This window comes from Salvia splendens, chromosome 9, assembly GCF_004379255.2.
Source record: "Salvia splendens isolate huo1 chromosome 9, SspV2, whole genome shotgun sequence".
Taxonomy (NCBI): domain Eukaryota; kingdom Viridiplantae; phylum Streptophyta; class Magnoliopsida; order Lamiales; family Lamiaceae; genus Salvia; species Salvia splendens.
Genome location: NC_056040.1, coordinates 12,185,588 through 12,257,676, shown reverse-complemented (window position 1 = coordinate 12,257,676; position 72,089 = coordinate 12,185,588). Strand labels below are relative to the sequence as shown.

Here is a 72,089-nt window from a genome sequence, read left to right as displayed (position 1 = left end):
TTCTGAATTTATTAGTTGTTTATTTGTATCCTTTTTCTTTTTTCTAACAATTACTGTAATTGACAATTTATAGGCAATTTTAGGAAGCAAATCAAATAAAAACCACAATAAAAGTAAAAGAAAATAGAATCAGTTGGATTATATAAAGTGCTTCTGTAATATTGTTTAAATTATTTTTTATGGAAATAAAACATTCCATAAAAAATTCTTTTGTTAAGGGAAGATCAAACATTTTTATTTTCAAATTTGAAATGTAGAAGTACCATAACCCTTCCTTAATCACCGTTAAGGTAACATGGGGTAACTATGTAAAATACAAAAAGAAATGTACTAGTATTAATTAAATTCCGATTTTAAGAATGCGAGTCTCCTCTATATTGTTCTCTCACTTACTTTATTTTCCCACCACTTTAATTATTTATTATTTTTCTCTCTTCATTATTCTTTCTTTTACCTTATTTTCTCTACACTTTAACTGTTTATTATCATTTTACAAAACACGTGCTGAAAACAACTCAATCACATGAGCTGGGACGAAAAGAGTATTATAATAAAATGTGAGTAAAATTAGTTATGGAATGTGAGATCAATCACTACCAAAAGTAGTAAAAATGAAATAAAACAATTAATAAAATACAGACCAAAATGGAAACCGTGAACACGAATGGAGAATAGAGGAAATAGTCTTGTTTTATTGTTTTGATTTGTGGTCATATTATAATTTTTTATATATTTTTTCCGATACATAAAAAGGTTCCAACCATCTCGATGAGCCACAGTCAAAAGCACACCAAACTCCAAGTTCAAACAAGGTAAAACAGATAGTAGAACCAAAGCAACTATGCAAAATCAGACAAAAACAAAAACTAAACAGCACAACAAGCACTACAAGGCTAATAGAGCAAGACCTCCAACAACACACGACCTCCAAGAATATGATGTGGTAGCAAGAAATAGAGACAAATCATTAGCAAAAAACCTCATCAATAGTCTTCGGCTCTAGGCTATGTTTTGCAACTCCATGTCGACCATCTTCTCACTTCAGCTAAATTCTCGCTCATTTGTCTTGGTAAATAAGGAAAATTTTGGGACCAACCTTAATCCATGACCCCAATTTCCATAGAATTAGCTCATTTTTTACATTCCATCCAAGTTTCATCTTTTTGAAAATGACTTTGTTTCTGAGGCACCAGATACACCACCATATCACATAGAAGAGAAAACTCTGTATATTCTTGTCAAACTATTGAAAAAGTGTGCCCATCCACAGTAATCAACAAGAGAACAAATCCCTGGTCATGCAGTAGGCGAGACTCCAACTGTTGCATGGTAGAACTGGAAAACTTGCATCCAAACATGCTGTGATGGACTGTCTCTGGCTTCAATTCTTGCACAAGGCACACATATTATCTTCCAAACTCGGGAATCCTAAGCTGAGGAGTTGCTCATTAGAGCATTGGCAGCGGTACTCGCTGGGACGGACGGCGTCCGTGCCGCTGGCGCGACACCGCTGTCGCCGCTGCTGCACTCCCGCCGCTGGCACGGCGCTGCTCGATGCATCGAGCACGTCCGTGCCGCTGAGCAGACTACGTGGCGCGTTTGTATTGGCCAACGGATTATCCGTTGGAAATTCATTTTTAAAAAAAATCGAAAATAATACCCCAAAAAAAAAATTATTTTCAGATTCCCAAAAATATGGCCGTTTTATTACCGTTATTCTGATTTTTTTATAATTTTTTTATTCCCAAAATCATCTATAAATACACACATTCATCATTCATTTTTCACATCAAATCATCTCCCATTCATCTCTCATTCATATTTTTTCATACAACCCATCTACATCTTCCTCTCCCACTCAAACCCTCTAAAATGGATTTCACAGATATCATGGCGGAAACGGAGCGCGAAGAACAAGAATACTATGAACAATATCGTGCCGCCTATGAAGCCTACGTCGCCGCCACTACCCCCGCCCCTCCTCCTCGACCAACTAGATCAATTCGCCATTACATCCCTCGTGGCCGAGAGGGAGCCAACGAAAGGCTCGTTGCCGACTATTTTTTCGACCAGCCGCGGTTACCAGAAGATTACTTTCGGCGCCGTTTTTGCATGTCAAAACGGTTGTTTATGCATATTGTCAACACATTGTCCACCCATGTTGAATACTTTCAATCAAGTAGAGACGCAACCGGTCGGCAAAGTCTCTCGGCATTGCAGAAGTGTACTTGTGCCATCCGACAACTTTCTACTGGGCAAACAACTGACCTCTTCGACGAGTATTTGCATGTCGGTGAGTCAACTGGAATCCCATGCCTTAAAATTTTTGCGACGACGTTCGTTCTGCTTTCGGTGAGGAATTCCTTCAGGCACCCACCACCGATGATTGTCAACGGTTGCTTCGTCTTCACGAAACAGTCCACGGTTTTCCCGGTATGCTTGGCAGCATTGACTGCATGCATTGGAAGAGGAAGAATTACCCGACTGCTTAGATGGGGCAACACTTAAGCGGCCACAAAGGCGGCGGCCTAACACTTATCCTTGAAGCGGTCGCCGACTACCGCCTATGGATTTGACATGCATATTACGGTATTGCCGGATCCAACAACGACTTGAACGTGCTCTATTCTTCACCACTCTTCAATGATGTTTTGAATGGTGTAGCACCGGCGATCGACTTCACCGTCAACGGAAATGCATACCACATAGGTTACTATCTCGCCGATGGTATCTACCCAAGGTGGTCGACTTTCGTGAAGACGTTCAACAATCCGCAAGACCCGAGATGGGTTCTTTTTGCGCAGCGTCAAGAGTCTGCTCGGAAAGATGTCGAAAGAGCTTTTGGGGTCCTTCAAGGTCGATTCAACATTGCGAAGGCCCTGTCTCGGCTGTAGTACGTTAAGAATATCGCTGACATCATGTACACGTGTATTATGTTGCACAGCATGATTATATCTGACGAAGGACCGAGAGCGGCTAACTTTTACGACGAGGATGAAGCCGGAAGCTCAACCGCGAGGTCTCCCCTACGCTGAGGTGTGCATACGACGGTAGGCGAGAGGATCGAAACAAGAAACACAATGCGTGATACCCGAACCCACACTGAGCTACAAGAAGACCTAATCAAACACATTTGGGCAAAATTCGGCCACGGGTAGTGGGTTTTTTAATTTTATGAATTTAATTATATAATTTTTAATTTTTAGGATTTTAATTATGTAATTTTTAATTTTTTTTATAATTTGTAATAGTATTCCGGGTATTTTTAATGCATTTTAATATTGTGGAAATGTTTTTATTTAAATTGAATAATAGAATGGTGGGACCCTTGAGCATGTCTTTGCGGAAGAGCATGGATGTAAGTGTTGTGCTCTTGGAAAAGAGCAGAGAGTAAAAAAGTAATAACAGTGGATTCGGACCAACATTCGTGCTCTTTGGCAAGAGCACAGATGGGAATGCTCTTAGTATTTAACATGCCCTACAAGATAAACCAAATAAGGTGTTGTGCACTTGGTGGGGCCACTTTTGTCTATGCCATCTTCCCGTGGATGAAGTGGTTGTTATATCATTCAAGCTGCGAGTCACCTGCAAATAAAAAAGTTTGTTATATAACATGAATTGTCAATTTAATTATCTATAAAAAGTTTTATATTTTGTATTTTGAAATGAAATTGACTAGTATTTTAATAAACTTCTCATTTTATCATTTTTGTTTGTCCACTAGTAAATTTTATATTTTTTTACTACTTTTGTTAATGGATCACACGTTCCATTAACTTTATTTCTCACATATTTTATTTTATTATAAAACTAATACTATATAAAAATAGAACTCATCTTTTACAACTTTTTTAATTAACTTTTTAGTATGTTTCTTAAAATCTATGGCGAATCAAAACTCCCCGTTGAATTAGTGGACGGAGGGAATAGTAGGACTCCCTACTATTTGTTGTACAACTCTGCCAAGTGACCCTAAGTTTTGGGAACGAAAGTCACAACTACTGCATTATTACATTTTATCTAATCATGTCTCGCGAGAAAATTCTCACATCGGAGTATCTACAAATCATATCTCATGAGAAAATGAAACTAAAGTGGAACATGTTGGGACTTGGGTCACTTCAGAAGTTGAATGACACATGTTTGATCAACGTCGTTTCCTTCTTGTATCTTCCTCTCACTCTTTTTTTTATTCTTTTTTAAATGCGAAAAAAGGAGACATGTACGTGACGTCGTTGCCTATTAAATTTTGAACACCACCAGCAAATATATTAATAGATGAGCCGCAGCGACGATCGTCAATTATAATAGTATACGTACTAATTAAGTTAGACTATACCAATTTAATACTTAGGCATTTTAATTTTATTTTATTTAAATTGAATAAATACAAATAATGCGGTAGAAGCATTTGATTACAAGAAGATGACATTTGACATCAAATCCACTAGAAAAATGACATTTAATGGGATAAGTTTCAAAAGAAAAAGAAATAAATTTTTGCGTGTCAATGGAGGTAGGGTACATGGAACACAATCCTACTTACACATTGGTTACATTAGGAGCATAGCAAAGAATTTAGAAATTGACTGACAAATTATATTTTGTATTAAAAAAACGAGTTGCAGTTTTTTGGTTAGCATTGTGATTTATGACTTTATGAGTATGAACGACCAAAAGTTTTATGGGTTGCTTACAAAAACAAAATTAAATGATCTAATCAATCATGACTTTAAATAATTTTTTTAATTCTATTCTAAATTTGAAAAAATTTCAATTTAGTTTCAATCTTTTCGTAATTGTATCAATTCTATCTCAATATTTTAAGCAACGAAATTTTACACCAATGATTGAGTTGTGACATCATGTGCGAGATGATAATAAAATACCTTGCACGATAGAATTGATATATATATATATATATATATATATATATATATATATATATATATATATATATATATATATATATATAAGTACTAGGATAAAATTGATCAACTACTGCAGATTATGGTAGAACTGATAAATTTTAAAGATTGTAATAGAAATGATAATATTGCTAAAGTCGAGATAGATTATGTCCTTAATCCGTTATCAAATCATAGACTAAGTATATATGTTGGTCTTGCTGCGTGTAAATTCAGATTTAGCTAGCAATAGGAATCCACTTGGAGAAATTTTTAAATATCTACATTGTCCAATCTTCTTGAGCTAATATGAACCCTAGCTTACAAATAATAGTCATATCGAAATTTATGAAGTGGAAAAAGAGTACAAATTCTTATTCGTGATTTAAAATGATTTGGTGTCATTTTCCAAACTCCCACACCATGGGTTTCCTTATTCCAATTATGTGGGTTCTAAGCATCTCTAACTCGATTGGAACAACATTGCACTTCTTTAGTGGCCTAGAATATTTTTTAGAAATTTTTGCTAAAAGCGTCTATCACTTGATACAAACCAATAACCTTTTCCCATGTGAATTATTGGAAAACGTCCGTTCTAGTCCATGATGCACCACAATGCATATGCCAAAGTTTGTACACATATTTACTAAGAAAAAATTAATCATTCATGGTTCGATTTTTGCACCAGAATATAAAAGTTGTATGGCTTTAATGATAGAAATTCATAGGTTTTATCTTAAAACCAATTAGTGATATATAGGAGTAGTAATTTTTTTCATTAATTTGCCAACAGTTTGTTTACACAAAAAATATCTAGCATTCGAAAAAGAATTACAGATATATACTCCTATGACACAAGGCAATGGTTGTGGTACACGAAACTTTCTATTACAACAGAAAATATACACTCCTATATAGAAGGGGAGACTGAAATTGAATAAAACAAAACAATTTCGTCAAAATAAATTAAATGCAACAAAACAATTTAAAGAAACTGGTGAAATATAGTTGACAATTGAGTCGAGGACCAATGCCAATATCGACCAAGGCCTACGAGTTAATTAGGACCAGTGCCAACGAGCCTAAGGGCACGTGATCGATCGAGGCACAAAAGGTGAGGGCTTATCACTTATGCATATAGTTAATTAACATCTAACTTTAATTGCAGCAATTTATATACAAGCATATAATTAATGTTCATAAATCAACATTGGATACTTTATAAGTATAACTCATTTAATTAATTATCTCTCACTCGTCAAAACTCGATTTTAAATAAATACGAATGTGAAGTGTTGCCTCTACTCAAATTGTGAAAAACAAAGGATCTTGTCATGATGTGCATTCTAGATTAGAGTGAGTGGGTGAATAAGGGTGGCAAAATGGATATCAATTACTATTAGATAAGTTGCTTTAGTATACCTGATTTACTATTTAGAGTGTTTTTATTTAGATTTAAGATTGTTGGGTTTGGGTAATTTAAAAATTTTGTATGTCTAGAGTTTTTTCTTTTACTAAATCCTTATCTAATTTTTAAATTTTATTTTAAACTAAATAGTAAACCCACACCCCCATATTATATGCTTTTAATGTTATACTTAATTTTATTTCATAATTAGCATTGTCTCTGCTCAAGGATGACACACATAAATTGAGAAATGATCCAAATTTTTTACGTGTGAGTTGACCAAGCGGTAGAGAAGTTAATGCCTGAGGCCAAAGGTTTCAGATATGAGTCTTCCGTGGCGCGCACGGCATTTAAATTTAAATTCATTTACCCAATCAAAAGGAAAATTATCCTTTTTTTCCATTTCACTTTATTATCACTCTAAAGTATAACCTTTCGCGTGAAAAATTTATAGTTTGACATCTCAAAAAAAAAACTAACAGGAATGGAAGTTTACACCTTATGACATTATCATTTTCCATCCCGGTCTGGTTAATTATTATGCTCTAATTGTAGTTCCTGGATTATCAAAATATTTTCAGAGAAATAAATCATTAATGTCTAACCCCACAAGTCCAACTATTTGTATTGATATTTATATTGGCTCATTTTGGACCTGATTAGTCGGATTCGAATCTTGCTTTTGGAGGCGAACTAATAAGAAGCTATTATGTGCTTAAGCTCTTTTAATTAAGTATTATTTTTACCTTTTTGTCTATTTTAAAATTTACATAAATTGTTAGAAAATTTTATTAGCTCATATACTATTGAAGTCTAGAAAATTTTGAAAAATAGTTGAGTCCCTAGTAATTACTAGTAGTAGTACTATTTTTCCTCCATCCGTAAAAAAAATTGGATTGAGTATCGAAGGTGTCTGCTATTTACGGGTTGGTTACCCGATTCACGACCTCCATGGGAATATGATAGTATTGCATATGTCTATTGTTATAGGAAATTGTAACATCAAATTATCAATCATAAATGTAATAATGGAGTGCTCATTTCAGTTGGAAGAAGCTCGGCTAGAAAGGAGTTCGGTAAGCTCGGCTTACCGAGCTGGAACTAGCCTGGAACTAGCCGAGAAGAAGAAGGCAGAAGTCGGTAAGCTCAGCGGTAAGGAAGCTCGGTAAGGAAGCTCGGTAAGGAAGCTCGGCGTTGAGCTGGAATGAGCCGAGAAGGAAGAGTTCGGTTGTAAGCCGAGAAGGAGTTCGATTGTAAGCCGAGGAAGGAGTTCGGTCTTGAACCGAGGAAGGAGTTCGGTCTTGAACCGAGAAGGTAGAAGCAACCTAGCCGAACTAGCCGTTGGAGCAGCAGTTAGTTAGCTGAGATGTAGCGGTTATTCTTCTTGCTTTCTTGATTCTTCTTGTAGTTAGTTAGTAGCAGTTGCTACTTGATTATAGAGCTTTAAATAGCTCACCGTGTATGTAGTTTAGAGAAGAGTTTAATCAATAAAGAGTTTTCCAGTTTTCTCTCCAAGTTTATCATCTTCAATACTCAAAGTGTGAGTGTATGTGTTTTCTGCATTGTGTGATCTCATACAACAGTGAGTGTGTGTGTGATCTTATTGAGTGTGTGAAAGCCTTGTGTGTGCGAATCCTAACAAGTGGCGCCGTCTGTGGGAAAGGGATATTGAAGCTGATTTGCAGAGGATCAAACGGTTTCAGAGATGGCAGCAAGGCTTGATGCAGAAAAGTTCACAGGCAAGCATGATTATGGCCTGTGGAAGATGAAGATGAAGGCGGTTTTAATTCAACAAGGCTTGGCGGCAGTTCTTGCAAAACCAGAGGAGAAAGGAAAGGCTCCAGTGCTTGATGAAAAAGCTCAGGCAAAGATGGAGGAAATGCAGCTCAAGGCACATTCTGCAGTGATTCTGTGCCTTGGAGATAAGGTCTTGAGGGAAGTTCAAGAAGCCAAGACTGCGGTGGAGATCTTGGACAAGTTAGATGAAGTTTACTTGGCCAAATCCTTGGCTAACCGGCTGTATCTCAAGAAGAGGCTGTATGCCTATAGTTTTTCTGGAGATAGGTCCATCATTGAGCAGCTAGAGGAGTTCAACAAGATCATTGATGACCTGGGATCTGTTGATGTCAAGATCTCAGATGAGGATAAGGCCATTCTCACATTGAATGCCTTGCCTAGCTCGTATGACCAGCTAAGTGATGCAATTATCTATGGAAGAGATAAACCTATCACCTATGCAGAAGTCTATTCAGCCTTGATGGCCAAAGAACTCCAGAAGACAGCCAACAGAGGCTCTGCAAGCTCCAATGTTCAAGCTGCAGAGGCCTTGAATGTGAAGAAGTTCAAGAAGCAGAACTTCAAGAAGAAGTTTGAGGGCCCTAAACCCTCAAGTTCTGATGCTCAGAAGGAAACCAGAGCTTGCTATTGGTGCAAGAAACCTGGACATTTGAAGAAAGATTGTCATGCATGGAAGAGAAAGATGGCCTCTGAGGGACACAATCAATCTGATTGTGTGGAGAGTGCTGATCCCCCGGCTCAACTCATGAATATCAGTGATAGTGGGGTCAGTCATAGGTGGATAATGGACTCGGGGTGCAGCTTCCATATGTGCCCAAATAGAAGCTGGTTTCATGATCTTCAAGAAGCATCGGGTACGGTTGCTCTTGGTAATAATCACATTTGTCAGATCAAAGGAATAGGGAAGGTAAAGCTAAGCCTACAAGATGGCTCTATAAAGATCCTAACTGGGGTGAGGTATATTCCAGAAGTAAAGAGGAACCTCATCTCATTGGGAATGCTGGAACAGAAAGGGTTCACCATATTGATGAGTCAAGGAAAATTGTTTGTGAAATCTGGAGATGCAGTGATGATGGAGGCTGACAGAGAGCATATTCTCTATTATCTGAAGGCTAAGGCTGTTGATGGAGAAAGCAATGCAGTGTCAGATGATTCCATAATGCTATGGCACAAGAGATTGGGCCACCCAGCCGAAGGAAGCTTGAAAGAACTCATCAAGAAGGGTCTGATCTCTGGAGATTTCAACAAGATGGACCCCTGTGAGCAATGTATACTTGGAAAGGCTAAGAAGGCACCCTATCCTACAGGTATTCACTCTTCTACAGCCCCTTTAGACTACATACATAGTGATCTTTGGGGGCCTTCACCGGTGTGTTCAATTGGTGGAGGAAAGTATTATCTAGCTATCATTGATGACTATACAAGAAAGTTGTGGGTATATATTCTTAAAGAAAAATCTGAAACACTCACAAAGTTCAAGATATGGTGTAAGGAGGTTGAGCTAGAGAAGGGTAGAAGTGTTAAATGCTTAAGGACAGACAATGGCCTAGAGTTCTTGTCTGCTGAGTTTGATCTGTTTTGTAAAGAGAAGGGTATGAAGAGGCACCGGACTGTTCCTGGTAATCCTCAGCAAAATGGTGTTGTGGAAAGGATGAATAGGACAATCCTAGAGAGGGTGAGGTGCCTACTTCTTGGGTCTGGTTTGAGCAGCAGATTCTGGGGTGAGGCTGTGTATACAGCAGCCTATCTCATCAATAAATGCCCATCTACTGCCCTGAAATCTGAAACTCCTGATTACATGTGGTATGGAGCTCATAGTGACTACTCAAAATACAAGGTGTTTGGGTGTGTGGCCTATGCTCATGCTAGGCAAAGTAAGCTTGAAGCTAGGGCTCTGAAATGTATCTTGCTGGGGTATCAGAGGGGTGTTAAGGGGTATAGGCTCTGGTGTATTGAGCCCGGTAAGCAGAAGGTCTTGGTGAGTAGGGATGTGGTGTTCTTGGAAGATCAGATGCCATACCTGAAAGATAAGCTGGACTCCAGTGAAGATGAGGGTGATTTCTTCAAGGTGGAGCCTGTGGGGGTTGGCCTAGGAGCAGGTGGAGTTATTGACTCAGGGAGTGAGTCTGATTCAGATAAAGAAGAGGCTCCAACTCAGGGCAACCAGGTTGGTGAGTCTATATCAGACTCTATCAGAGACTATCAGCTTGCAAGGGACAGAGTTAGAAGAGAAACAAGGCCACCAACAAAGTTCTCTGATGTTGTGTATTATGCTCTGTGTGCAGCTGAAGGTATTGATGGTGCAGATCCACTCACATATAAAGAAGCTATGCAGAGTAAAGATAGAGAAAGATGGATTGAAGCCATGAATGAGGAAATATAGTCTTTACTCAAGAACAAAACATGGATTTTGGTGGACAAATCCAAGCTGAATACAGATGGAAAGGAGAGGAAGCTGATCAGTTGCAAGTGGTTGTTTAAAAAGAAGGTAGAAACCACTGATAAAGACAGAATCAGGTTCAAGGCAAGGCTGGTGGCTAGAGGCTTTACACAGCAGGAGGGAATCGATTTCAATGAAGTGTTTGCACCTGTTGTGAAGCACACTTCGATTAGGATTCTATTGGCTGTGATGAATCAGCTTGACTGGGAGCTACAACAGCTTGATGTGAAGACAGCCTTCCTCAATGGAGATCTAGAGGAAACTATCTTCATGGAACAGCCAGAGGGCTATGTGAAGATTGGAGAAGAAGGCAAGGTGTGCCTGTTACAGAAAAGTCTTTATGGACTTAAGCAAAGTCCTAGACAGTGGAATAAGAAGTTTGATGCACAGATGAAGAAGATTGGCTTCTCCAAGTCAGAATATGATGATTGCATCTACATCAAGAAGGCAGGCAGGACTCCCGTTGCCTACCTATTACTCTATGTGGATGATATGCTACTTGCAGGGCCTTCTATGACAGAAATTCAGAAAGTTAAACAAGATCTGAAGTCAAGCTTTGAAATGAAGGATCTAGGAGAGTCAAGGAAGATCCTAGGCATACATATTCAGAGAGATAGAGGCTGCAAGAAGTTGTGGATGCTGCAAACTGACTATATTGAGAAAGTTTTGCAGAGATTCAAAATGGAAAATGCAAAAGCTGCATCAACTCCTCTGTCCCAGAGCTTTAAGCTATCAAAGGAACAAGCCCCTAAAACTAAGCAAGAGGCTGATGAGATGGAGGCTATCCCTTATGCTAGTGTGATTGGAAGTGTTATGTACACTATGATTTGTACAAAACCAGATTTGGCTCATGCTATCTCAGTGACTAGCAGATACATGGCAGACCCGGGGAAGGAGCATTGGAATGCTCTTAAGTGGATATTGAGGTACATGAAGTCAACTAAGGACTGGGGGATTGTGTTCAATGGCTGGGAAGGTGAATCTGAGGAGGTTGTGCAGGGCTATTGTGATGCAGACTATGCTGCAAACCTGGACAACAGAAAGTCCCAAACAGGTTATCTTTTCACCATGTTTGGAACTGTAATCAGCTGGAAGTCAGGGTTGCAAAGTGTTGTTGCTCTCTCAACAACAGAATCAGAGTATATAGCTCTCACTGCAGCTGTACAGGAGAGTTTTTGGATTCAGGGAGTGATTTCTGATTTTGGTTTTGACCAAAAGACAATGGTGATTCATTGTGACAGCAGCTCAGCTATGTGCTTGGCTAAACATCCGGGTTTTCATGAAAGGAGCAAGCACATAGACATAAAGTTGCATTTCATTAGAGATGAGATTGAAAAGGGGAGAGTGAAGGTGATTAAGATTAACACCTTGCACAATCCGGCTGACATGCTAACAAAGTCTCTAGGTAGAGACAAGTTTGATCATTGCAAGAAATTGATCAATGTTTGTGCAAGAACTGAGATGAGCCCTCAGGTGGAGAATTGTAATAATGGAGTGCTCATTTCAGTTGGAAGAAGCTCGGCTAGAAAGGAGTTCGGTAAGCTCGGCTTACCGAGCTGGAACTAGCCTGGAACTAGCCGAGAAGAAGAAGGCAGAAGTCGGTAAGCTCAGCGGTAAGGAAGCTCGGTAAGGAAGCTCGGCGTTGAGCTGGAATGAGCCGAGAAGGAAGAGTTCGGTTGTAAGCCGAGAAGGAGTTCGGTTGTAAGCCGAGGAAGGAGTTCGGTCTTGAACCGAGGAAGGAGTTCGGTCTTGAACCGAGAAGGTAGAAGCAACCTAGCCGAACTAGCCGTTGGAGCAGCAGTTAGTTAGCTGAGATGTAGCGGTTATTCTTCTTGCTTTCTTGATTCTTCTTGTAGTTAGTTAGTAGCAGTTGCTACTTGATTATAGAGCTTTAAATAGCTCACCGTGTATGTAGTTTAGAGAAGAGTTTAATCAATAAAGAGTTTTCCAGTTTTCTCTCCAAGTTTATCATCTTCAATACTCAAAGTGTGAGTGTGTGTGTTTTCTGCATTGTGTGATCTCATACAACAGTGAGTGTGTGTGTGATCTTATTGAGTGTGTGAAAGCCTTGTGTGTGCGAATCCTAACAATAAATAAATAAAAAAATTGAAGTATATGTATACACCAAAAATGCCCAATATTTATCAAATCAAGAATTACATAAATTAAGTTTGGAAATGTAGCAAGTAGGAAAAATCGAGTCAATTGAGGCAACCAATTAACATTTCTGGTAGTATGTGATTGGAGTTACAAAATTTGGGTCACCTCCTAAAAGGCCACGTCCGCGTGGCGCAATCTGTCTCGCCGTTAGCCTCCACGTGCCCCTTTCTGGAACTTCCATCAACGTGGAACCCTAGGTGCCCTCTTTTGGCGCCCCCTAATTGCCACAACCCCGCTTCCCATTGGCTGCCTCACCGGGCCCCACACCACTCTCCTCCTATTGGCTACTCTCACGTGGGTCCGTCGCGCCACGTATCTCCCTCCGCCAATCCCCTCCCTCGCACGTACCACTCCCCCTATAAATCCCTCTCCTCGCCCAGCCACCTTTCTTCGTAACTAAAGCCGTTCTCGAAACCAAAAAAAATCAATATTTTATAAAAGAAAAAAAAATGGATCGAACTGGAGGGTGCTGTATAGCGCGGTACGCCGGGGGTGCATACGATATCTCTAAGGTGGATACGATAATGCGGAGGTTTCGTCCAATCGCTCCGAAACCGGCTTCCACCAACGGATCTGTTTCCGGCGGCGGAAGCTCCAGCTCTGCCTCTCCGGAGAGCAGCGGAGCGGCTTCTGTGAAGACCGGACGCCGCAAGAGGAGGCATGCCGCTGTGAGCTGTGGTCGGAAGAAGAGGAGGTGTTCGCCTGAGAAGAAGGAGATCAAGACGCTGCCGCTGCTGCCGGAGGCGCCGGTGGTGAGAGAGTCGGCGGCGGTGGTATCGAAGCCGAAGTATCCTCAGTGGCTGAGCTTCGAGAACGGGGGGCGGGAGGTGGAGCGGAGGGTGGTGGCAGCGTCGTGGGTGAAGGTCGAATGCGTGACGGACACGTGGATGGCGGATTTGTATCCGTACGGGGATGGGGAGAGGGTGAGGAGGCTGGAGGGTGACGCGTGTCCGGGTTTCGTGACGGACGGGTTGAGGAGGGTGAGGTGGACGAACCCGGCGTACAGGCGGATGGCGGCGGGGGAGGAGGAGGGGGAGGTGGCGGCGTGGGTGGTGGTGGAGGAGGGGGTGGCGCTGCCGGCGCTGTGCGCGGGGTTCACGTGCAAGGTGAGGGTGGTCACGTGCGGGAACGAGAAGGCGTCCAAAACGGTGCCGTGCGACGTGTGGAGAATGGAGTGTGGAGGGTTTGCATGGAGGCTCGATACCGCGGCGGCGCTCTCGCTATGGATCGGTAATTAGGTTGATTAACCCGGATTAGCATCTTCTTAATCTCTAAGAGTTGTCTTCTTTCTCATAACCATCGCTTCTTGTAAATTGTAAATTGTAAATAGTTCTTTTCTTTTGGTTCTTTTTTTTGTTTCAGTACCCCTTTCTTTGTCTCCGGATCAATTATATGACATGAAATCGTGCTTTTTATTATACTGTATGTCCTAATGTCGAACTACCAGATTAGTGTCTTCCATTATTTTTATTCAACACAAGATCATCAGCTTTATTGTCGTCTATGATTCTTGTTAAAAAATAAAACAATGATCCAGTTCTATAATGAAAAAACACATTAAGTTTCGTACTGGAACAACTAGCTAGAGCCATAATACCCAAGGTTCATGTTTATTACATATGTATATATATATACATACGAATTGTTTGTAAATTGTAATATGACTACTGTCCGCTTAATTATATGCTTCTGTATTTGTATTTGTGTTTATTTTTGTCTGTGTAACCGAGTATTGGGAAGATATTTAGCATGTCTGTCGGTGGACGTTTAAGAATGATTATAAACAAAAGTATATATGGTCATATGGATGTATTTTGTGTTAATAGTATATAGATGTAAAAACAAATTTGTACTCTCTTTGTTTTATTATAATTAAGTTATTTTTTAATTGTAAAATATCTCATTATTTGAGTTATTTTCATATATATATAATAGTACTCATCCCATTTTATAAAAATAAAGACTTTTTTTCATTTTGGTCACCTCACAAAAATAGTTTTATTCTATTTTTTAGTAATTTTTTCTAATTAGGTGGGTTTTATTTTCTATTAATAATAACTCTAATTTTTTTTCTTTTCATTTTTATCTTATTTTACTAATTATGCATTAAAATTTATGTCATCTCAAAAACTTTATTTTTATGAGACGGATGGAGTATTCCCTTTGTCCTATTGGTGTCATATTCCTATCTGGGCCTACTTATTATGATGTAGTAATTTTTTAAAACAAAATCAAACATATTTAATCTCTTTTATTTTATTCCCTTTCATTTATTTATTTTTCTCATTATTTACCTACTTTGTTATTATCCCACTTAATTCATTAAATATTTATTTCTTAATCTTTATAATTGAAAGAAATGCTTCAATACTAATAGGACAGAGTAATAATTAATACGGTATATATTTTCTTTTTTACACTCCACTACTTTAGTTTGTAATATTTTATTTTTTTCTTTTGTTTTATAATTTCTTCATTTATCATAATAATATCTTTTATTAATCTATATGCTGAAATTTTTTGTAATTATAATGGAATAGAAGAAGTAGTATTTAACACAAATAGAGAAAATCTAGAGATAATATTTATTTAATGGAGAATAGAAGGTACATGTATCAGGGACAGGTGGCTTATCTTTGATAACATGCATGGTTCCTTTTTTTTATTTTATTGTCTCACACCCCACACTCCCTAATTTTCTCTATCTTTTATTTAATTTATTTTGTTTTTTTTGGGAGTCTCCTATCATGTGAGAAAGAAAAAACTTTGAAGTATGATCCTGTTTTTTATGTGATGCTTCAGTATCCAATTGGTTGCTTCCACAACCACTTTTTATCACCAATATACTTTCCAACGGTAGGGTATTTACAACTTTCGGTTTCTGAATATATCTGCGAATTTTTTTTGTTCATCTACATGATTTTCTCTTTATTCATTTCAATTGGTGTACGATTAATATTAAATACGGTGCACTTTTGAAATGGTATTGTTTAGCACCAAATAAATAAATTGGCAAAAGGAGTAAACTTGTGATTAAATTTCCTGGGGTATTTTGGATTACTTAGCAAAGTTTGAATTTTAATATGGGGTTATCAACTAATTTAAATAAGTTATTTAAAGTAAGTTGGAGTTATTTGGAAGTGAATGCAGCAGAAGGGTGACTACCAGCAATGTTAGACGCACTGTTGATGGTGAAATACTGTTGTTTCTTTGAATTCATCAATCGCAATGTAAAGATTCACTGTCTATTACATGTGTTTCATTTGAAAAAGGACTATATTTCTTAATTGAGTTTCACTTTCTCTAAGAAAAGGAAATCTATGAACGAGTTGATTTATAGCTTTGTCGTGATAACACGACACCACTACAGTCTGTCAGTATTTGATGATTTTATCTCAAACAATACAGCTTGCTAATTATAGTACTTCATATAGCAAATCTTGTGCAAACAACTCAACCTAGCATAAGGATTTAAACTATGCGGAATTTGAATTAGTACATGGACTACGTCACCAAAAAAATCAGGTAGTACTTACTAGTACTCCCTCCGTCCCGCACTACCCGCACCTTTCCTTTTGGGCATGGAGATTAAGGAATGAGTGATAGACAAAGTCAACAATTACGACTGTAGGTATAAATTGTTACTAAAAATGGAAAGAGTGCAAATAACTTGGGACGCCCAGAAAAGAAATAAGTGCAAGTAGTGCGGGACGGAGGGAGTATAATTCTGTCAAGCCTAGCGAAATAACTGCAGTAAAATGCACTAATAAAAATGTAGTAATCTGTATTACACAGTATCCAATTTGTTGGGATGCATCGCAATCTGCATTATAGCAAAATGCCTTCTCAGCTGACCCATTTTGTATCTAGTTTAGGACACCACATGTGAAGAAAGTAAAAGCTGCATTAGTTACATACAAGTGTTGGAAGGAGAAATATCATTATCCTTATCCATGCTTTCTTGTGCTTCCGCAGCTGTCTATTTACTTCGATCACCTTGAGTTTCACAAGGAATTTCCTCTAGGACCCAGAAACACTTGATGGAAAAAATCAAGTACAACCAGAAGAATATTATATGCAGAAAGGAACACCTGACCCTATCGTTTCAAGAATGTATCAGGGAATGGTTGGAAGGAACTATAAGGAGCTTAACAACCAATATAAGTCCCTCCAACTGCAAGGGAGTTGATAAAAGAGCGGAAACAAATGGCTTGCACTGCAGCGCTGCAAAAAAAGGCCATTAAAAGTTACCACAACCTGAAGTAGACTGATAAATGGGAATAGAGATCCATAAAAACCGAAAGATAAGGTCTGGCTGCCTTGTTACAGCAAGGAAAGAAGGAACTTCTTAATTGTAGAGTCAAATTAGGAAACTGCTCACTATATACTACTTAATACTCCCTGCATCTCAACTTAATTGTCACTCTTAGAGTGGACATGGATATTAGGAAATGTAAAGAAAAGTTGGTTGGAAAAGTTAGTGGAATATGACACCCATTTTTTTATATTATTTTTATAATAAAATGTGAGTAGAGTGAGTCAAATTAGGAAAGTGCTCACTATATACTAGTTAATAGTAGTTGTTTTCTTATGATATCCCTTTTCAATGATGACCACTAATTTTGCCTATATAATTGGAACAGGAGTAAATAGAAAAAACAATTCCCTGTGTAATGTGCAGCTGAACTTGCTTCGAAAGGAAGGTTCAACTGTTTTACATAAAGGGCAGCTGAACTCTCTTTATAAGGGAAGTTCAACTATTTTGCAAATTACTATACAATTTTTCTTTTGGTTATGCTGTATTGTAAAGCAATATGGTATTGTATTATGTTATGTCACTTATCCTATCTATGATCCAAATGTCTGTGCTGCAATGAGTCAAAGCTGAGACTCTACCATAATAGACCAAAGAGTTATGTGGTATGCTAAAGAGGTGAATCGAAGTACATAGACTAAGTTGGTCTTCTGAAACTAGATGTCATATCTCATTAATATACTAAAGAACCAACCAGACTTTTAAGTAACGGTGCCAACATTCAACTTCACTAAATGAAACAGAATAACAGGAAATTCATGAAATCGTATTGTTTTTCATGCCAACAAGACATGATATGTTTATGAATAACTAATAGGTTACTATCATACCTCTTCATCTTTTTCTTATTTAACTGATTAAAACAACTTTAAAATAAGACAAGAAATGAATTTTTTCGTGTTGACACAAACACAATAAGCCTAAAAAAAATCTTTATTTTCATGTCAGGTCAACAACCACCAGCTGTCCTTGTTGCCCGTGTTAAAACAAGCAAGTCATAATCAACTGCCAATTTGATCTTTTGTATCTATAAACGGAAAAGTATATTACTAATGCACAAGTCAACGCACTAGACTAAAATTGATGGTAACCAGAGACAGCTTATGCCTTAGCCCTAAGTTTGTGAGGAAGCAATAGAAACCAGTTATCTAACAAAAAACAACTAGAGCAGAAGAGAACCTGCTCCAATTGTTGAACATATTTCTCTCTGATTCTGAAGGAATCATGAGGAGTCTTAGCATTTTCTGATAGCGAGCAGTCATTACTGGCCAAAGCTATCTGATTTTTTCCCATTGCCTGCGCAGAGAACAAATAGTTCAATTAATAAAACAACACTAAGCCTTAATACTAGAAATAATAAAGTTTGAGCAAACTAATTTCTATCAATCAACCTGGTTTAGTTCAGTTCGTATTTCTTCAACAGCGTGTCTTAGTTCTTTCCTCATTGCTGCATATAATCCACCATTTACAACTTCCTCAGATGGATGGCCAGCCTTTGCACAGAAGAATGAATACACAGATAAGGAATTTCTACAGACTACTTTCTCAGTAATACATAAGATATTACACAAGAGCTGAGATTATAGAGAGGCAAAGACAGTGAAAGAACAAAAAGCAAAAGTGAAGTGCAAATTAACCTTCTTCTGAGCATGAACTGCTCGGATTATCTTCTCAGATCCATTTCTCCCAAAACGAGTATCCTTTGATTCATCATCAGTTAAGGCAGAAGACTGGCTCTGAGAAGTCCATATGTACACGTGACAAGTCATCACAGAGTATTGTTATATCAAAGCCAAATACTTTTTCATATTACGTATATAGAAAAAAAAAATTGAAAATTTCAAGAATATAGCCTAATTAATAAACACACTCACAAGGAGGCTTAACGTTCCCCACAAATATGTATTCTGGTGAACATTAAGGTTTGAAATTTGCAAAAAACATGCAAACTGCCATTAAAATAATTACTATATGAAGAACAGCATCGAGCATGCTATATTTCTATGGGAAAGATACACAGATCTTACAGAGTAATCATCGTGTATCATGGAGAGGTCTATCTGGCTTCTAGCTCTTCCTGGCAGGCAGTAGCTTGAAGCTGCAGTTTTTGATGCCAGGGGTAAATGCGTATTCCCACTAGTAGGAGCTATCGTAGTAGCATGATTGCTTGTATTCCGAGAACAATCTATGTCACTCTGTAAATCAAATGTATGCAGCAGTTAGCTTGGCCTTTGGATACAAAAAATCGCACATGCCGCCCCTACTCCATGAGTACTAGTACAATTATTTTCTACATTATTAGGTGCATCAACCTAGTACAAGCCCTCACATCCAAACTATCAATCACTTTTTGGCTTGTAAATAAAAGATGAACACATACACAAGCAGGGCAACTGAGAAGTCAACTTGGCCTTAGATGCTTTTGGCCTGAACCAGCTATGTAGAATCATAAGGAACACATAAACAGTAAGAAATGAACATAGACACTGATACAACAGATAGTTCAACATCAGTGTTAATGAACTCATTACAGAGTCATGATCATAAGGTTTGCACTATTGAGCTGAACATCATGAACTGTTTATCTCATTGAAGGAGTATATAGCACTCAAATACTTATATAATAACTTTGCTCAGTATGGCAATTCAAACAATTTTATGAAACCATGATATAAATGGAAATGCAGGATTCATGTTTCTTTATTGTCAGGTAGCATAAAATCTAGATTTTTTAGGAATGTATGAATTTCTTGACCCAAAGTTAGTGTGCAACCAAATAAGAAAGAACAAGCGAAGCAGTGCCTTGAAAAACTCAACTTGCTTCAAGAAAAACTCAAACTTGCTTCAATGCTAACGAATATGCAGATATTGGATTCAGCTCAAACTGGGCTTTGGTAATCATACTTATACTACGAACAATGCTGGACAGGACAACCCTTGGATAGCTCAGAACACAAACTAGACATGTTAGTTCGACAAATGAAAATTTATATCCATGTCCACATAGTACTATCCTCCAATACAAAGCGCTAGGTGTGCAAGATGCATAAACATCTTGAAACTTTTTGCCACTACATGCCTAAAATCTCAAATGAACTAGATACTACTCCATCTAACAAACCGTTAGATAAATTAATAGCTCTACATGTAAATAATCCTATTCGCCTTTCCCTCTTGTCATATTAATCATTTAAGGTTCAAATATGACACGACCAGAAACATGAATATAAAAACGTATATTATTAAAGAAGAAATCAGTCACACCTCAGAGTCGCTAATCTGATACCTCGCCACTGACATCGACCTCCGCCGCTGCGTCCCCGCTTCAGCCGCGACGGCATCCTTGTCCCGAATTGGAACAGCATTCGCACTACTCCTCGCCACCGATAACGACCTCCGCCGTCGCATCCCCAAATCAGCAGCGACAGCGTCCTTATCCGTAGTCGGAGTAGCATTCCTCGCCACAGATACAGACCTCCGCCGCCGCGAGACAGCATTTTTAGGCCCCGAGGCGGCGGAACTAATAGAAGCAGCGTCACCTCGGCCCCTCGACACAGACCGCCCTATTAGAGTTAGTTAGTTAGTTAGTAAGCCTATATAAGGCATAGAGCTTGAAAACAACTTTCACAATGTAGTCCATTAATGAAAAATACTCTCCTTTGTTCTCTTTCTTCTTCGTCACTTTTCCTCTGCATTTTTCCTTCATTCTCCATCAATGGAGATTTATCATTTCTTCATCCATCTCTTCACATTTCACCATGATCGATTTGATAAAACTTAACACGCCCCCTTCTCCTGGACGACGCCGTATCACTCGCCCACCGCCCAAATGAGGCGTAGAAATATTTTCATACAATGAGGAAATATTTGAAATTGAATAGTACCTAGAAAATATTTTCATACAACTTCGAGTCTTCGACTGCGATTTAATCATTTAAATTTGATTTTCGAATAACGGATTGGACCAGCTAGACATCATTAAACAACTGGATTATGAGATTTGTGACTGTTGAAACGAGTCCAAGGGTATTTTAGATTTTTTAATCAAATACTACTAAGATAGTAAATTATTGTTTTCTCAAGAAAGACAACATGAAGAAGACTACATAATTTCGATGTTTCCTCTCAACGTCAATAGAAATGTATTTAAATGTTTCACATTGGGCCAAAGAGCCCACTATATTAAGCGCTTAATTTGAAGCCCAAGCATATAAAAATATGATAGGATAAATAGTCATATGTCGATGCGTGATAACATCAAGGCTCAAGCCATTATATTTTGATAAAGATAAATAATTCATCCAACAATGAAATAATGTCCTATTTTATTATTTTGCAATGTCGGTGAATTAAAGTGTCATTTGTTTGTTTTTTTTTATTTTAGGTAAGCAGACCAATTATTCACGTAACTTATTACACTCACCTTCTATTATAAAAAAATTAATATATATCAACTTTCCATCTAAGAATACGTTTATATTCCCTTCATCCCTACTAAGTTGAGTCTCTTCCTTTGGATATAAAGATTAAGAAATTATGTTGAATAAGTTAAATAATACTAGTACTAGTAATAAATAAAGACTAAAGTTCAATTTTGGTACCTTACATTTGCCCTAAAATTCTTTTTGGTCTCATACATTAAGTTTGTAACCTTTTGGTCTCTAACATATTATGTTGGTATCTTTTGATCCCAAACATATTGTTTTGGCCCAAAATAACCATTTTCTTTTAAAATTAACAGTCAGAATGTATGATCAATTATTAAGTTTGTGACCTTGTTTGCGACCAAAATGTACCAAAATAATATGTTAGAGACCAAAAGGTCACAAACTTAATGTATAGGACCAAAGAGAATTTTAGGGCAAATGTAAGGGACCAAAATTGGACTTTAGTCATAAATAAAATAGGAGAGAGGAAAAAGTAGGAGATATTAGAGAGAGTCAAATAGGTGATTGAGTAAAGTAAGAGTGATTAGATGTTTTATATTTTGTCAAAAAAGGAAATGACTCAATTTTGTTGGGACGTCCCAAATAGGAATATGACTCACTTAGTTGGGACGGAGGGAGTATAATAAGTTAATCACAAATATAAAAATATAATACTAGCCTTTTTTATTGTAAATTTATCGTTAGGTTGCTATAATTTCTTATCATATGATTATGGATTATCCAAATAAGAATAAGTTGTGAGATTATTTTAGTTGGAGGGGATGACTATTACTCATTATCATATGATTATCCATCCAGAATTAAATTGTAAGATTCAATCTTATAAACCAGGCATGAAACAAATTTAACCATGAAATATAATCTTTCGAATTGAACATACTCATAATAAATAATACTATTGTCATCATAATTATATATTAGTTTTTATAATACTCCCTCGGTCCACATTAAGAGTCTCAATTGAGTTTGACACATGTTTAAAAAAAATGTAAAGGAAAGTTGGTGAAAAAGAATATTGGAACATGAGTCTCGTTTTTATAAATTAATTTTATAATAACACGTGATTGAAATGAGATTAGTGAATATGAAATCTATTACCATTTATGAGAAAAGTGAACTCAAACTCCTAATATGAAATGGACTAAAAAGGACAATTGGAATCCTTATATATGTGGGATAGAGAGAGTAGGGAGTAGTATTTAAGGTTTAAATAAAATACTTGTAGCGGGATATTGTCTAACCGTTTAAAGAGAGATGGAGGCAATATGCACATACCACTCCAAAATACCCTCAATCAATTTTGAACTAAATAAAAAAAGCATTTTAAAGAGAACAAAGATACGGGTAAAATTTTAATTAGAAGTTTGCAGAAAATGCTACACCCACCAGAAAATACATTATGTGTGGAATGACTTGTGTACATACCATAATTATCCATGTAAAAGCAATATTTAAGCATGGACAAGCTCAAAATTGAGATATCTATGTTCGTGTGGGAAATGCTAATCGTATTTATTTGAAAACGAGCGAGTCCAACTGTAGAATTTAGTAGGCCAAATAGTGTTCACACATTATCCTAATTTTAGGTATAAAAGTTGGTGGGACAATACCAACTCGCCTAAGGGCATCCGCAATGGGCGGACGATGGCATGCCCGATGGCGCGCATCGTCCGCGCCATCCATCGTCCGCACCCATTGCGGGTGCGCGCCATAGGACACGGACGATAGTCGCGCCCTATACTTCGGTCGCGGAGGATAGCGCTGACGATGACCATCGTCCGCGCCATCGTCCGCCCCATTGCGGCTGTCGCGGACGATGGCACGCGGTTTCGTTTTTTTATAAATACCGTTCATTTGTAACATTTCATTTCAACGAAACTTACAATTACATAATTACTACGAAATGGATTCAAGCCCCAATAGTCCTACGTTTAGCGCAGGGGCGCATTGGCCGAGTACAGAACCCGGCGATTATCGTTCGTTCGACACCAACGCCCATTACGATCCCGATTTCAGTACGGAATCGTATGGGTTGTTTGACATGGAGCAGTCTCCGCACTGCCCAACCGCAGCGGCCGATCCCGACCCCGCCGCGACCGCTTCCGCCCCAGCCAGAAAGAAGCGGAACCGGCAGCGGGCGCAGAAGTTGCCGCCTCCCGGTGATTGCGATGAGTACGCCCCCGGCCGTACGAGCTACAACGACGACGAAACTCTCACCTTGGCCCGGTGTTGGGTAGATATATCGGAAGATCCGATATTCGCGAACAACCAGCGACAGATCGCGTACTGGGAACGCATCGCGGACCTCTACAATTCGGTGAAGCCGCCGACCGCGTACAAGCGCAAGCATGAGCAACTCCGCAAGCACTGGGATCAAGTCAAGAAGCAAGTGAACTTGTACGCGGCGGAGTTCGAGAAGTTCAGTCACAGGGGAGCGGCAAGAGCGCGAGCGACGTGCGCGCTAAAGCGCTGTTGTCGTACCGGTCGATGTACGGCGACTTCAAGCACGAGGCCATCTGAGCGCTCTTGAGGGACAATCAGAAGTTCCAAGGTGGAATTCTGCACACTGGTGTGCCGAAGAGGACGAAGACCACTGAAGCTGGTGATTTCACGAGCAGCGGCAGCGGCAACCACCCGATTGACCTCAACCGGACGTACGTGGATGAAGGGAGTTCCGACACACCGGTGTCCTTCCGGCGTCCTCTCGGCGTCAAGGCTGCGAAGGCCAAGGGGAAGGCGACCGCGACCTCATCGTCGACCGCTGCAACCCAAGCTCCGGTCCCTGTAGAGCTCCCGACCCAGACGGCCACCGCGTTTGAGTCGTTAGCAACAGCGTCGATGGCAAGGACGATGTTGCAGATGCACATGGCCCTCAAGAAGTGTACCGACTCCGACGAAGCCGAATATCTCCGGGCGTTACTCGATGAGCTGCGTCGGAAGTTGGGAATTGGTCCGACTTAGTTTTTTTTTTTATTAGTTCAATGATGTAACTTTTTTTTATTAAAACATCGCCGTTTGTTATTTAGACCGTTTTTTATTTACTCGTTACTTGTTATTTGAAAACAGTTAAATTAATTAAACAAAACAATAAAATGATGATGTGGCGCGCCATAGGGCGCACCTTAGGGCGCCCCACTGCAGGTGGGGAGGTAGAAGGATAAAACTGCTGACGTGGCGCGCCATAGGGCGCCCCATTGCTAATGCTCTAAGGTATTGTTAAATGGTTGGTGGTAATCGCTTTCAGCCATAGTATTAGAAAAAGACTCATGAATTGGATGAAAAATTTATAAGGTATAGTTTCAAAACTATATACATAGTGTGAAAGGAACAGTAATGCCGAAGATACTTCTCCACGTACGTATTTAGGACCCATGCATTAGCGTGATTGTTTTAGTGCAAACGGCCGTGTGAATCTTATGGAAGGCGATTTACTAATAGCTATTCCAATAATGAAATTGCAGCTTCCCTAAGATCTGTTTTTATCATAACCATGCGAGCTCCTGGAAATCGCACAACAAAAAGAACAAGGTCGGCTTTGTCGGGGACGCAAATGGTCCGGGCGGGGCTGTCATGGTGTCAAAAGTCGATTTATGAAGTTTTGTGATCTACTCTCTCCATTCAATATTTTCCAATTTTGTCATTTCTATTCCTCAACAAAATATTCTCCGCTTTGCTTTTTGTCATTTTTTATAAGTGGACCTCATTTTCCACTAACTCATTAGTTATTATATTCATATTCTATTATAAAACTAATAGTACTATAAAACTAGTATCTACATACCACTAATTTTTTTAACACTTTTTTTTCATTTCTTAAAACTCATACCAAGTTAAAGGTGGACAATATTTGGTGGACAAATGAGAATGATGATCAAGTGTTTTTTTTTCAAAAAGTCAATTATTGAATTCATATGGGCCATATGGCAGTAGGCTGGCAGTGCCAGGCCCAACCCCACGTAGATTGTGATCCTTCGGTGACTGAAATTAAGGATGTTTAAATTCCTATTCCTTCTATCCCCATTAATTCACATCAATTTTTTCTTTTTTGTTCGTCTCCAATTAATTAACATCTTTACTTTTTACTACTTTTATTAATGGACCCCGCATTTCACTAACTCATCTTATTCACTTTTTATTATAAAATTAATAATCTTTCCGTTCACTTAAAGTTGAGTCATTTTTTTCATTTGAAAGGTTCTCTTTTAATTGAGTCATTTTCATATATAATAATAATAAATACTTTTTTCGTACTCTTACTTTACTCTCACATACTTTATTCTATCTTCTTTATTCACTTTTTTACTTTATTAACTCACTAAATATTTATTTCTTAAACTTCATGAGGAAAAATTCCGCTTCAACTATGAGAGAACGAATGAAATATATAAAAATAAGACCACATTCCACTAACTTTTCCACTCACTTTCTACTACATTTCTTAAAACTCGTGCCAAGCAAATGGTGCCGATTAATAATGAACGGAGAAAGTAATAAACTCAAATGAATTGGTATCATTAAAACTGGACTCATCAAACATTATGTATGTTTTTCATTGAAGGGAGTGTACGCCAATTGGTTGGAAATGTTTTCCATCAAACTTAGCATTATGTTTTGCTTATATTTCTGTATAAGATATTTTCATAAATTTTCACATTGTATTCCTTTGCGCAATCATTATAGATGCGCGTCCAAAATACCTAAATAATAAGAAAAGGATCCAAAAAAGTCCATTAGCAATAATAAGCAAACAGTCAAACACACTAATAATCGCGCAACTTTTGCCCATAAATACGTACCTATAGATTTATTGAGAATGCTATAGAATCTGCATAAAAAGGAAGTATGGCGTTAGAGGTGGAGATAATCTCAGATGAGATGATTAAGCTTTCATCTCCAACTCCAACCCATCTCAGAATCCTCAAACTCTCACTCTTAGACCAAATCGCACCTCCCATTTATGTTCCCCTCATTTTCTTCTACAACCATCATCAACTAGAGCTCCAAAATCTCAGCCGCCACCGAATCTTAGCGCTGCTCAAACAATCTCTCTCCAATATCCTAACTGATTTCTACCCCTTGGCAGGGAGGATTCAAGATAACTCATCCATCAACTGCAACGATCTCGGCGCTGAGTTCGTCGAGGCTCGCGTTCACACCTCACTATCAGAAATCATACAGAATCCGAACATGGAAGAGCTCAAGAAACTCCAGATATCATCAGGAGAAGACGAGAAGGTGATGCTAAGAGTGAAGATTCCGTCGCTATATGTATCTCACACAAGAAACTCAAGAAATTCCGTCGCTATATGTATCTCACACAAAATTGCCGACGGAATGTCTCTTGTTGCGTTCGCCAATGCATTGGCCGCTGCATCACGCCGCGAAATTCCAAAGTTCAAGCCCTCGTTCGATTTCGCTTCCGTTTTCCCACCAAGAGACCTCTCCGGGCTGGAATCCACCCAGAGAGTCGGCATTACGCAGGAGAAAATCCGAAGAGATTGGTTTTCGACAGGGAAGAGCTGAGGAAGCTTAAGATTGAGTGATTGACAGTGGGTCGCAAGTGAAGAATATTCCGACTAGAGTCGAAGCTGTGTCTTCCTACATCTGGCGACGCTTTATAGACGCTGCGAAAGCAAAAGAGGGCACCAGAACGACGTCGTTTGCTGCTGCACATGTTTGGAAACTGCTGGAGACCTGCGATCGCAATGTCTGGAGCGGAGGGGAGTGAGGCCGAGCTGGTGGGGAAATTGAGGGGGTGCTATAACGAGAATGGATGGGGATTTTATTGGACAGATTGAGAATGGAGAGTATTTGAATGTTCTGAGTAGATCAGTGGATATGTTCATCAAGGGTGGGGTGGAGTTCAGCAATTTCAGCAGTTGGTGTAGGTTTCCAGTGTACGAGGTGGATTTCGGGTGGGGGAAGCCGGTGTGGGTTTGCACGACCACATTGCCATTCAAGAATTTAGTGATTCTGATGAGCACACCATGTGGTGAAGGAATTGAAGCATGGGTTAATATTGTGGAAGAAGATTTGAAAATGTTTGAACAAAGCCAACAACTAGTGATCCACTGAAGTGAGTCTATATATTGTAGTAGTATGAATGAGTGTTCTTCATAAATCATAAGGGTGCTCTTATTTCTATCATTTAAATAATGTGTGTCAGTGTCAGTGTCAGCGTCAGTGTGTGTGACAAAGTGAGAAGAAGTGGTATGTATTGAGATTGTTTATTCAAGAATAATTATGGAGTAGTATTTTGTTAGAAAGTAGTGGTATGCATTGAGAATTTGAGATTAAACCACAGTTGATCAAGAACAGGCTAAAAGCCTCTGTAAATGTGTATGGCACTACACCAATCTTGTAGTCGACCAGCAGCAGCAGCAGCACTAAAACACTAATCTGTCTGGAGATTGTGACCAATGTGTATTTGTCTCCCACATCGAAGACTTGAATATAGCGACGAATGAAACATGCACATAAAAAATGAGGGTGGATTAAATGGATAACTATCTTTGCGCTTGGGGCAATGACACAGCTAGTGAGGTTCTAATCGAGGCGTGTCTATTGCTGGTTGAAAACTATTTCCAAACCCTCTCTCCAGCCTAGGCTTGACTTGGGCTGTTGAGAATTTTTGGAAGGGCACCCTTTTGGATTAAGCCCTGCAATTCTCAGTATAAGTTTTTAATTAGATTAATGTAAGTTTTTAATTAGATTAATGTAAGTTTTTAATTGGATTAATGTGTTGCTTAGATGCTGCGCTCTGTAACGCCAAATCTAATAAAGGCCCAATTAGGTAAATGGCCCATTCAGTTATCACGTGCGCGAGTATTAATTTTGTTGAGCTTGTGAGCAACTTTTCATCGATTCATTTCAAATTACAAAATTCCCCTTTCCTCCCATCTAAGATCTCTACTTTTGTTCTATTTAAAATATTCATTTTCTATATTTGAAAAATAAATCTCTCACCTTTTATTAAAATATTCAATTATTTTTTACTCTCTAATTATTACACCTAACAATTTTTTCTAAAATCTCTTGTCCATCAAAGAATGTGGACATCCTGAAAGAGACGAAAGGAATAATACAATAGTACATTAATTAATCAATCTATAGCTTTAGTTTAACATTAAATTTTTTTTGGCGAAATGAAATTCCAAAAAACGAGATTCATGAAATTTATAAAATGGAATATTCGGCGGATGGAGTTTAAGGAATTTTAACTTCTCCAAAATAATATTTTAAAATAAAACTGAAAATGAAAATTAAATACTCCGTATAAAACTATCATGGATTTATTTTTACACACTTTGAAATATATTTGAGTCAAAAATTCCCTTCTACAATAAAGGCTATATTTCAGAGCTAAATTAAAATCAACTGAGCTTTTTCTTCTCCGGGAAAGAAAAACTTGGAAATCAGAGACCCATTTTCTTCTTGTAAATTTGCGATATTTCATCGTTTTTTCCTTATCAAGGCCACGTTTACAGCACATGATCTTACCAATTTACTACTCAACAGTCTTGATATATATGCTTATTTTAAATCAGACTATAGCAGTGCTTGAGACGTGCATACTGCAAAAAATATTAGATATTCTATACTACTATAATACAAATTATATTACAAATTAGCTGAAATTGGACTAAAATAAGGTTGGCTGCATTGCAATTTGCAAGTGTTGAGATTAAAATGAAAAATATTAACTTGATAATTGAAAAATGGGATTGTGGTTGAAATGTTATCCCTTCATTGTGAATGTCCTGAACGTAAATGTAATATTGTGGAATGATTTCTACACTTTTTGGGAAAAAACTTGAGTCTAAATGCCATTCAAATAAAGGATATTAGGTCAATTTTCTACACCTCCTATATGTATTTCATAATAAAATCCTGGTATACATCCGAATATTAAAAATTTTGATGCAGCACAGCACACATGATTATGAGAGAATTTCAAATTTAGTCTGTATATAATTTGCAACGTGCATATTTGTAGTTTTTATATTTTCAAAATACTTTCACATATCCGAATATTGAAAATTTTGATGCAGCTAGCACATGATTATGAGAGAATGATATTGTACCTATTTCACAAAGAAGATAAATTCAGAACAAAATTAAAATCAAATGATCCTTCTTTTCCTGGAAAGAGAAAACTGCGAATACAGAGCCATTTTTCGTGTAAATTTTGTGATATTTCATCGAATTTTCTTTTTCAACGCCAAATTTACAGTACCCTAATTTACTACTCCACTAGATATAAATTAATATGCCATACCTAGCACACACTTATTATACTCCTTAGTCCTTATTACTACAATATATAAATATGGCATACCTTGCACACACTCTTATTATTATATTTTAAATCATTCTAGAAGTTAGTGAGACGTGCATAGCAATAGCATATAGATAGTAGTAGTACTATAAAGGTCGGTATATTTGGTGTTAAGGTCAACCGTCAACCCAATATTGGCATAATCCAGTAATGTCAAACTCTAACCTAACATGAAATCATCATATTCTTATCGAATCCAAATCCATTAATTTTGTGGGTGTTTGTGTGATTTATCATGTCATGTAAGAAATTGTTAGTCTTATCATTAATGTTAATACGTTACTACTGTACAATCTAGCTTGACACGACATGATAAAAATTGGTATTAAAAGTTAGGGATATTGGCACCTAATATCATGGAACTTTTAAAAAGTTGGGTTTTTCCAACGAACTTTGAAATTGTCAAATAATATCACAAACTTTACCCTGAGTTTGTTATTTCCCACCAATGAAAAAATTCCGGCAAATAATTTTATTTTATGAATTTTTTTTCGTAATTTCTCGACAATAACTTCGAGAGCTTCAAGTTTTTCAATCTTTGAAGATAGTTTTTCTTAAAGGACACCCTCCAAAATTGTTCTTCAATCTATTAATATAACCAGAATTTTTTCACTTGTGGGAAATAATAAACTCAGGGTAAAGTTCTTGATATTATTTGTCAATTTCAAAGTTCGTGGGAAAAACCCAACCTTTTGAAAGTAGGTGCCAATATCCATAAAATTTAATATTACAATACAAAATATGATATTAAAACTTGTTATAACATGCTTAAAACTTTATCACAATTTCAATCTAAATAATAGAATTAAAATAAAAAATAATTAAAAAAATAATTTGATTACTTATCGGATAACTCGAATTCAACTCGAAATCATTGTGTTCTAATTAGATTGACTCAATAAGGACCCAAACCCATTAATATCATAGAATTCTTATTGAATTATTGTATCACATAAAAAATTGGCAGCTGTAACTATAATGCCAACCTGTATTGGATATTCTATATAAGTGTATCATAGAATTCTTGTGAGCATGCATTCACAAATAAATCTGCAATTTATTTTGATTAATTAACAACATAAGCATGTCTTGAGATTGTTTATTCAAGAATAATGGTTGAGCAGTGATGGGGTACGTACTAAACAAGCTAAAGCCCAAGGAAGAGTATCAGTTCGGCATTACCAAAGAGTTCGGCCCCAGCCTACAGCTCGGTAAAAGCCGACCAATCAAGCTCTACTATCAGATCGGCAAAAGCTGCTCGGCAATAGTTCAGAAGTTCGGTCTCAGTATTCGACCGAACTGGGAGATAGTGGACTCATGCAGAACCTCCACGACCTCCACTACACGATCTATTTAGTGGTGTCAACTCATGCAGGATCTCATGCAGGATAGCGGACCAAACAAAGAGATAGTGGACCCATGCAGGATCTCATGACCTCCACGACATCCACTACCTAGTTAGTGGTGATGCAAGCCACGACCTAGTTAGTGGTGATGCAAGCCACGATCTTAGTTCAATGTATAAATAGAACTTAGATCAGATAGAGGAGGGGCTCTAGACATCAAATAACATATAGCAAGTCTGTATTTGTAAGCTGTAAACCAGATCAAGCAATACAATCTTGCCCTCCTTTCTTCCCGTGGACGTAGATTTACTTCAGTAAATCTAACCACGTAATTCCTTGTGTCGTGATCTATATTCATTACCTGCATTTACTACCATAAAAAATTCGCCCAACCATCACTGGCGCCGTCTGTGGGAACATGAGAACCAAATTTGTGATAAAGCGAATTTTTGACCCTTTTTCCACCAAAAAAAAAAAATGCATACCAGATCACATAACACCCATAATACCGTTCGTGATAACCCTGAGGAAGCTAGTCCAGCTCGCAGGTCTGGAAAACAGCCTCGGGAGAAATCTACTTCCAGTTCTCACGGAGAAGGAACAAGCCGCTCAAAGACTCATCGCACCGAGTCTTCCCAGCAGCCCGATTTGAACGAGGCTGTCAAATTGTTTTTGGCCGAGAAGCAGGAAGAGTTCTTAATTTTCCTGCAAAAGAGCCAAAAGCCGGAGACGAAAACGGTGGATTCTCCCTCCTCATCCAGACATGAAAGTCACTACCGCAGTAGTGCTGTGTCTTCCAGGAAGAAGAATCCTCAACCCCGACATGTTCCTGTTCCTCCTCGGTACCGGAATCACAGGAGAACTCCATCTCCTCCATACCGAAGAGATGTCGGGTTCGCCATGTACGGAGCATTGAAGACTCCGTTCTCGGACGATATCACCCGAACTCCCTTGCCACAGAACTACCGAACTCCGTCGATGACTTATGACGGGTTAGAGAATCCTCATGACTTCCTGGGACGCTATCAGTATAACATGGCGAACCAGGGTCTCAATGAGGTCCATATGTGCAAGCTGTTTCCCGAGCTGCTTATCGGGAACGCAAGAAGGTGGTTCGATAGCCTCCCCCAAGGCAGCATTAGATCTTACCGAGATCTAATGGATGCTTTCCACAGGAGGTTCTTTCAGAAAGCGGAAGCCCGAATCACTTCGGCTCAGCTGCTTTCTATACGTCAAAGTCGCGACGAAAAGATCAGCGACTTTATGACGAGATTCCACAAGGAATGCCTACAAGTAGATGATCTCAATGATCTACTTGTCATTTCGGCATTCCAAAATGGAATCCTGCCCGGAGCTCTCTACAGAAAGCTCGTGGAATGCAGTCCGCAAACAGCTCAAGAGATGTGGGACATTGCGGACCAGTTCTCTCGTGCCGATGAGGCAGACCGTCGCAAACGGTCTTTAGACAGCTCATCCCGAGGAGACAGGAGGAAGCCCGATCATAGCGATCAGGGACATCCTCGCCGAACTCCTTTTGGCGACCAGGGACATCCTCGCCGAACTCCTTTTGAAAGGATTCAAAGGGCTCCGGTGCAAGACCGATTGGGGCCACGTCTCAATCCTGAGAAGCCGCCCGCTCAGTTCGTACCATTGAACAAGTCGAGAGCGGAAATTTTCGAACTGCATTCCGATATGTTCGAAAAACCAAAGCGGATGACGAAATCGGCCGCGCGTCGACCTCAGGATCAATATTGCTCCTTCCATCAAGACCACGGTCACGATACCGAGGAGTGCCGACATTTGGCTGCAGGTATTGATGCTCTTGTGAAAGCAGGGGCGTTAAAAAAATACCAAAGCAAGCAGCCGAAAAAGAACAAAAAGCAGAGAGGTGCGAACTGCGCTCCTCAGGATCCGAAAAAGCAACAGGACCCCGAAGACGATGACGAGCTGCAATATGATGGAGTAATCCTGACTATTGATGCTCTCCCTGCCTGGAAGACTAAATCGTCCCTGAAGTCAGAGCGCAGAGGCTTCAATCGAGAGGAGCCAACGCATAAAAGGCTGAAGCAGGACGAAGTGATTACATTTTCAGATGCAGATCCCGTCCCGGCCATCTCTCCTCATCAAGACGCTATTGTCATCCAAGCCGGAGTGGCAAACAAACTGATCCACAGAGTGTTTGTGGATACCGGAGCGTCAGTCAGCATTCTTTTTAAAGAATGTTTCGATAAACTAGAAGTGGATCCAGCTCGGCTCAGTCCGGCTCCACTTCCTCTGAAAAGTTTCGCCCAGGAGGACACCCGCCCTGAAGGTATTATCAGCCTTCCGATCACGGTGGGAAAAGCGCCTACAAGCTCCAGTACGATGATCGAGTTCTTTGTGGTAAAAGCTCGGTCCCCGTACAACATCATCTTGGGAAGAGACTGGCTCAACGCAGTTCGGGCCGTTTGCTCTACTTATCACCTCACCATCAAGATTCCCACTAAAGGTGGGATAGCGGTCATCCGAGGTGATCAAAAGAGAGCAAAAGAGTGTCTGCAGATTGCGCTTAAAAGTGCCGAGCAATCAGATCGGCATCATCAAGCATAGCAATCACAGCAGCCGGAGTCAGAGGCAAGCGAAATGACCGAAGTCACACCAGAGTCGAACTCAATGACCGTTCAGTTATACGAAGATGATCCATCCAGAACGGTCAAGATCGGTTTCGCGGGAACGCCCCTACTCCGGGAAAAGACCATCCAGCTCCTCAAGGAGTACAAAGATGTCTTTGCATGGTCTCCGTTGGACATGACCGGAGTGCCCCCTGAGGTAATCACTCATCGGTTAAATATTGATCCTTCAGTCCGGCCTATAAAACAGAAGCAAAGACTCTTTGCGGCAGAAAGAAATCAAGTCATCCATGACGAAGTCCGCCAATTACTGAAAGCGGATGTATTATTCGAGGTGAAATATCCTTCTTGGGTGGCCAATCCTGTGATGATCAAGAAAAAAGGAGGATGGCGGATGTGCATAGATTTTACCGATCTAAACAAGCACTGTCCTAAAGATTGCTATCCCCTTCCGAACATAGATAAAAAAGTAGAAGCTTTGATCGGCTTCGAAATTTTCTGTTTTCTTGATTTATACAAAGGCTACCACCAAGTTTTAATGGATGAGAATGATGCTTCAAAAACGGCTTTCATTACTGACTTCGGCATCTTTGCTTATAAAAAGATGCCATTCGGTTTAAAGAATGCCGGAGCCACATATCAAAGGATGGTAGATAAGCTCTTTCGGCATTTGATCGGAAAAGAGGTTGAAGTGTATGTTGACGACATAGTCGTCAAAAGCAGAAGCACTTCGGAGTACGAAGACAACCTCAAATCCACCCTCGACGTGCTCAAAAAAGCCAACCTCAAACTCAATCCCCAAAAATGTACCTTTTTGGTAGATTCGGGAAAGTTTCTGGGTTGTTGGGTTTCAAGGGACGGACTCAAGGCAAATCCCTCAAAAGTTCAAGTTGTTCAGAACATGGCGATGCCGAAGTCCATACATGATGTGCAAAGACTAACTGGATGTCTAGCCGCACTGAATAGATTCCTTTCCCAAGCAGCCGAAAAGCAACTACCGTTCTTCAAAGTGTTGAAAAAGGCACCAAAGTTTGAGTGGGGAGCCGAGCAGAAAAAGGCTTTTGACGAGCTCAAAAGTTATTTAGCCAAGCTTCCAATTCTCTCTGCTCCAACAGATGCCGAAGTGATATTCTTATACTTAGCGGCATCAGATCAAACCATTAGCGCGGTGCTCGTACGAGAAGAAGGCCTAAAGCAGCTTCCCATCTACTTTACAAGCCGAGCATTAAGAGGTCCAGAAACAAGGTATCAACCTCTGGAAAAAATTGCTCTGGCGTTAGTAAATGCAGCAAGGAGACTGCGGCCATACTTCTATGCTCACAAGGTATGCGTCTTAACCGATCTGCCACTTCGGCAAGTTTTGACCAAGCCAGAAGCATCAGGCAGAATCGCCAAATGGGCCATAGAGTTGGGAGAACACTCAATAGAATATCTACCTCGGAAAGCCATCAAGGGACAAGCCTTGGCAGATTTTCTTGCAGAAGCAAAGTTCGATCAAGCAATCCCTGTTATTGCCGAACAGAAAAATCCTGCCAATGACGAACTAACACAGCCCCAAGAATCCGAAGTAGAACCGCCGGACTGCTGGAGTGGATTCGTAGATGGAGCTTCGAATAAGACGGGAAGTGGAGCTGGTATTCTACTTATCGCTCCCGACGGACACGAGGTAACTTATTCACTTCGGTTCTTATTCCCAACTACTAATAACGAAGCCGAATACGAAGCCCTCCTTGCCGGACTTCAATTAGCGCAAAGTCTATTTGTCAAATCTCTCAAAATCCATTGTGATTCACAAGTCATAGTGAATCACATGCTGGGTACAAGTGAAGCCCGAGATGAGAGGATGAAAAAATACTTGGACAAAGCGCAAAGCATTAGCCGAAGTTTCTCTTATTTTCGGATAATCCGCATTCCCAGAGCGGAAAACAGCCGAGCAGATACTTTAAGTAAGTTGGCCTCATATCCGAGCTCAAAGGTGGAGGAATTACTACACCGAAGCATTGATGAAGCTGAGGTACATTCAGTAACCAGCTCGCCGAACTGGATGACGCCGATCTTACAGTATCTAGACCAAGGACAACTGCCCGAGGATAAGAGAGAAGCTCGGAAAATCACATGCCGAGCACTTCGGTATGAACTTCATGAAGGAGTCCTATACAGAAAGTCCTACCTTCAACCGTTATTGCGATGTGTAGGACCAGAAGAGACGGACTACATCCTTAGAGAAGTTCATGAAGGATCTTGCGGTAGCCACATCGGAGCTAGAGCTTTAGCTAAAAAAGTTCTGAGATGGAGATATTATTGGCCAACTTTGGTACAAGAAGCAGTGCAGCTCGTCAAGACATGTACGAAGTGCCAAATTCATGCAAATATCCCAAGGATGCCGCAGACCGATCTATGTGCTATGCAAAGCCCTTGGCCTTTTATGCAATGGGGCATAGACATAGTAGGACCACTACCACAAGCTCCTCGGCAAATGAAATTCCTTATCGTTGCCGTGGATTACTTCACGAAGTGGGTGGAGGCTGAACCATTAGCTACGATAACGAGCTCGAAGGCATTGGATTTCGTCTGGAAGAACATAGTGTGCCGATTTGGCATACCCCACATCCTCATTTCGGATAATGGGACTCAGTTCACCGACAAGACATTCAAGAATTGGTGCCAAGAGCTGAATATTCAACAGCGGTTCACTTCGGTCTCCCACCCACAAGCAAACGGACAAACGGAGGTAACAAACCGTATCTTGGTGAAAGGGTTAAAAGCTCGGTTAGAACAAGCCAAAGGACAATGGGTAGAAAATCTCCCTCAAGTCCTATGGTCCTACCGAACTACACCCAAAACCTCCAACGGTGAAACTCCGTACTGTCTGGTGTACGGCACTGAAGCCGTGATTCCGGTTGAGATCGGCGTACCCAGTCCCCAAACTCTAAATTTCTCCTCAGAAATGAATGATGACGGACTGAGAGCCGAACTAGATCTGGCCGAAGAAAGAAGAGAATTGGCCTGCATAAAATCAGCCAAGTACAAGGAGCAAGTAGCCCGGTATTATAACCAAAGGGTGAAAAAGCTGCAATTTCAAGTGGGAGATCTCGTCTTGAGAAACAACGAAGTAAGCCGAGCAGAAAAGCTGGGCAAACTCGAACCCACATGGGAAGGTCCATATCGGGTGTCAGAAGTCCTCGGCAAAGGGTCTTACAAATTGACTCACATGTCAGGAGAACAAGTACCCCGAACATGGTACATTTCCAACCTCAAGAAGTTCCATTTGTAAGAGACAGTCCGGTCAGTCAGTCTTGTGTCTAGTTCGGTCCTAGGGGTATGTGCTTTCTTTGTTTTTTACTTGTTTTTCATGTTTGTCTATGTGCGTTTTGTTCGTCTATGTGCGTTTTGTCTGTCTATATGCGTGTCGTCTCTTACAAATGTTACTGAGGTATCTTGTTCTTCGAAGGCTGATCCCCTTTTTAGAACATATATAAGCCAACGATTGTGAGTCCAAGCTTCTAAGGAGGATACAAGACCACAATTCAGCTTAAGAAACAAGCAGTTCGTCTGAAACGAACTGCAACAAAGGGAAAGTCCGATCCACGCGATAAAACTCGCCGAACTAGGACAAGGGAAAGTCCGATCCACGCGATAAAACTCGCCGAATTAGGACAAGGGAAAGTCCGATCCCCAAATTAGGACAAGGGAAAGTCCGATCCGAGCGATAAAACTCGCCAAATTAGGACACAAGCTTAGTCCGGTCAAAGAAATTTACTTCATAAGACCAAAGACGAGTCCGGTCAAAGAAGTTTACTTCATAAGACCAAAGACGAGTCCGGTCAAAGAAGTTTATTTCATAAGACCGAGGACCAAGTCCGGTCAAAGAAGTTTACTTCATAAGACCAAAGACGAGTCCGGTCAAAGGAGCTTACTTCATAAGACCGAGGACGAGTCCGGTCAAAGAAGTTTACTTCATAAGACCGAGGACGAGCACGATGAAATTTTTTCGCTGAGCTGTAAATACGCAGTGATAGAAGCGAAATGAAGATTTCATTTATTAAAACTTGTTCGGCATACAACTCCGCTGCCCTACGAGAAGGCGTTACGCTATTACAAAGGACTATTCTACTGTCCCTGGTTGCTAAAGTTGAGCCATCTATTCACAAAATCCTCGTGAAGCCGAGTTCGGGCGTTCCGGGCAGCTGAAGAATAAGCAGGTCGACGAGATGCTCTGATCGACCTACCGCCTCTTCCTTGAGTCCGGGAAGTACTGGCACCTCGGCGGCGAAGAGTCTCTTCACGAAGCATTTGTTGATCTTGCTCACTCATAATCACAGCTCCTCTACGAACTTCAGTCCGTCCTTGTCTTGACGTTTCCGGTTGCTCCTGAGTCCGTTCTCGTCTTGACGTTTCCGGTTGCTCCTGAGTTCGTTGCTGATTTGGAGTAGGATTTTGAGCAAGTGAATCAGAGGTTTGAGCTGGAGTATGAGCATCTGTTGGCGGGAAATGCCTAAGGAATCTCTCGATTGAAGGACGCCGGGAAAGAACGATGTCGTACCGAGAAGCCCAGCGCCGCAATGATTTCACAACTTGTTGGCAAGCCGAGCTCTCCAGCGCATTGTTCCTCCGGAGTACGTGATATTCCTCCCACAGTTCGTCAACTCGTTCCTGAACTTCAGAGATGGTCATTCCCCCGCGCCTGCTGATGAAATCCTCATACGCAGTCCTCTCAGCGACGGCAGTGTTCAGCTCGGCCTCCAGATCTTTCTTTTCGGACTCTAAGTCCTTATTGTCGGCCTCCAGCTTCACTAAACAAGCCAAGAGTTCGTCATTCTTCATCTGGTCAGCTATGGCTTTTTTCTCAGCTTCGTCTAAAGCGGAAGAGTACAGCCGCTTCCAGTGAAGTACCTCCAGCTCCTTAAGAGTTAAGAATACAAAGCAGCTATGTCAGTTCGGCATTTCAGTTTACTGAGCAGGTAGTAAACCACAACAGGAGTAAAAGAGAGTACGAAAAGCTATACGAAGACACAAGTGCAGAAAGAAGAATTTTTTCATTCATAAGAAAAAATTTTTTACACAAGGAGGGCTTCAAGGCCATTTTACAAGAAGGAAGAAACTAAACTAAGAGAAGGGAGACGAAATCATACTCCGCCAGCTTCGTCTCCGGCTCCTCGGTGAGGTTCAGCTTCCTTCTCCTTGTCTGCCTCAGCTTCAGCCTCGGCCTCCCTGCTCCCCCCAGCCTGCTCGGTGCCCCCATCACCGATCAGCAGCACCTCTTGCTCGGCCTGCCTGTCTCCGGTCTGCTGATCAAGCTGCTCGGTCTCACCCTCTCCGTGGAAAATTGGAGCGGGTGAAACTGGCCCTAAGGAGGCAAAGATAGCCTCCATATTCTCGTCCCGGTCAGCTCGGCAACTACGAACTCGGTCAGCAGAAAGCAGGACCGAGGACGAAGCAAGCTCCTCAAGGAGCGGCAGACTCTGGAGACGAGCTGCTATCTCTCGGCCGTACAGCGGCAGGACGACTTCGGGCCCCTGCTCGGCATTATCGGTCATCAGTTTCAGCAGATCACCGACAAAGGCCGAAAATTGATTGCTCAGAAAGAGTTTCTCCGCGAAAGCACGGAGTACCTCCCCTTGGGCAACCACGGCGGCAGCATCCCTCCGTTTCGTCTGCTCTCGCTGGATGACGAGCTGGTTTTTGGCAAACTGGGCTTCATCCTGGGCCGAGATCCTAGCAGCTCTGGCCTTCTCAAAGTCTACCTTAGCCTGTTCGGCCTGGTGACGAGCAGCCGCCAACTTCCTCTGCATCTCAGCATAATCGTTGGACGCTTTGGAGAGTTCAACGGCGACGAGCTTGGAGAGCATATCGTTCCTCTGAAAATGGAAAAAGGAAAAAGTCAACCGATGGGCCACAAAAAATACAGGGAAAAAGCAAGGCCAGAAAATCAAGAAGAGAATTCACCTCGGCGAAGTCCGTGGGCCATAAAAAGGGCTCACAGATATGTTCCGAAGGAGGCGCCAAGACCACGTCTTTCTCCGGCGCTCTTGGGGGCTTCTGGGTCTTCCCCTTCCTATTTGCCGAAGTCGACTCCGGCTTCTTTGGATCCGAAGAGGTCTTTTGCCTCTTCGGATTCTTCTCGGCATCAGACGCCGAGCTGGTGGTTTTCGGCCTCTCCGGTTCCTTAGATTCGGAGGATTTGCGACTAATCTTGTTCAGCAAGTTCACTGCCAAAAAGCAAGAAAACAAGGTTAGTTTTCGTCGTCAAGGCAGTAATGCATAAAAAAGAATTCCTCACCCTCAGTCTCTTCGTCCGAAGACGAGGAGTCGAACACGAAGTCGCCCTTGACGAGCTCAGACTCCAGGTACTGCTTCCTAATCATAGGAATCTTATTGAGCTCGCCCTCGAGCTCGTCCAACGGTTCTAACCGAGGATGAGGAATCACGGACTTCGGCCCTCTCCAGGGAAAGCCCGGAGCCGCTGTCCTATTATAAAAAAAGAAGCGATGTTGCCACTTTGGCCACTTGGTTTTGCAGAAGGCCCTAAAAGGCTGTAAAGGGATCAAGTAAAACCAAGATCCTTTCCTCTTAAACTGGAAGAAATTAAGGATTGCCCTCAGAGACAGATCCTTATCTAGCCTACGCAGTTCGGCAGCAAAGGCCGATAAGTGCCTCCAAGAGTTCGGAGTCACCTGACCTAAAGGGAGTTGAAAAAAATCTAGCAGCTCTACAAAGGCAGGGGGAAGAGGGAAACGAAGCCCGCATTCCAAGCCGGCTTCATAAACGGTGGCGTAACCCTCCGGCGGCGAGTCAGCCCTATGAAGGTCGTCGGGAATCGCAACCTTCCCCCCAGGAAAAGAGTATTTTTCGTATAGGGATATCACAGTATCCTTACTCAAGATGCTGTGAAAATACTCTACGGTCTTCTCCCCGGATTCTTTCCGGCTAGAAGACCCCTTATCCCCTTTCCTACCGCTACCTGACTCAGAAGAAGAAGAAGAAGACATGGTTCTTACTCTTTGAAAGTCTGAAGAAATTCTGAAGAAATTCTCGAAAGCGGAAGGAAATTTTTACGCAAAAGAGAGAGATTGCAGAAGAAGCAATAGCAAAAGTGTTCAACTGATGAAGAAAGGACGTATTTATCAGATTCGGAGAAGATTTCAAAATCATCGCACCGTTTCGAATCCCACCTTTTCAGGATTCAACGGCCGGATTTTACTGTCGCATTTAATGCAGTCACGCGCAAGGCACGTCCCCTGACGTCAGCCTCCCCCGTACCTTTATCCAGAATGCCGAAGTGACTCGCTTCGCCGAAGTGATTCACTTCGCTTTTCGGGGGGGTAGTGATGGGGTACGTACTAAACAAGCTAAAGCCCAAGGAAGAGTATCAGTTCGGCATTACCAAAGAGTTCGGCCCCAGCCTACAGCTCGGTAAAAGCCGACCAATCAAGCTCTACTCTCAGATCGGCAAAAGCTGCTCGGCAATAGTTCAGAAGTTCGGTCTCAGTATTCGACCGAACTGGGAGATAGTGGACTCATGCAGAACCTCCACGACCTCCACTACACGATCTATTTAGTGGTGTCAACTCATGCAGGATCTCATGCAGGATAGCGGACCAAACAAAGAGATAGTGGACCCATGCAGGATCTCATGACCTCCACGACATCCACTACCTAGTTAGTGGTGATGCAAGCCACGACCTAGTTAGTGGTGATGCAAGCCACGATCTTAGTTCAATGTATAAATAGAACTTAGATCAGATAGAGGAGGGGCTCTAGACATCAAATAACATATAGCAAGTCTGTATTTGTAAGCTGTAAACCAGATCAAGCAATACAATCTTGCCCTCCTTTCTTCTCGTGGACGTAGATTTACTTCAGTAAATCGAACCACGTAATTCCTTGTGTCGTGATCTATATTCATTACCTGCATTTACTACCATCAAAAATTCGCCCAACCATCAAGCAAGAAGTGGTATGTATTGAGATTGTTTATTCAAGAATAATATCAGCACCAGATAAAATAATCTTTCACATGTTTATTGGGACTCATGTAATCAGTTATAGTGATTGAGTTTTCATATATTCTTTGAAATTTTGTCAGTTTTCACTTTTCCGTTATAGTAATAAGGAGATTGTTTATAGCAGAGAAAAAACTAATAAGGAGATTATTTAAAACGCAATTGAATTAATTGGTAATAGTATTTTGGTGTATGACTTAATGCACTGTCTGGAGACTGAGACTAATGTAATGTGTATGAAGCACATAGTACCACATCGAAGAATTGAAACATGCATATAAATGAGTTTAATTAAAGACTATCTTTGCGCTTGAGGCAATGACGCAACTAGTGAGGTTCTAACCGAGACGCGATTATTGCTGGTTGAAAACTATTTCCAAACCCCCTCTTCGGCCCAAGCTTTGGGTTAGGCCCTACAATTCTCAGTAAAAGTTTTTAATTGGATTAATGTGTTGTTTAGATGCTGCAAACTGCTCTTGATTTACATTGATATCGTTCAAATGCCAAATCTGATAGAGCCCCAATTTGATAGATGGCCCATTTTGTTATTACGTGCTTGCGAGCGGCTTTTTGTCAATTAATCTCGAACTATAAAGTACTCCTACGCATTAATCTCGACAGATGAGTTTAATGCAATTTAACTGGTCCACAAATAATATTTTAATTTAAAATTGATAATGAAATTTAAATATAACACTATCATGGATTTATTTTTACACTTTTTTGAAAAAATTTTGAGTCTAAAATTCCATTCTACAATAAAGGCTATATGATCAATTTTCTATACCACCTTCATAAAGAAGATAAATTTAAGAGCTAAATTAAATCAACTAATTAAGCCTTCTCCTGGAAAGAAAAAACTTGGAAATCAGAGACTCATTTTCTTCATGTAAATTTGGGTTATTTCATCGATTTTTCCTTTCTAACGCCACGTTTGCATCACATGATCTTACTAATTTACTAGCACACACTCTTTAGCGTACATGCTTATTTTAGATCACAAGTGCTTGAGACGTGTATAATGCACGTGGCGTTGAAAAGGAAATACCGACATGATGAAGGAGTAACAGTTTTTGGATGAAATCAAGCAAAAGCCGAAGTAAAATGCAGGAAACTGAGATCCCCTTGAAGCCTCTCCATAGCTTGAGGAGTCAAGACAACCCAAGCCTCAACTCCTCCACGCTCCATATCCACACTATCAAACAGAAACACACAGTTCTTATTCGGAACGCCCGCGTAGCTCACCCAAACCGGCTTCCCCCACCCGAAATCCGCTTCGTAAACCGGAAACCTACACATACTACTAAACCTAAACACATCCACATTCCCCTTCGCTAAATGCTTGCTAATCTCCATGAAATTTTCCTTCGCCGCCTCGAAACCTCTCTCCCCCAACAGCCTCGCCACGTCCAGCGCCACGAAAGCCGATCTCAGCTTCTCCGCCAGCCCGATCCAGCTCGCTGCGCCGCGGCTCTCCGCGAAGACCATTTGGAAGAGGTTTCCGAACGAGTTTTCCGTTAGCGACGGAATTTTTCCTCTGATGTTGACTGGGTGGCACGCCACGGACGCGTCGGATCCGCAGGCGGCGGCGCAGCGGCTCCACAGGAACGCCGTCACGGCCTCGACTCGGCTAGGGTTTGCGATGGAGGTGGTGTTCGTGATTTCGAGTTTCAGTGCGTTTATTGCGGCGGGGGTGAAGAGGAATGTTTTCATTGTGACTTCTGCTGCTAGTGGGTGGACCGACGGACTTTTAAGATTTGGCCGGAAATCAGGCGTGTTGCGCGGCGGAAACACGGTGGCGGAGTTGAAGACGGGGGAGATCAGCGAGGAGTCATCACGGCGCGCGATGGCCGCCCAGCACTTGGTGAATGAGCTGAGGCTGTAATGGTCTGCGATTCGGTGGGAAATGCACATCCCGATCGCGATTCCTCCGCACGTAAATGAGGTAATCTGTGTTGGCAAACGAAATAAAAATAACTATAACAATATCTCACATCAATGAAAAAAAGGTTAACTGAAACCACAATATAAATCTGACCCTTAGAAAGAGAGAACTGAAACCACTAAATATAGACCTGAACTGCTAATGGCTCTTGAAGAGTAGAAAGAAAGCCAGTGGTGGGAAAAGGGGTAAGCTTGTCCAAAACATCTGAATCGGGAGATTTAATGATGTCGGAAATTCTGGCGTGGGCTTGAGCTTCGACGTACAAGATTCCGGCGTCATTGCAGTCGACGAAGATCTGGCCTTTCATCCGGCCAGCCAAAGGGTAGAACTCTACTAAAGCATCAGATAAAGAGGTTTTCAGCCGACCAACCATCTCATGTTGCTTCATGTTTTCATTTTTGTAGTAAATAATTAATGGGCTGTAAACGGTAGGGATTCTCTCATCGATGAAAGAGAGTTTGAAGTCTCTTAGATGAGTGGGTGTAGGGATAGAAGGCTTAATCGCTTCTTTGCACACAATTTCAATCTTCATTTTCGGCAAACATGCAGCTGCCATGAAATTAGGGTGCAAGAGGCAGGCAATGTGTGTTGACATATTATATGTGACGCTGTCAACACCAAATAAATTAACCAATAGTTGCAACAAGAGCATGTGACTACTGATAGTCATACAAAATTAAAAGTAAAATAGTCATAGATAATTTTTTAATGCCATCTTAAAAGGAAATAAAAAAAAAACGATACTTTCACAATAATTTAACGTGGAAAATTCTAAATCCGGAGAAAAATAAATTTATGACTATGTGATAATCAAATTTATCCCTGATAATCTAATTTTTTAAGTATTTAATTGCTCTTATTTTAATTGAATCAAATTCTATGAAACTGGATACTAATTTTATCCCATAGGGATTGAAATTTATGTTTCATTTTTAGTTTGTAGTAAAAGAGTGTTTATGCACTGTCTTGTATCCTTAGCGAAGGATTTTGTGCTTGTCTTCGAAGGAAAATACATGCAATCCGCTTATCAAGTACTCACCATTCTATTAAGATTCTCTCACAAGAGAAACTAATTAAGAAGAATGAAGTTTGATTAAAGTAATCATAGACTATAAAATAGTGATTAATACAATTATATCAAAACTGTTTTATTTTATAATAGCTTAATAAATCTATTACGTCGACCATAAAATAGATACAAACTCCCTATTATTTTAACAAATGCTATATTTTAAATGACCTCAAATATATCTGGATACAAATAAACTTTTATTATCACTGTACCATTTTACATGTGTTCGTCCATTTGGGAGTGTATATAATTAATTTCATAGGAGATATCCTTGGTCACAAGATATAGTTGTTTCTAAATTCACTGTGAATTATGCATATACTTGTATATAAACGGTTTGGAATTTTGGATAGCATACATAACTTGTGCATCCTTTGATGTGTATCAATGAATGATGGTGATTAGGACCGTGGTACTTACAAAAAAGTGTCAATTGTCCGGTCCAAGATAAATTTGTACGTTTCCGTAGAAAAATGACAAGTTTTGGCCTTTAATTTGCACATAATTTTTTTGTTTTGATTTGATTCTTAATTTGAATCAATATGACAAAAATTATTTTATAAATCTTCCCAACTAGAGCATCTAATAAAATAGGTACACTGTACACATAACAAGACTGGTCGGCCTGCTGAGATTATTTTATAAATCTTCCCCCAAAACTTGAAAAATAATACTCCAACTTGAACATTTGGCCTCTCTCTTTTTTCTATGGGTAAATGAATAGAAATTCTAAAGTTCATATCATGATAGACTTGAATCCGAGACTTTTGGTTTCAGACATTCATCATTCTACCACTAAGCCAACACACACATTCCTTCTCTCTCTATCTATCTTGCAAGAACTCTTGGGAGATGAAGAACAAAATATTTGGTTTGCATAATTTCATAGTCTAAATAATCATATTCAAAAGAAATGAGACATTTCGAGTGGTGCGGAGATAGAGTACCATTTGTACTAATATTCAATATATATAACTCATGCTTTGTTTGCATAATTTCATAGTCTAATTTGTTAGAAAATACTAAGTCTCTCTAGTATATTAAGGACCTTAGTGACCGGATCGAGTTAAGTGCAAAGCTCCATCCGTTTACATGCGGATGGAAGGACAGTTAGTATTTCTTTTTAGGCACTAGATTTGTTATATTGTTGTTTTGTGAGTGAAGTGAAGAAAGAATAAAGTAAGAGTGATAAAAAGTAAAAGGAATAATGTTTATATTTTAAGAAATATGTCATTTAGATATCAAAAAGGAAAATGGTTGCGGGAGAGTGGACATATTTTTTTATATTTTATCTTACCAAGTTAATAGTAGGCTAATTTAAAGAAAATGAAGAATAGGAAAGATTCCAATCTATGAACAGTACAAGTTTAGACGCCTTTAAAAACAAGTATAGTCAACTTCATTACAATTTGGAAAGAAGAGATACAACCTAAGCTCCAATTAAGTGTCATCATCATCACTAGGAAAGAATCAAAGAAATGTTAAAAATCCACCACCGCCGTGGATCATATTTTATGCACACCAAATCAACATTAAAAAAAAGGAAAGGAAAATCCAAATCCTGAAGACTACTAATACATGAAACAGTGATCCCAGGATTCCACCTTATTTTTCACTACTCCAAAGCATCATCATCAAATGCATTATTGAATCCATGGAGTAATTAATTTACCACAAATTAAAACCCCATATTTCAGCATTTCCAGCACGAAGCAGCAATAATAGGCTTAGATTTCCACCCCAAAACAACACACCCTTTCTCCTCCACAGTGGTGTAGCCATCCCCAGCATTGATGCTGCTCAGCCACTGCTTCGCCTGCGCCGCCATCTTCAGCGGCACGGGCTGGAAACCCGCGCGGCTCATCCTCCTCCGCCACTGGTCCACTCTCTCGTGCCTCTCCATCCTGACCGGCCCCTCGCAGCTCACAATGTTCTTGATCTCCTCCGCGAAGTAGAACTGCTCCATTTTAGCCCGCCTAGTGTCGTACTTGGGCAGCACCGCGTCCAGCGAGTCGAATATGGCGGAGTAGTAATGCAGCGCCTCCATGAATCTCCCCAGGAAGAACGGCCCGTTGTGGCTCGAGTCCTGCTCCACCACTACCATCACCTTCGGCGCCAGCTCGTGCACGATCTGCAGCACCGAGTTCAGCGCGCCGCGGCTCTCCTTCACCACGCAATGCAGCTGCAGGATTGTGTTCACCACCATCACCTCCCCAATCTCCACCTTCACATCCTCCGGCTTCAAGCTCTCCAAATTGTTGTGCACAACAGAGAACTCGAATTCCACCCCTGCCTCCGCCGCGCACGCCTCCAGCTCCTCCCCGATCGCCATGAATTTGTCGCGAGAGAGGCCGACGGCGGTGACGCGGAGGCGCGCGGGGCTCGCACCTGGCCTTTTGGCCAGGCTATGAATTAGGTTTCGCCATTGGTGGCCATGGGGAAGACCCAGCGTCATCCCCAAATCCACCACATGAACTAATCTCTCTCCCTCAAAGGCTTCCAATATAGCAGAATTCGCCACGAAATGGCCGAATTGGATGTAGGGGCATATGTCGTAGACGAGGCGGAGCGCCTCCTCCTTCTTCTCCGACGCCGCGTCCATGATGTTCATCTTCGGCGCCGTCGGATACCCGGCGGCGCCGAGAGGCTGCACCATGGCGAGGCGGTCGGCGAGGCCCTGCACGAAGCAGGAGGCGACGCGCTGGAAGGCCGAGCCGAAGACGAGCGCCTTGGCCCGGAGGTCCGAGAGGAGGAGGGAGGCGTGGGCGCGGTCGCGGCAGGCGACGGCCTCGGCGCAGGAGATAAGCTGCTGGACGAGCTTCATCTCGTCGGCATTGCCCTCGGATCCGTCGCCTCCGGGGCCGTCAAGAGCCTCCGCCTCCAGGTAGAGCTGGCTGTACGACTTGATGCGGTCGCGGATTTGCGGGCCGCTGCTGCTCAAGCTGGAGGCGCTGCTGTTGCGCGGGATGAAGTTGTTGGTGCTGCTGCTGTCGCTGAGCTCGCTCAAGCTCGGGGTTTTCTTAAGCCGCTTGAAGTCGCCGGCGCCGTCGTGCAAGGTGGGATGCCAGATTGCGCCGATGACGTCATCCAAAATGGGGAAAGTTTTGAAGTCGTTGTCATCAAAGGAATCTTGGGGTAGGACACTATAACTATAAGCCATGAAGTTAAATATGTTGCGATCAAAGCTTATGCGCTCCAAATCTGCAGCAAAGCTCTTGAAAGAACCGCTTAAACGAAGAAGTGGCTTATATAGAATGAAAGAGTGGGCCCACCATTTTCTTGTGTTCGTAGATAACAATGATTTTGGCGACGGACGAATTTTAAATTGTTTGTATAAATGGCTGTCACCTGTCAGGGAATTTTATAAAAGTGGAGTAGTATATAGCATAGCTCAATGATATTTATTCCACCTTTTTGGGTATTATAAGCTTTACGGTTTTGGTTTGTTGCGATTTGGAGTCGTATATATAAACATAGTATCCTCCTATGGAAGCACGCATATTTTGTGGATTCAAACCGTAAACTAGGTTTGTTAATTCCTAAGCTACTTTTATTTCTTTGAGAAGAGAAGCTGCTGTGTGTTTAATTAAACGTCCATATTTTCTTCTTCATTTAGTTAGGCCTGCAAATACGGATGTACCTTCAAATGGCGAAATCATGGTATTGTGGAATGGTAATCATTGGGATACCTTTGTCAGACTGTACAAATCTATCAGTAGAAACAACGCTTTAATTCGATACACCACAATAATCAGAGTTTACATTTTACATAATGATCATTTGATTAATTAGCGATGATAGCATTTGATTTGAAGTATGATCCCCACATCTTGTGCTTATAGTCTTAATTTGGGATGATTTTTTTTTTAAATGATATGTAACGTGAACACTAAACTATGATTATATTGTCTAAATACTACAATGTGTTGATATTTATTTTGATCTAAAAAATTATACTACTAAACATAAGTCTTATATATATACAATGTGATCCACTTAGTAGTGAAACATGTTAGACGATAATGTTTTACAGGTATAATGATATTCTTTGAGCATTTCTTATAGCATTAGATTGATATCCGTGTAGTAGAAGATGGTAGCAATAAAATCAAATTTCACAGTTGAAAAAAAGGAATTACCATAACTAATGGATAGCATTACTCATATCCATCAGATTGGCATATCATCTATGTGTTTCATTTGATTTTGATAACACGATCGTACTAGGCTAAAAACACCCTCTTAGTCATATGATAATACAACTGCTAATTTGAATCATTAAATTCGAAAATTTAATTTAATCATAACGGATATTATCAACACGTTAGCATATGATTACAATTCCGCTATAGAGGTGTATATAAGCATTTAAGCACAATGAATACCACCTATATTAATAATATGACGTAGCAATGATATCATAGTTCTGTCAGCTACCTCGTCTATGATTTCGTCCTCGGAAAGAAGCTTCTTTAACGCAATTTAACTAATGGAGAATTAGTCATGTTTATGTTGTTAATTAATCAAATAAAATGCAGATTTGGATTCTTCTGAATGGATTATCGAATGATCGCCACAAAGTTTACTCTTCGTCTATGCAGTCGGCATAGTATATCTAGAGCCAAGCCAACCACAAGCAACTTCTGTTTTTCTTCTCTATTTTATAAGAGGGTCAATAATGATTCCCCATCTATCCCTGGTGATTTGATCCTATCAACTGAGCAACCATTCCACGTCTGAAAATATAATAGGCGCAGGAACAGAAATTATGCAAAAATAAAGCAATACTTGGCCATAAACATGGTAATCTAGTAAAATGAAGAGTGCATGCAAATTTAGAGTGATGAAAGAGCAAATTACATCAGAGATCTGTACTACACAACCACAACGAGTTAGCAAGCACATTTTCAACTCTTTGAAACGAATACACCAACAAAATACATTTTCTCATAGCAGAATTTGTTTGATTTCATAAACAAGTTATCAACATATAAGTTGTTAAGGGTGTTTCCCTTAACAAGCACCAGCGGCGAGTTTCGCTCGGCGGTGGAGATAAATTTCCGGCGGCCAATAGGCTCGGCGGACGATGGCAGAGTTTCTGTGCGCGGGAGTCGCTCCCGTCGGGCAGATAACTCGGCGGCTGATAGAATACTCCGGCGCCCAATTAGGATCGGCGGAGGGAATCCAAAATTAGGATTGGAAAACACACGTTATCTTTGGTGGAGAAAATATTTCATTAATTGATTGAATGAATAAAAAAGATAACAGTCTATCCTATTTATAATGCTACTGACTTAATGAACAAGAAAACAAAGATATAGAAAAACATATGCTAAATCCCTATAATATCTAAACTAAATAATAATAATAGCTAAATCCCTATAGTGGTTCGTATCAACTCCCCCACGGTTAAAATCCACCTTGTCCTCAAGGTGGGAACCACGAAGCAAAAAGGAGAGTTGAAAGCAGAAGCTTCGGCGATTTATCTCCTCCGGGATCAAATGTAAATATGCACTGTCGCTGTATTCGAGCCAATGCAGATCCATTTCGTACCCCACCCTTTATCTCGAACTCCCATTGTGTTGGATCAAGAAGATCACCACTCTTGTCATCAAACACCGAATCAAATGTAAATTTCCTTTCATCAGCAGCCAGTGAATCTTTGGAAAGTTTTCTCAACATCGCACCTTCATTTTCACCCCAAGAATTCCAAACATCATTTTTGGATGGCCCTCGAACAACATTGGATGAGTCGACGATATTCTTCCCTTCGTCAGTAGAATCGTCCCCCTCATCTTTGTCTAACGATTCCTCTTCCTCCTTTTTCCTTACTCGTTTCTCACTAGGCAATCTAATGGCAACGTTTGATACAGATCCTATATCCGGACTGACAGCAACACGATCCCCGATCTTATTTGCTGTTGTCTCTAATATGGAGTCCTCGAAATCACCAAGCTCCTCTTCTTCACCAATCTTCTCATCATATGCCCCGACAAGCACTTGCAGCGGCGTATTGTCGGTCTTGACGATCTCTTCCATGGCCTCGTCGTTTGGAACATCAAGATTATCGCCCCCATTGTTAGCGGCATTGTTGGGAACATCCTCAACTAGATTATTGTCATCAATATTCTCCTCAAACAATGCATTCACGCGGGCGAGAAGAGCGGCTTGCTCCATTCTATAAATCCGTAATTTCTCGTTGTAATCGTCTAAGGCCGCTTGTTGGACAGGCGTGAGTGATCGAACCATGAGTTCGGGATTATTGGGGAGACCACCCTGTTGCCTCGAATCCCTAAACTGTCTGGACTTTTGAGGCAGGTTCACAGAGCCAGATCGGGTCCGGGCAGCTGCAGGCAACATCGTTGTGTGGTGACTCGGAGATTGGTCGAACTGTTGTGGCTCTCCAGACGGGTGGTAGCTGCGGCGGGGTTGGTTCGGCTGTTGCCAATCCAGGGGGTCGGTAGGTTGATTGGGTGGTGGCTGGTAGGATGGCAGATGGTGGCGCCGAGGCTGGCGGCTCACGTTCTATCAGGCTGATAGGGATGTGACTTGTCCGGTTCCAAACAGGATGGTTGTTCCTCGCAGGTAGAACGACGCACGGGCAGTAGTGGACAACGGCGATTGGTTCGATGTCTGGGCGGATCCCAGCAACTAGGTGGACGCGGCGGTGGTTGATCATAATCCGAGTACCCCTGCGATGTCCGGTGAGGAGGTGGTTCCCAACAAGAGGGTTGTCGCGTCGGTGGAGGGTCATAGGGATCGAAATCCTGGAGTGATCGGTTACCGGGAGGATCCCAACAGGTAGGGTGGCGGATCTGGACCGACTCCATTTGGTGAGGCGGTTGCATATCCCGGTGGTATTTTGCACGGCGCCCAACTTCGGTGTACCTGCGTGACATATGGTGGTGGTCGGTGTATGCGTATGACATGTTGATGGATTGAGGCGTGGCTGTGGTGGATGATATCGTCTGACTTCAATGCGGCACACGGGAATCCTTCCCGTCGGGCGTTGCAGAAGTCGAGTTGTCCGGCGGACAGGCGGGACATGACAACCAAAGCAGTTGCTGTGCGCGGAATGGTTTCCGTCGGGCAGCGGTGTAGCTTCGGTTCGAGATGGTGGGAGGGTCAGCTCTCAATGAAAGCACCAGTTATTAAGGGTGTTTCCCTTAACAAGCACCAGCGGCGAGTTTCGCTCGGCGGTGGAGATAAATTTCCGGCGGCCAACAGGCTCGGCGGACGATGGCAGAGTTTCTGTGCGCGGGAGTCGCTCCCGTCGGGCAGATAACTCGGCGGCTGATAGAATACTCCGGCGTCCAATTAGGATCGGCGGAGGGAATCCAAAATTAGGATTGGAAAACACACGTTATCTTTGGTGGAGAAAATATTTCATTAATTGATTGAATGAATAAAAAAGATAACAGTCTATCCTATTTATAATGCTACTGACTTAATGAACAAGAAAACAAAGATATAGAAAAAGATATGTTAAATCTCTATAATATCTAAACTAAATAATAATAATAGCTAAATCCCTATAGTGGTTCGTATCATAAGTCCTTGTCTTAACGCGGCTGTTATACTTACCAGCGAGGGTTTCTGCCTACTCGACAAAAAACATGAGCCCTTCCCGTTGCACCTTTGATTTGCAGAGTAGAAGTCAACAATAGGGTAAATCTATGTCAAAAAACTCCCAGTTATCGTCGTCATTGATATCTTGTGTCTTCTTCTTTGAAATCTCTGCTGTGGCCGCCTGATCACAGACAGGATTGGGATTTTAAAGAACTAATGGCATTCAAGATATCGAAGGCCAACGATACATAGTGAACTAAATAAGAATACAAAAGGTCCATTCTAAAATTGTTTCCTCATGTTTGCCACTTATCCTTTTTTTAGTTTGGCAAAAGAAAAGGACAAATATGGAGTATATACATAGGGGAAGTTAAAATCCAGAGATAAATTACAAAACTAATCATGTAAAGTTCTTAGCCATCAGAGCATCCACATCGCGTCTCGATGCGGGCTCGATCTCGTCTCGGCGAGACGAGACCGCATCTAGACGACGATGCAACACTCCCATCCCGTCCCGTCGCGTCGTGTGGCTCGCTGCGGAGATGAAGCTGGCGAGCTCTGGCGCGAGCCGTGACGCCCACTCGCCAACCCACGAGTGGGCGTCTTCATGATGACGCAATAAATAATTTTTTTAAAATTTAATTTTCTGAAATAAATAAATAATTAATTAATTAATTAAAAATTTTAAACGGTAATATTACCATATGTAACGTGATAAAAAAATTATTTATTTATTTTTTATTCTATAAATACTCCCATTACCTCTTTCATTTTACACACAAACACACATTTCTCATTTTTTTCCCTTCTCATCACTATCATATCATCTCTCTTTCCTCTCCAATTTTTACAAAAAATGTCCGGTGACAGAAACTCCGGCGGCGAGGGCGGCTTCGACTTGAACGCGTTTGTCGACTGGGGGGCATGTAGAATATTTTGGGTGCTTCCGGTTCCGGTTCGTCGCTGAGCACCCAAGGCTCGTCGACGCCGGCGTACCAAACACCATCTTTTCCAGTTGAGGTATACTATCGTCCCTCCGCCCCGAGGGCGGGGCAAACGCATGGATTATCCCAAATTAGGGAGAATTTTCCGGCGGAACACACTCCGGAAAACCTTCCAACCGGAGCTAGAAGGGGAGGAGACGGAGGAGGACGAGGCGGATTCGATGACGAGGAGGAAGAGGAGGAGGACCTAGGCCATCATTCATACAACTCCAAGGAGACGATGGCTCTGTTCAACGCTTGGGTCAACATCTAGTACGATCCCATCGTCGGGAATCAACAAACCAGCAAGTGTTTTTGGGAAAAGGTCACCGACGTATACAACAATGAAAAGTCGAAGGGGGCCCGCCGCCGCAACTTGAAGTGCTTCGCAGTCATTTTGACCGAACCGACAGAGATGTCAAAAATTTTTATGGGATCTACAAGAATGAAGCGGCGAATTACCAAAGCGGAGCCAGTGGAGCCGACATTCTGAGAGCGGCTTTGCGAGTCTTTAAATCCGACACCAAAAAAGAATTCAAACATGTCGATGTTTGTAAGTCGGTCAAAGACGTTGAAAGGTGGGCTGGTGGTGTCCAGTCCAGCACGGGCTCAAGCTCGAAAGGCACGAACCACACGGTGGGTGGTCAATACTCGTCTAGTGATGGCGGGGAAGGCAACGCCTCACAAGAGGTGGAGTTCCCGACTTCCGATGCAGGGGGCTCCTCCGGTACACGACGTCGGTCACAAAGGAACAAGGCGGCAAAGGTGGCTAGAGGGAGGGGGAGGGGCCGAGGTGAATCAAGCCAATCGGGCACCCAAGGGCCGTCGTCCTCCCTAATGTCCATGTAATTCACCGCCACGATGGCGGACACTTCCCGCATGACGCCTGCCCAATATCAAGCCCATCATGCCGACATTGCGTATCTGGCGGGACAACTTGGTAATTTGCCTCCATTCAGTGCACCGCTACCGCATTTGAGGGATGATTCGCCGATGGAGTAGTTTTTAAGTGTGTAATTTTTAATTTCTAGTATTTTAATTTATGTCTTTTTTTAGTTTTTTTTTAAAGATTTTAATTATGTGTTTTTAATTTTTTTAGGATTTTAAATTGTAATTTTCTTTTATTTAATGAAGGGTGTTTTTATTAATTGAATTTGTTGGAAATAAAAATAAAAAATGAAATTAAATGAATAGTTAAGGGATGAGATGTTAAGAGATGGAGGATACAGATGTTGTTGGGACTCATGAATAGTGAACGGACGAGACAGTTAAGAGACGGTATTGAGACAGGGGAGCGGATGGCCTCATAGAATTAACCAAAAATCCTCAAACAGCCATTACCAGATCAAGCATTACTTGTGTTGGGATTTACGCACACAAGGCTTTCACACACTCAATAAGATCACACACACACTCACTGTTGTATGAGATCACACAATGCAGGAAACACACACACTCACACTTTGAGTATTGAAGATGATAATCTTGGAGAGAAAACTGGAAAACTCTTTATTGATTAAACTCTACTCTAAACTACATACACGGTGAGCTATTTAAAGCTCCATAATCACGTAGCAACTGCTACTAACTAACTACAAGAAGAATCAAGAAAGCAAGAAGAATAACCGCTACATCTCAGCTAACTAACTGCTGCTCCAACGGCTAGTTCGGCTAGGTTGCTTCTACCTTCTCGGTTCAAGACCGAACTCCTTCTTCGGCTCAATACCGAACTCCTTCTCGGCTTACAACCGAACTCTTCCTTCTCGGCTCATTCCAGCTCAACGCCGAGCTTCCTTACCGCTGAGCTTACCGACTTCTGCCTTCTTCTTCTTCTCGGCTAGTTCCAGGCTAGTTCCAGCTCGGTAAGCCGAGCTTACCGAACTCCTTTCTAGCCGAGCTTCTTCCAACTGAAATGAGCACTCCATTATTACAATTCTCCACCTGAGGGCTCATCTCAGTTCTTGCACAAACATTGATCCATTTCTTGCAATGATCAAACTTGTCTCTACCTAGAGACTTTGTTAGCATGTCAGCCGGATTGTGCAAGGTGTTAATCTTAATCACCTTCACTCTCCCCTTTTCAATCTCATCTCTAATGAAATGCAACTTTATGTCTATGTGCTTGCTCCTTTCATGAAAACCCGGATGTTTAGCCAAGCACATAGCTGAGCTGCTGTCACAATGAATCACCATTGTCTTTTGGTCAAAACCAAAGTCAGAAATCACTCCCTGAATCCAAAAACTCTCCTGTACAGCTGCAGTGAGAGCTATATACTCTGATTCTGTTGTTGAGAGAGCAACAACACTTTGCAACCCTGACTTCCAGCTGATTACAGTTCCAAACATGGTGAAAAGATAACCTGTTTGGGACTTTCTGTTGTCCAGGTTTGCAGCATAGTCTGCATCACAATAGCCCTGCACAACCTCCTCAGATTCACCTTCCCAGCCATTGAACACAATCCCCCAGTCCTTAGTTGACTTCATGTACCTCAATATCCACTTAAGAGCATTCCAATGCTCCTTCCCCGGGTCTGCCATGTATCTGCTAGTCACTGAGATAGCATGAGCCAAATCTGGTCTTGTACAAATCATAGTGTACATAACACTTCCAACCACACTAGCATAAGGGATAGCCTCCATCTCACCAGCCTCTTGCTTAGTTTTAGGGGCTTGTTCCTTTGATAGCTTAAAACTCTGGGACAGAGGAGTTGATGCAGCTTTTGCATTTTCCATTTTGAATCTCTGCAAAACTTTCTCAATATAGTCAGTTTGCAGCATCCACAGCTTCTTGCAGCCTCTATCTCTCTGAATATGTATGCCTAGGATCTTCCTTGACTCTCCTAGATCCTTCATTTCAAAGCTTGACTTCAGATCTTGTTTAACTTTCTGAATTTCTGTCATAGAAGGCCCTGCAAGTAGCATATCATCCACATAGAGTAATAGGTAGGCAATGGGAGTCTTGCCTGCCTTCTTGATGTAGATGCAATCATCATATTCTGACTTGGAGAAGCCAATCTTCTTCATCTGTGCATCAAACTTCTTATTCCACTGTCTAGGACTTTGCTTAAGTCCATAAAGACTTTTCTGTAACAGGCACACCTTGCCTTCTTCTCCAATCTTCACATAGCCCTCTGGCTGTTCCATGAAGATAGTTTCCTCTAGATCTCCATTGAGGAAGGCTGTCTTCACATCAAGCTGTTGTAGCTCCCAGTCAAGCTGATTCACCACAGCCAATAGAATCCTAATCGAAGTGTGCTTCACAACAGGTGCAAACACTTCATTGAAATCGATTCCCTCCTGCTGTGTAAAGCCTCTAGCCACCAGCCTTGCCTTGAACCTGATTCTGTCTTTATCAGTGGTTTCTACCTTCTTTTTAAACAACCACTTGCAACTGATCAGCTTCCTCTCATTTCCATCTGTATTCAGCTTGGATTTGTCCACCAAAATCCATGTTTTGTTCTTGAGTAAAGACTCTATTTCCTCATTCATGGCTTCAATCCATCTTTCTCTATCTTTACTCTGCATAGCTTCTTTATATGTGAGTGGATCTGCACCATCAATGCCTTCAGCTGCACACAGAGCATAATACACAACATCAGAGAACTTTGTTGGTGGCCTTGTTTCTCTTCTAACTCTGTCCCTTGCAAGCTGATAGTCCCTGATAGAGTCTGATATAGACTCACCAGCCTGGTTGCCCTGAGTTGGAGCCTCTTCTTTATCTGAATCAGACTCACTCCCCGAGTCAATGACTCCACCTGCTCCTAGGCCAACCCCCACAGGCTCCACCTTGAAGAAATCACCCTCATCTTCATTGGAGTCCGGCTTATCTTTCAGGAATGGCATCTGATCCTCCAAGAACACCACATCCCTACTCACCAAGACCTTCTGCTTACCGGGCTCAATACACCAGAGCCTATACCCCTTAACACCTCTCTGATACCCCAGCAAGATACATTTCAGAGCCCTAGCTTCAAGCTTACTTTGCCTAGCATGAGCATAGGCTGCACACCCAAACACCTTATATTTTGAGTAGTCACTGTGAGCTCCATACCACATGTAATCAGGAGTTTCAGATTTCAGGGCAGTAGATGGGCATTTATTGATGAGATAGGCTGCTGTATACACAGCCTCACCCCAGAATCTGCTGCTCAAACCAGACCCAAGAAGTAGGCACCTCACCCTCTCTAGGATTGTCCTATTCATCCTCTCCACAACACCATTTTGCTGAGGATTACCAGGAACAGTCCGGTGCCTCTTCATACCCTTCTCTTTACAAAACAGATCAAACTCAGCAGACAAGAACTCTAGGCCATTGTCTGTCCTTAAGCATTTAACACTTCTACCCTTCTCTAGCTCAACCTCCTTACACCATATCTTGAACTTTGTGAGTGTTTCAGATTTTTCTTTAAGAATATATACCCACAACTTCCTTGTATAGTCATCAATGATAGCTAGATAATACTTTCATCACCAATGAACACACCGGTGAAAGGCCCCAAAGATCATTGTATGTAGATAAAGGGGCTGTAGAAGAGTGAATACTGTAGTGATAGGGTGCCTTCTAGCCTGTCAAAAGTATACATGCTCACAGGGGTCCATCTGGGTTGAATCTCAGAGATCAGACCCTTCTTGATGAGTTCTTCAGCTTCCTTGGATGTGGGGCCCAACTTGTGCCATAGCATTAGGAAATCATCTGGACACTGCACTGCTCGCCATCAAAAGCCATAGCCTCAGATAAGAGAATATCCTCATGTAGCCTCCATCACACTGCATCTCCAGATTCACCAAACAATTTTCCTTGACTCTCATATGGAGAACCCTTTCTGTTCAAGGCATTCCAAATAGAGAGTTCTCTTACTTCTGGAGACATACCTCACCCCAGTAGGATCGTTATAGACACACACACACTCACTGTTGTATGAGATCACACAATGCAGGAAACACACACACTCACACTTTGAGTATTGAAGATGATAATCTTGAGAGAAACTGGAAAACTCTTTATTGATTAAACTCTACTCTAAAACTACATACACGGTGAGCTATTTAAAGCTCCATAATCACGTAGCAACTGCTACTAACTAACTACAAGAAGAATCAAGAAAGCAAGAAGAATAACCGCTACATCTCAGCTAACTAACTGCTGCTCCAACGGCTAGTTTCGGCTAGGTTGCTGTCTACCTTCTCGTTCAAGACCGAACTCCTTCTTCGGCTCAATACCGAACTCCTTCTCGGCTTACAACCGAACTCTTCCTTCTCGGCTCAGTCGCAGCTCAACGCCGAGCTTCCTTACCGGCTGATCTTACCGACTTCTGCCTTCTTCTTCTGCTCGGCTAGTTCCAGGCTAGTTCCATCTCGGTAAGCCGGCTTACCGAACTCCTTTCTAGCCGAGCTTCTTCCACTGGAAATGAGCACTCCATTATTACAATTCTCCACCTGAGGGCTCATCTCAGTTCTTGCACAAACATTGATCCATTTCTTGCAATGATCAAACTTGTCTCTACCTAGAGACTTTGTTAGCATGTCAGCCGGATTGTGCAAGGTTGTAATCTTAATCACCTTCACTCTCCCCTTTTCAATCTCATCTCTAATGAAATGCAACTTTATGTCTATGTGCTTGCTCCTTTCATGAAAACCGGATGTTTAGCCAAGCACATAGCTGAGCTGCTGTCACAATGAATCACCATTGTCTTTTGGTCAAAACCAAAGTCAGAAATCACTCCCTGAATCCAAAAACTCTCCTGTACAGCTGCAGTGAGAGCTATATACTCCTGATTCTGTTGTTGAGAGAGCAACAACACTTTGCAACCCTGACTTCCAGCTGATTACAGTTCCAAACATGGTGAAAAGATAACCTGTTTGGGACTTTCTGTTGTCCAGGTGTTGCAGCATAGTCTGCATCACAATAGCCCTGCACAACCTCCTCAGATTCACCTTCCCAGCCATTGAACACAATCCCCCAGTCCTTAGTTGACTTCATGTACCTCAATATCCACTTAAGAGCATTCCAATGCTCCTTCCCCGGGTCTGCCATGTATCTGCTAGTCACTGAGATAGCATGAGCCAAATCTGGTCTTGTACAAATCATAGTGTACATAACACTTCCAACCACACTAGCATAAGGGATAGCCTCCATCTCACCAGCCTCTTGCTTAGTTTTAGGGGCTTGTTCCTTTGATAGCTTAAAACTCTGGGACAGAGGAGTTGATGCAGCTTTTGCATTTTCCATTTTGAATCTCTGCAAAACTTTCTCAATATAGTCAGTTTGCAGCATCCACAGCTTCTTGCAGCCTCTATCTCTCTGAATATGTATGCCTAGGATCTTCCTTGACTCTCCTAGATCCTTCATTTCAAAGCTTGACTTCAGATCTTGTTTAACTTTCTGAATTTCTGTCATAGAAGGCCCTGCAAGTAGCATATCATCCACATAGAGTAATAGGTAGGCAATGGGAGTCTTGCCTGCCTTCTTGATGTAGATGCAATCATCATATTCTGACTTGGAGAAAGCCAATCTTCTTCATCTGTGCATCAAACTTCTTATTCCACTGTCTAGGACTTTGCTTAAGTCCATAAAGACTTTTCTGTAACAGGCACACCTTGCCTTCTTCTCCAATCTTCACATAGCCCTCTGGCTGTTCCATGAAGATAGTTTCCTCTAGATCTCCATTGAGGGAAGGCTGTCTTCACATCAAGCTGTTGTAGCTCCCAGTCAAGCTGATCACCACAGCCAATAGAATCCTAATCGAAGTGTGCTTCACAACAGGTGCAAACACTTCATTGAAATCGATTCCCTCCTGCTGTGTAAAGCCTCTAGCCACCAGCCTTGCCTTGAACCTGACTCTATCCTTATCAGTGGTTTCTACCTTCTTTTTAAACAACCACTTGCAACTGATCAGCTTCCTCTCATTTCCATCTGTATTCAGCTTGGATTTGTCCACCAAAATCCATGTTTTGTTCTTGAGTAAAGACTCTATTTCCTCATTCATGGCTTCAATCCATCTTTCTCTATCTTTACTCTGCATAGCTTCTTTATATGTGAGTGGATCTGCACCATCAATGCCTTCAGCTGCACACAGAGCATAATACACAACATCAGAGAACTTTGTTGGTGGCCTTGTTTCTCTTTCTAACTCTGTCCCTTGCAAGCTGATAGTCCCTGATAGAGTCTGATATAGACTCACCAGCCTGGTTGCCCTGAGTTGGAGCCTCTTCTTTATCTGAATCAGACTCACTCCCCGAGTCAATGACTCCACCTGCTCCTAGGCCAACCCCCACAGGCTCCACCTTGAAGAAATCACCCTCATCTTCATTGGAGTCCGGCTTATCTTTCAGGAATGGCATCTGATCCTCCAAGAACACCACATCCCTACTCACCAAGACCTTCTGCTTTACCGGGCTCAATACACCAGAGCCTATACCCCTTAACACCTCTCTGATACCCCAGCAAGATACATTTCAGAGCCCTAGCTTCAAGCTTACTTTGCCTAGCATGAGCATAGGCTGCACACCCAAACACCTTATATTTTGAGTAGTCACTGTGAGCTCCATACCACATGTAATCAGGAGTTTCAGATTTCAGGGCAGTAGATGGGCATTTATTGATGAGATAGGCTGCTGTATACACAGCCTCACCCCAGAATCTGCTGCTCAAACCAGACCCAAGAAGTAGGCACCTCACCCTCTCTAGGATTGTCCTATTCATCCTCTCCACAACACCATTTTGCTGAGGATTACCAGGAACAGTCCGGTGCCTCTTCATACCCTTCTCTTTACAAAACAGATCAAACTCAGCAGACAAGAACTCTAGGCCATTGTCTGTCCTTAAGCATTTAACACTTCTACCCTTCTCTAGCTCAACCTCCTTACACCATATCTTGAACTTTGTGAGTGTTTCAGATTTTTCTTTAAGAATATATACCCACAACTTCCTTGTATAGTCATCAATGATAGCTAGATAATACTTTCCTCCACCAATTGAACACACCGGTGGAAGGCCCCCAAAGATCACTATGTATGTAGTCTAAAGGGGCTGTAGAAGAGTGAATACCTGTAGGATAGGGTGCCTTCTTAGCCTTTCCAAGTATACATTGCTCACAGGGGTCCATCTTGTTGAAATCTCCAGAGATCAGACCCTTCTTGATGAGTTCTTTCAAGCTTCCTTCGGCTGGGTGGCCCAATCTCTTGTGCCATAGCATTATGGAATCATCTGACACTGCATTGCTTTCTCCATCAACAGCCCTAGCCTTCAGATAATAGAGAATATGCTCTCTGTCAGCCTCCATCATCACTGCATCTCCAGATTTCACAAACAATTTTCCTTGACTCATCAATATGGTGAACCCTTTCTGTTCCAGCATTCCCAATGAGATGAGGTTCCTCTTTACTTCTGGAATATACCTCACCCCAGTTAGGATCTTTATAGAGCCATCTTGTAGGCTTAGCTTTACCTTCCCTATTCCTTTGATCTGACAAATGTGGTTATTACCAAGAACAACCGTACCCGATGCTTCTTGAAGATCATGAAACCAGCTTCTATTGGGGCACATATGGAAGCTGCACCCCGAATCCATAATCCACCTATGACTGACCCCACTATCACTGATATTCATGAGTTGAGCCGGGGGATCAGCACTCTCCACACAATCAGATTGATTGTGTCCCTCTGAGGCCATCTTTCTCTTCCATGCATGACAATCTTTCTTCAAATGTCCAGGTTTCTTGCACCAATAGCAAGCTCTGGTTTCCTTCTGAGCATCTGAACTTGAGGGTTTAGGGCCCTCAAACTTCTTCTTGAAGTTCTGCTTCTTGAACTTCTTCACATTCAAGGCCTCTGCAGCTTGAACATTGGAGCTTGCAGAGCCTCTGTTGGCTGTCTTCTGGAGTTCTTTGGCCATCAAGGCTGAATAGACTTCTGCATAGGTGATAGGTTTATCTCTTCCATAGATAATTGCATCACTTAGCTGGTCATACGAGCTAGGTAAGGCATTCAATGTGAGAATGGCCTTATCCTCATCTGAGATCTTGACATCAACAGATCCCAGGTCATCAATGATCTTGTTGAACTCCTCTAGCTGCTCAATGATGGACCTATCTCCAGAAAAACTATAGGCATACAGCCTCTTCTTGAGATACAGCCGGTTAGCCAAGGATTTGGCCAAGTAAACTTCATCTAACTTGTCCAAGATCTCCACCGCAGTCTTGGCTTCTTGAACTTCCCTCAAGACCTTATCTCCAAGGCACAGAATCACTGCAGAATGTGCCTTGAGCTGCATCTCCTCCATCTTTGCCTGAGCTTTTTCATCAAGCACTGGAGCCTTTCCTTTCTCATCTGGTTTTGCAAGAACTGCCGCCAAGCCTTGTTGAATTAAAACCGCCTTCATCTTCATCTTCCACAGGCCATAATCATTCTTGCCTGTGAACTTCTCTGCATCAAGCCTTGCTGCCATCTCTGAAACCGTTTGATCCTCTGCAAATCAGCTTCAATATCCCTTTCCCACAGACGGCGCCACTTGTTGGGATTTACGCACACAAGGCTTTCACACACTCAATAAGATCACACACACACTCACTGTTGTATGAGATCACACAATGCAGGAAACACACACACTCACACTTTGAGTATTGAAGATGATAATCTTGGAGAGAAAACTGGAAAACTCTTTATTGATTAAACTCTACTCTAAACTACATACACGGTGAGCTATTTAAAGCTCCATAATCACGTAGCAACTGCTACTAACTAACTACAAGAAGAATCAAGAAAGCAAGAAGAATAACCGCTACATCTCAGCTAACTAACTGCTGCTCCAACGGCTAGTTCGGCTAGGTTGCTTCTACCTTCTCGGTTCAAGACCGAACTCCTTCTTCGGCTCAATACCGAACTCCTTCTCGGCTTACAACCGAACTCTTCCTTCTCGGCTCATTCCAGCTCAACGCCGAGCTTCCTTACCGCTGAGCTTACCGACTTCTGCCTTCTTCTTCTTCTCGGCTAGTTCCAGGCTAGTTCCAGCTCGGTAAGCCGAGCTTACCGAACTCCTTTCTAGCCGAGCTTCTTCCAACTGAAATGAGCACTCCATTATTACAACTTGTGAATATGATCTAAAAACAGATCAAGCATCAAAGGAATGCTCCATCAAACTGAACAAAGCATCTCTGAAGAAAAAAAAAATGTAAGAGTACTATTAACAAAGCATGTGCTAGAATTTGGTTGTAATATAACTCATATGGTAACAGAGTGATTTTTACCCATTTAAATTCTAGGATCAGAATCCAAAATTCCAGCAGCCAAATTAAGCTTTGACAAAACTCACAAACAACAAAATTATGTAAAAGAAATCAACTACTGTTCGATACTAGATTGACAAAACCAATACAATCAAGAAACTTAACACTTGAATCAACGAACAGAATCAAACAAGAATTAGGAAACAGAGAATCGCAGGATAGCAAATAATTAAGATAATTGAGAGAAGAAAAGGTTGATACATCCAATCCAGACAACAAAACCAACCTTTTCCGGTTGCGACGCGCCGCCTCACGTGACTTCCGCTTGCGCTCGTCTTGGCTGCACTCGAAAAAGCGGCGGCGCCTGCACTCCTCTCTGGAGCACGCCTGCTTTGAGAACCTCGCGGCGGAAGCGGCCGATCAGCTTGTCCTCGTGCTCATCTTCAGCGACGATCAACGCAACGTTGGAAGCGAAGAAAAGGGTGTTGGAGAATGCGAGCGCGAGGAAAGCCACCGAGAGAGAATGACAGCACTGCTGGTTCAGCTGTTGATTTTGGTTTCTGAATGGAGTTGTGGGCAGCAAATTGAGAGAGAGGGTTGAGGGGTCTTTCAAGGGGAGGAGAGGAAGATTTGATTTTGGGGGTCGATGGGTTTCAGTTGGATTGTGGGGGGATACCCAGAAGATGTGATCGAGCTTGGAAACCGCCATTCATTCCGACTGTCACATTTCGTTGTTTCCCATGAAAATGAAACTACTTTCAAATTAGTTCCGAGCGGATCTCCTATTTCATATTTCACACCTTAATATAAATATATTATTTTTTTTATCCATTTAACACATAAAACAATATCTCCTAAAATCTCGTGTCAATCCTCAAGTGTGACATCTACTATGAGACGGAGAAAGTAGAATGTCAATAAAAGAAATTAATGAAACTTACACTGAATATTGTTAAAATGAAATGGATCATATAATAATGGACATCCTAAAATAATACGGCAAAGGAACATAAATTTTTAATTTTGTAACTAGTACAAAAAATAAGACAAAGTTAACACACTAGCACAAAAGAAGAATATTTTACAATATTCATTTAAACAAACCATGACTCCACTTTGTTTTATTTTTTCCACGTGGAGTCTTTATTTCTATTTCATGCGTCTATTTCCTTTTTGTTTTTAACTAAAACAAGTAAATGAGAAATATGAAAATAAATGCATAGCTCTTGTGTCTAATCATCTCCTTCCAAATAAAAGCGAACGTAGAAAAAGGCATATACACATTACACAAATAGGTATGGATCAGTCCAAAATATCGACACAGTAGCATCACCAAATTTCAGGGAATCAGGTGCACTAAGAAAAAGTTACAAAAATACCCCTACAAGATCTGCATTGCTTCATCTAGTACTTCAACTTCTAAAGGCTAAGTTAGCTGCACAACAAGCTCTGCATGACTCAGGATTCAACCAGATCCATGTGTCACGTCGACTCTTAAGACACACAATGAACTATCTTCAACTTGAAACCGGCATTTGTCCCCAGGCTTAATGTTGTTTTGCTCGCAGAAGTTAGTCCAGTTAACAGTTAATGCTCTACCACCAACATATTCATGGTAGACAACCGGCCATATCCTTCCTACCGAGTCTCTCAGATATACATTCATCTGAACCATCCTTGGACGAAATCTCGGCTGACTCCTCCATCTTCCTAGAGGTAATGTAATTGGTACCGGCAGCTCCTACATAAAACACGGCAAAGAGGTAATGCAATATGCACAACATAATAAATTGAAGATATGACAGCTGATCCGAAATAACAGTACTGAATACCCATCTAACTTCTATCTGCAGTTTGGCGTTCAGCATAAGTGGTTTGCTATCACGAATAAATTGCAACTGATGTGAGTACAGAGTAGTACCACAGGAAAAACATTATTTTCACCTCACTTGAGTAGGAATGTCTATGCAAAGTTCTGTTATTTGTACAAAGCCAAATTTCATTGCTAAAAATAAGGAGCATTTCACGTCATAAATATTATGATCAGAGGTATGCAAGGTTTATGTAAGACGATAACAAATACCAAGGGAGTTAAATGCAGTTCAGAACACCACAAGATATATCTATATTTAAACAAACCTTTTAGAGAAATACTATCTCAAGAGAGATTTCTGCAATTATCCTCAAGGATCATAAATGCTTTTTAGAGGTTGCAATTTAAGAAATATGATAAGCCCAACATACGCATCTTTCACCATCATCTATCGATTATATTTAGCGCTAATGATAAGGAACAATCAGGGGAGAAGCCATGATGAGGCCAAGTCATCGATGCATTCATATGGGATATTAATAGCAATCCACAATCAATACGAAAGGAAAGGATGACAAAAGCAGAATACCAGGTATAGTTTGCTCTCTATTTCAGCTGAAAATGGAGATAAAAAGGGATTGGTAGTATCCAATTGGTCTGTTTCATATGGCAGATCAGGTTCAGTTTTTACTACTAGTGGAGAAATCATCTGGGATTCGTTCCACGTCATTGGTGGCTCCTTTCCTGCAGCTCATGGAAAAAATGTACAGACCACATAGAACATATATGCAAATACATAGAAAAAAACATTACATAATTAAAATGTGAGAAGACTAGAACGCACCACCACTTGGTAATTGAGGAAACACATCGTCTTTGTCCTCCATCTTGATTCCTTTCGTAATAGTAGTAGCATGTAGTCCTGTATAGTGTATACCGTTATTAAACCAGCAAATGAACTTAAGACGTCTCTTGATAAAATGAGACATGCTTCATTACTCTAGTGAGACAGAGGACAAACCTAATGGATTTTTGACAGTTGAACTGGTGTTGGAAGCATGTTCCCTTTTTGCAATCTTTATGAAAGGAGATTTGCTTATGGATTGTGCTTTATCTAGTGCAACAGGTACCACTGGTCAATGAAGAATATCATAAGACATTAACTGTATATTATAATATGTTAAAAACAGAATGAACCTGAGTCTAAGCACAAGTTGCCCTACCATCTTGGAAACTGCAAACACTATCCAACTCGCCCTTCTTCATTTTTCTGTTATCAGAAGTTTTCTCATAAAACTTGTTCTTGAAATCACCACCAGACTGGCCACCCTCTTGGTGTGAATGCGGAGCCATTTGAGTGTCATCCACCTTCTTTTTAATCTCATTTCCATTTACTGTATGAGAAAGGGCTGTTTTCACATGCAAAGCTTTCACCAACTTGTCACTAGAAAGTTCACCACTGTTACTTGTGATTAGAGTTTCCTTGTTCACAGCCACTTGAGCATTCTCTGCATTTGTCTTAGTCTGCTCCCCTTGAGCTGGGTTGGTCAGTTCTAGAACCTGATTATAAGAAAGGGATAATTTTGGGCCTGATGCATTATCTAAGTTGGCATCATGCTGTTCAGTTTCAGTATGAGGGTCTAACATTGTGATTACAGCTCTCTCACATTCCTTTGCATCTGATGTTTTGTATTCCATCTCAAAGCTTAAGTCATATAAGGAATTCCTATGTTCTTCGTGATACCAATCACCATTGTTGATCATACAAATTGGATCCTCAATGTCCACAGGTATCGGAAGAAGTTCTGAAACCCCCAAGCCAGCACTTTTAACCACATGCTTGGTTTTACGGTTTTGAAATTCATCTCCAGTGATCGAGATGGATTCATCGCTTGAATTTACACCAACTATATCACGTGATTCATCTTCTGAAGCTGTTCCAGGGTCTCTTCCACGTTTTTTGCCCTGGCGAGTCATGTTATAACTGAAGTTTGTTCTCTCACGGGCGCTTGTTCCATAGATTTGAACAATAAAATCACTTTCCCCATAGTACTCAAATACCAAGAATTCTCCTACTTTGAGACCGTGGTCTCGAAAAAAAATTTGCCAACCCCTTTTAAATGCAAGGGAGCCTTTGACAAGGGAAAGTGTTACAGACCATTTCTGCCCATTTACATCCACAATTTGAGTTTCCTGATTAGTCAAGTGCTTCAATAATTTTGCAGATCCCGGAGGCAAGTACTGCAAAAGGTTAAGAACTTTATTTGTTCATTTCAACAAAAGGCTCACATTCAAAATGCAAGATTAAGCCCATATGGGCAGTACAGAGTAATCCTTTTTAGCCTCCAAAAGGTTCATAGATTTTAATCTGTGTGGGACAGGCATGGACATGGCAAAAGTATCTTGCATAATACCGTAGACACAGTTCTCCACCATGCAACCTTTTTTAATGTGATCACATGACCGGACTAGCATCATTAATATTTGAGATACGGAGCCCTTAAAAGTTACAGTGATTCTCAAATGCACCTTAAGTTTGTGTTGGGCAAAGAAAAGTCTAAACCTTCAAATTAATACTCCCATTACACCAAAATGTTGACTGGTGCAAATGGCCAATAAATTTAAATTTTTGTAGTTCTTTATTGGTTTATAGAATTTAAAGCATGTATTTTTGGAAAAGCTCAAGACCGAAGATAAGCTCTTTGTAGATACATGTCAATATGTAATCTTTGCTATTTCCCCATGCTATAACATATTGAAATCAAGCAGCAAAAACATTGTGATAATAGACTTGGGGCTTTTGCTGATAAGCTAAGTGGACAATGGGATTAAGGGAGATGCTTTTAACATGAGGTAGCCCTAAACATAAAAATGTAATAGTCACATGCAAGATCCACAACTCATTTAACTAGTAATAACATCAGTATTTCAATAACTTATCGAATTCATGGCAACAATAACAAGCCGATAAAAGAGCCAGTAAAATAGGAGATTACAACCAGCCATGCAGGGGTAAAAGTAGAACCAACGCAATTAGAAATATAGTACTTATTTGATTGTGCTAAGTAAGTTCACATTAAACTGAGTGCAATAGAACATATTTAAACATAATGCATTGATTCTCTCTCTCTACAGTAAACACAAACCATAACATAATAAAATACATTCACAAAAGCACATAATATAAAACAGAATCACATAAGAGCCTTAATACCCTCAGTCCCAGTTTGGAATGATACACTTTTCCATTGTAGAATGTTTCACATTCCACTAAATTAATGGAGTACATTCAAAGTGACACATTTTCCTTTTTGGTAATAGTATTGTAAACAATTGAGGAACGATTTGAGTAGCAAGAACAATCGGTTGAAGATTGGAATGAAATTGTAAAGGAAATTTTATTCACTGGAATGAGAAAAACGAGAGAGAGAAGATGAGCTACAGTGTAAAACTAACTAATGAATTAGCTATTTAACAGAAACTAACGGCTAGTTTCAATCCTACGGCTAGGATTAAAACTTGACTAACAAACAGATCTAACGGCTGCTGAAACGAGTTGTCATAACAGCCGAGCTGCCGAGCTGCCGAGCTTGCCGAGCTTGCCGAGCTTGGTGCTTGAGCCATCACAATCTACCAACAAACTCCACCTTGATTGCTCAATCACCATCCAAACTCTTCCTTTCCAGTCCCACTAGTTTCAAACATAGCAGAAACTTTTCCTTAGGCAATGGTTTAGTCAACATGTCTGCCGGGTTCTCTGAAGTATGAACTTTGAAGACTTTCACATTGCCTCTTTCAATCTCCTCCCTGATGAAGTGATACCGCACATCAATGTGCTTTGATCTCTCGTGATACGCTTGATGCTTGGCCAGAAACAGGGCACTATTATTGTCACAGCCAACTGCTATCGCCCCTTGCTCAATCCCAAGATCAGACAACATTCCTTTCAACCAGAAACTCTCTTTGATTGCAGCAGCAAGTGAGATAAATTCTGCTTCCGTTGTGGAAAGTGCCACCACACTTTGGAGACTTGATTTCCAGCTAATAGCAGACCCAAACATTGTGAATATGTATGCCGACTGAGACTTTCTGTTGTCTAAGTTCCCAGCAAAGTCCGAGTCACAATATCCCACAATAGCATCAGCTCCACCTCCATCATTCACTCCATATAGAATGCCTACATCCCCAGCACCCCTTAGATACCTCATCAACCATTTGAGAGCAATCCAATGTTCTCTTCCATGATTTGCCATAAACCGGCTGACAACACTTGTGGCTTGTGCTATATCTGCTCTGGTGCTGATCATAGCATACATAATGCTCCCTACTATATTAGCATAGGGTATCTTCATCATTTCTCTGGACTCAGCCTCACTGTTGGGCCTCTGATCAGCCTTGAGCTTGAAGTGCATTGCTAGTGGAGTAGCCACTGCCTTCATATTCTCCACCTTGAACCTTCTCAGCAACTTTGATATATAATCAGATTGTGTGAGCCACAATTGCCTTTTAGCTCTATCTCTGATAATGTTCATGCCTAAGATTCTCCTTGCTGGCCCGAGGTCTTTCATTTCAAACGCAGCATTAAGTTCATCCTTCACTTCTTGCACTGCCTTCCTGCTAGCTCCAGCAACAAGCATGTCATCTACATAAAGTAGAAGATATGTAGGATGTATGCCCCCTTTTCTGACATATACACAGGAGTCATAACTTGATCTCTGAAAACCAATCTTGATCATATAATCATCAAAAGTCTTATTCCACTGTCTACTAGCCTGCTTCAAACCATATATACTTCTTCTCAGCAAGCATACTTTATTTTCATTCCCTGGTTTGATGAAGCCCTCAGGCTGGGCCATGTAGATTGTTTCCTCTAGTCCTCCATGTAAGAAGGCCGTTTTCACATCAAGCTGCTCCAATTCCAGATCCAACTTAGCAACCAAAGCCAGCAACATTCGAATGGAAGAATGCTTTACAACCGGTGAGAAGACCTCATTGAAATCAACTCCATGCTCTTGAGTGAATCCTCTAGCCACTAACCGGGCTTTAAATCTGATCTGATCACCCTCAGCACCTTCCAGCTTCTTTTTGAATATCCATTTACAGCTGATAACCTTCCTTCCATCAGGTTTCTCAACCAATATCCAAGTGCCATTTTTCAGTAGAGAATCAATTTCATCCACCATTGCTTTCATCCACTTTTCCCATTCTTTGCTCTCCATTGCTTCCTTATATGAGGATGGCTCTATATACTCAACATCTTCAGCCACACATAATGCATAAAATAGCATCTCAGAATCATCAAATCTTGATGGCAGCTTGATCTTTCTTCTGACTCGATCCCTAGCCAGCTGGTAGTTTTCCAGATTATCTTGAGGCTGTGTTTGTGTCTCATTCTGAGCACTCTGAGGCTCAGTGACTTCTTCACTCTCCCCATGTTTCTCATGCCTCCCATGCTCCACCTCAAAGTCAGCTTTATCAACAGAATCAGTCACAGAATCAGGCTTCTCAACTATTACTTTGTTCTTATCCAGAAAAGGCATTTCAGTTTCAGAGAATACAACATCTCTACTAATCACAATCTTGTGATTCCCTGGCTCTACACACCACAAACGATATCCCTTCACCCCAGGTTGATATCCCAACATCACACACCTAATAGCCCGAGCATCCAACTTCCCTTGTTTGAGATGGGCATATGCCTTGCAGCCAAACACTCTCAATGTGGTGTAATCTCCATGGCTGCCATACCATCTAAAATCAGGTGTGTCTCCCTCTATACTTGATGAGGGACATTTGTTGATAAGTTTCACAGCCGTGGATGCAGCCTCGGCCCAAAACTTCTTCTCAAGTCCAGATGAGAGGAGCATACACCTCACCCTCTCTAATATGGTTCTATTTGCCCTTTCTGCTATGCCATTCTGCTGAGGATTCAGAGGTACAGTCCGGTGCCTTTTAATTCCCCTCTCCTTACAAAAGTTATCAAACTCTTTGGAGAGATACTCCAAGCCGTTATCAGTCCTCAAACATTTAAGAACCACTGACTTCTCCTTCTCCACTTCCAGGCACCATTGCTTGAACTTACTAAAAGCCTCTGATTTCTCTCTCAAAATGTATATCCACATTTTTCTAGAGTAGTCATCTATGATACTCATATAATACTTCCCTCCACCTACTGACACCACAGATGCAGGACCCCACAAGTCACTATGGGCATAATCAAGAGTGGATGTGGAAGTGTGCTTGCCTTTGGGATAGGGCTGTTTCTTGGACTTACCCAAAATGCATTCCTCACATGGAGTAGTGTCCATCTGCCCAGAACTTTGTATAATCCCCTTCTTGGCCAGTTCCTTAATGCTTCCCTCAGCTGCATGAGCAAGCCGCATATGCCAGATTTTGAAGTCATCAGCCTTCACAATATTTGCCTGTGCAGTAGGGATCTCAACACTAGCCAGTAGATAGTACAAGCTTCCCCTCCTTTCAGCTTCCATCACCACTCTTTGATCCTTGGAAACTGTCATTTTTCCCCCAGTAGAGCAGAATGTATATCCCTTGCGTTCAAGAAGCCCAAGTGAAATGAGATTCCTCTTGATATCAGGTATATATCTCACTTCACTTATAATCTTCACAGATCCATCTTGCATTCTCAGCCTGATCTTGCCTATACCTTGGATGGTACAAACTTGGTTGTTGCCCAATATAACCGATCCAGTCA

General features: G+C 41.2%; 4 protein-coding genes, 2 non-coding genes and 2 pseudogenes across 6 annotated transcripts; 5 read left to right on the top strand and 3 right to left on the bottom strand.

The window, feature by feature from the left end:
• The first annotated feature begins 6,481 nt into the window (after window positions 1-6,481).
• On the top strand, window positions 6,482-6,580 carry LOC121749920. Its single transcript, XR_006039724.1, has one exon. It is a non-coding gene; the product is annotated as a U6 spliceosomal RNA (small nuclear RNA).
• Window positions 6,581-13,125: 6,545 nt separating this feature from the next.
• Window positions 13,126-14,158, top strand: LOC121747519. The gene has a single exon (XM_042141569.1). It carries the CDS (start codon window positions 13,162-13,164, stop codon window positions 13,948-13,950), a length of 789 nt encoding a protein of 262 aa, XP_041997503.1. The 5' UTR covers window positions 13,126-13,161; the 3' UTR covers window positions 13,951-14,158.
• A 2,299-nt stretch (window positions 14,159-16,457) lies between these two features.
• LOC121746953 lies at window positions 16,458-20,919 on the bottom strand. The gene is made up of 6 exons (XM_042140921.1): window positions 20,292-20,919; window positions 19,055-19,222; window positions 18,665-18,763; window positions 18,419-18,520; window positions 18,207-18,323; window positions 16,458-16,936 (listed from the first exon to the last, which is right to left on the bottom strand). Exons 1-6 carry the CDS (start codon window positions 20,433-20,435, stop codon window positions 16,850-16,852), a joined length of 717 nt encoding a protein of 238 aa, XP_041996855.1. The 5' UTR covers window positions 20,436-20,919; the 3' UTR covers window positions 16,458-16,849.
• Window positions 20,920-26,311: 5,392 nt separating this feature from the next.
• On the top strand, window positions 26,312-28,252 carry LOC121747366 (annotated as a pseudogene).
• On the top strand, window positions 27,984-28,134 carry LOC121749901. Its single transcript, XR_006039710.1, has one exon. It is a non-coding gene; the product is annotated as a U4 spliceosomal RNA (small nuclear RNA).
• Window positions 28,253-42,071: 13,819 nt separating the features above from the next.
• LOC121749902 lies at window positions 42,072-42,212 on the top strand (annotated as a pseudogene).
• A 642-nt stretch (window positions 42,213-42,854) lies between these two features.
• Window positions 42,855-44,248, bottom strand: LOC121749158 (stemmadenine O-acetyltransferase-like). Its single transcript, XM_042143752.1, has 2 exons — window positions 43,847-44,248; window positions 42,855-43,721 (listed from the first exon to the last, which is right to left on the bottom strand). Exons 1-2 carry the CDS (start codon window positions 44,246-44,248, stop codon window positions 42,855-42,857), a joined length of 1,269 nt encoding a protein of 422 aa, XP_041999686.1.
• Window positions 44,249-46,481: 2,233 nt separating this feature from the next.
• Window positions 46,482-47,985, bottom strand: LOC121747794 (GRAS family protein RAD1-like). Its single transcript, XM_042141916.1, has one exon. It carries the CDS (start codon window positions 47,946-47,948, stop codon window positions 46,482-46,484), a length of 1,467 nt encoding a protein of 488 aa, XP_041997850.1. The 5' UTR covers window positions 47,949-47,985.
• Window positions 47,986-72,089: the final 24,104 nt, after the last annotated feature.

What these genes read in the sequence shown, in the direction of transcription:
- LOC121747794 (XM_042141916.1), bottom strand. Translation starts at nt 47,948, where the DNA reads ATGGCTTATAGTTATAGTGTCCTACCCCAAGATTCCTTTGATGACAAC.
- LOC121747519 (XM_042141569.1), top strand. Translation starts at nt 13,162, where the DNA reads ATGGATCGAACTGGAGGGTGCTGTATAGCGCGGTACGCCGGGGGTGCA.
- LOC121746953 (XM_042140921.1), bottom strand. Translation starts at nt 20,435, where the DNA reads ATGCGACGGCGGAGGTCGTTATCGGTGGCGAGGAGTAGTGCGAATGCT. An exon ending in TGATACACGATGATTACTCT is followed by an intron (nt 18,764 to 19,054) that starts GTAAGATCTGTG and finishes TGGACTTCTCAG; the next exon opens with AGCCAGTCTTCTGCCTTAAC. An exon ending in ATGTTCAACAATTGGAGCAG is followed by an intron (nt 16,937 to 18,206) that starts GTTCTCTTCTGC and finishes CTTTTTTTGCAG; the next exon opens with CGCTGCAGTGCAAGCCATTT.
- LOC121749158 (XM_042143752.1), bottom strand. Translation starts at nt 44,248, where the DNA reads ATGAAGATTGAAATTGTGTGCAAAGAAGCGATTAAGCCTTCTATCCCT. An exon ending in AAGAGCCATTAGCAGTTCAG is followed by an intron (nt 43,722 to 43,846) that starts GTCTATATTTAG and finishes TTGCCAACACAG; the next exon opens with ATTACCTCATTTACGTGCGG.